The sequence below is a fragment of the Arachis hypogaea genome, chromosome 17, assembly GCF_003086295.3.
Source record: "Arachis hypogaea cultivar Tifrunner chromosome 17, arahy.Tifrunner.gnm2.J5K5, whole genome shotgun sequence".
Classification (NCBI taxonomy): Eukaryota; Viridiplantae; Streptophyta; class Magnoliopsida; order Fabales; family Fabaceae; genus Arachis; species Arachis hypogaea.
Genome location: NC_092052.1, coordinates 16,536,650 through 16,608,738, shown reverse-complemented (window position 1 = coordinate 16,608,738; position 72,089 = coordinate 16,536,650). Strand labels below are relative to the sequence as shown.

General features: G+C 33.9%; 5 protein-coding genes, 1 long non-coding RNA gene and 1 pseudogene across 10 annotated transcripts in view; 4 read left to right on the top strand and 3 right to left on the bottom strand.

Moving 5' to 3' along the window:
• The window catches only part of LOC112762899 (caffeoylshikimate esterase-like), an 11,562-nt pseudogene extending 910 nt beyond the window's left edge, over positions 1–10,652 (bottom strand).
• Positions 10,653–15,461: 4,809 nt separating this feature from the next.
• On the top strand, positions 15,462–17,764 carry LOC112766834 (nudix hydrolase 18, mitochondrial). The gene is made up of 4 exons (XM_025812729.3): positions 15,462–16,066; positions 16,190–16,313; positions 16,383–16,595; positions 17,479–17,764. The coding sequence occupies exons 1-4, from the start codon at positions 15,966–15,968 to the stop codon at positions 17,599–17,601; spliced, it is 561 nt and encodes a 186-aa protein (XP_025668514.1). The 5' UTR covers positions 15,462–15,965; the 3' UTR covers positions 17,602–17,764.
• A 3,888-nt stretch (positions 17,765–21,652) lies between these two features.
• On the bottom strand, positions 21,653–23,802 carry LOC112766584 (plasmodesmata-located protein 7). Its single transcript, XM_025812477.3, has 3 exons — positions 22,857–23,802; positions 22,081–22,194; positions 21,653–21,967 (listed from the first exon to the last, which is right to left on the bottom strand). The coding sequence occupies exons 1-3, from the start codon at positions 23,578–23,580 to the stop codon at positions 21,960–21,962; spliced, it is 846 nt and encodes a 281-aa protein (XP_025668262.1). The 5' UTR covers positions 23,581–23,802; the 3' UTR covers positions 21,653–21,959.
• A 2,872-nt stretch (positions 23,803–26,674) lies between these two features.
• On the bottom strand, positions 26,675–33,255 carry LOC112766887 (nudix hydrolase 3). 3 transcript variants are annotated; one of them, XM_025812789.3, is made up of 18 exons: positions 33,127–33,255; positions 31,626–31,696; positions 31,364–31,546; positions 30,694–30,774; positions 30,528–30,624; positions 30,228–30,443; positions 30,045–30,131; positions 29,793–29,899; positions 29,448–29,622; positions 29,184–29,383; positions 29,037–29,118; positions 28,883–28,948; positions 28,707–28,784; positions 28,497–28,592; positions 28,297–28,403; positions 28,039–28,207; positions 27,446–27,529; positions 26,675–27,371 (listed from the first exon to the last, which is right to left on the bottom strand). In XM_025812789.3, the coding sequence occupies exons 2-18, from the start codon at positions 31,664–31,666 to the stop codon at positions 26,991–26,993; spliced, it is 2,250 nt and encodes a 749-aa protein (XP_025668574.1). In that variant the 5' UTR covers positions 31,667–31,696; positions 33,127–33,255; the 3' UTR covers positions 26,675–26,990. The 3 variants fall into 3 exon arrangements, with proteins under 3 accessions (XP_025668574.1, XP_025668573.1, XP_072078593.1); XM_025812788.2 differs by having other exon boundaries at positions 33,086–33,211; XM_072222492.1 differs by having other exon boundaries at positions 31,626–31,682; positions 33,127–33,211.
• A 5,575-nt stretch (positions 33,256–38,830) lies between these two features.
• Positions 38,831–47,841, top strand: LOC112767022 (uncharacterized). Its single transcript, XR_011875012.1, has 10 exons — positions 38,831–39,797; positions 39,951–40,105; positions 43,003–43,099; positions 43,196–43,691; positions 44,228–45,247; positions 45,331–45,468; positions 45,944–46,161; positions 46,277–46,486; positions 46,927–47,390; positions 47,522–47,841. It is a non-coding gene; the product is annotated as an uncharacterized lncRNA (long non-coding RNA).
• A 17,937-nt stretch (positions 47,842–65,778) lies between these two features.
• On the top strand, positions 65,779–68,281 carry LOC112767087 (myosin-16-like). 3 transcript variants are annotated; one of them, XM_025812963.3, is made up of 7 exons: positions 65,783–66,148; positions 66,231–66,409; positions 66,574–66,626; positions 66,752–66,856; positions 66,989–67,064; positions 67,706–67,818; positions 67,900–68,281. In XM_025812963.3, the coding sequence occupies exons 4-7, from the start codon at positions 66,816–66,818 to the stop codon at positions 68,072–68,074; spliced, it is 405 nt and encodes a 134-aa protein (XP_025668748.1). In that variant the 5' UTR covers positions 65,783–66,148; positions 66,231–66,409; positions 66,574–66,626; positions 66,752–66,815; the 3' UTR covers positions 68,075–68,281. The 3 variants fall into 3 exon arrangements, 2 of the variants coding, with proteins under 2 accessions (XP_025668748.1, XP_025668747.1); XM_025812962.3 differs by having other exon boundaries at positions 67,682–67,818; XR_003184709.3 differs by lacking the exon at positions 67,706–67,818 and having other exon boundaries at positions 65,779–66,148.
• A 2,962-nt stretch (positions 68,282–71,243) lies between these two features.
• Positions 71,244–72,089, top strand: part of LOC112762897 (uncharacterized) — a 2,213-nt gene continuing 1,367 nt past the window's right edge. Inside the window, exons 1-2 of the mRNA XM_025808710.1 lie at positions 71,244–71,508; positions 71,759–72,089. The exon at positions 71,759–72,089 is cut by the window's right edge and continues 638 nt beyond it. Of these exons, the coding sequence (XP_025664495.1) occupies positions 71,244–71,508; positions 71,759–72,089 (596 nt within the window). The remainder of the gene's footprint in view (positions 71,509–71,758) is intronic.

Sequence of the window (72,089 nt, the reverse complement as noted above, 5' to 3'; positions counted from 1 at the left end):
CAAATGGTAATTTCATTTTTCTACGGGTAGATATGTCAGCGTTTTCAACTTTCATGAATACAAATGGTAGTTTACTCTTTGTCTTTTGAAAACTATATCAATATTCAATAATGTGAAGATGTCAAATGATGAAACAAGTCTATATCTGAATTTATTTTTCCTGAATAAGTTTATATCTTAATTTATTTTTCCTTTCTTTTATTGTTCATACTTCACAAGATTTTGTCAGCTTTTTTCCCTGTAGAAAGGGTTTGAAAATTTTCTTCAATTTTTAATAAAAAAAGAAATTAATTTTAGATTTCTGTTATTATGAGTCAAATAATAAGAATCAACCAATAAAAAATTCAAGCATAATATGTTTTCAAAAAACTAAATATAAAAAAAAAGAGTGATGTTAAATAACTACTTTTTTTAACCAATATTAGTCAATTTTTAAAAATTATTTTATTTATTTTAAATTTTAGACTATAAATAATAAATTTTTAATTATAAATTTTAAATTATACATTTTTAAAAAAATAAGAATTTTAAAATTTTAAAAAATTAATTAATATTAACTAACTAAAAAAATTAATTTCCTAATATAATTTTCTATGAATATTGAAACCACTTATTACTGCTCGACACGTCTCAGTAGAACATACTAATATTATTTAATATAATTAATGTGAGTTGTTTGAATAATATATGCAGAGAAGATAATCTTATTTGAAAATTTGATAATAAAAGTGTTCTTTTATTAATTTTTTGTGCAAGTGTTACTATTGGAGACTTTTTTGAAAGAGATTATGAGCTATAGTTTCACAAGTTCGATTTAGAAATGGTTAGTACCTCCGAGAATAAAGTTTTTTGGTTGGTTTGTTCTAGTCGGTAGGGTGAATACTAAAAAAAGGTTGAGTAGATTATGTGTTATTCACTATAGTAATAATATTTGTGTCCTGTGTAAAAAAGAGATGGAATTTGTTCATTATTTGTTTTTGTTATGTAAGTTTTCGTGGCAAGTGCGGTGCGCCTGGTTGAGGTGTTTTTAGAGAGATTCGGCTGTCTCAGGAACCATTAAATGACTGTTTGAGAGTTAAACTGGAATGCCGAATAGAAAAGAGGAGAAAAAGTGGTTGACTGAATTTTTTGCAACAATTTAAAATATTTGATTGAAACGCAATGACAGAATTTTCAACAATAAAAAGATAGGTGTTGAGGTCATACAAAATAAGACGTTTTTGAGCTATAAAGAATGGACTGGTACTGATCCCATTGGTTATTGATGGCAATGCCAAAAATGACAGGAGTTGATAACCTTCGTGTTTGAATTTGTTTTTGTGTATGTCTTGTATTTGCTCCACTTTAATGTGTTGAGCTTTCTTTATTTCAAAAAAAAAATTATTAATAAAAAATAAAAATTAATAATTAATTTAAAAAATATAAAATAAATAACTTTTAAATATTTAAAATTTATTATAAAAATAAATTAAATAAAAATTAAATACTAAATAATAAATACCATAATTTCAGCATATATAAATGAAATTCCAATCGTAAAACCGGGTGAAGGATAATGCTAGTCCTTGTGGGATTAGTGAATAGAAATTCCACATACGCAAGCTATATATAGCTATCACTTTAATTAGCACTGTGCTTTTATAGTAAGCCACACAAACATCCCATTTCCTCGAAATTTCATAAAATGTTTGGATGTATAGCTTTCAATTTCGTAGGGATGGAAAAGTTATATTAGCTTAGTCAAAATTTAGATTACATACAATTTAACTATGTCTCAATTTATTAATTATTTGATCAATTAAATATACTTAATAATTAACCCCTATATGTTTAATAAGCTTTTTATGTCTCTAGAATGTTTTCATGTTTGTCTTCTTCCTAACTACCACCATTATCTTGTTGTGTTAGTGTTTTTCTCATTTTTAGCATTCAAATTCTTTAGTTAACCAACTGATGAATTAAGCATTCTTGAAAGAAGAAAACATACGACTTTTGACGATATAAATCACCTTCATAAAGATATGTAACAATTCCACAAGGGGATAAAAGTATTGTTGAAGTTTCATCTTTATAAAAATAATTATTAGATAATAATGATAAGAGAAAATTTTGGAGATTAACAATTTTTAATATTTTTTGTTATTATTTAACTAATATAAATATTAAATTATTTTTAATAAATAAATTTTATTAATTTATACGTGTAAATTGTAAAAGATATAGGTGTAAATAAATTATATTAGTTTATGTATATAAATTTTAAAAAATATAAATATAAATAAATTGTATTGATTTATATATATAAATTTTGATAAATATAAATATAAATTATATATATTTATTTTACGTGTAAAATTTTTATAAATATAAATATAAATTTTATTAAATAATATAATAATATTTATTGATCATATAACATTGTTCTTGTTTAGATTCACAAATAAAGCGTGAAATATCCTTTCTTTATACGGAGAGATATACTATATTTATTATTAGAGCAATGTTATATTATACGATGTAAATATGTAACTTTGCGCCTCCATTGCATATACAGGCATTTAGAAAAAGTAAAAGCTCTTGTGCACAGCTAATAGTATACAAAATTTGACAATTTTGTTAGCTTTCAAATTTGATGATAAATTAAATTCAACAAAATTAAACAAAGAAGTTATATATATTAGTTAATTATTCAAATTAAAGTTCTGCTAATGCAAACTATCTTTGATTTTCAAAAATATTTTGTAAGAAGAATACAAAAGCGTTTGAATTTTATTGCACTGGAAATACTCTATCGATTATTGAAAGGACAGTTGATGGTATATTGCTGAAATGAGAGGGAAAAAGTTAATCATATTATATCTATATAAAAAATCCATCATTAATCAATTATTATTGTGTATAAAAGTATATATTTAATACTTTATAAAAAAATTTATATATTATTATAAACAAATTTAATTATTCATTTGTTACAAATTTAATTATCCTATTATATACGACACATTTAATTATTTTAGAAGGTAACTATTTAATTAAAAATAATATATATATATATATAATTTTATTTAGTGACTGATTTTTTCGTGTAGATATAACATTATTTGAAAAAAAAAAGATCTACGTTGATTACATTGTTGTGGATAATGATTGTAACAATGCCAACTCTGCAGAGTTAAATTTGTTTGTATCCATAGGGCAATTCTATCACGCATGCATGCATTATATAATTGATAGAATTTTTTATTATTATTTTCTTTCCTTATATGATTTGTTTAATTAGACGATAACTTCTATAGATTTAAGTTTAATTATGAATCTTGTTTATACCCTGACCCAACGCTAGGGCCCAGGATCCAAGTAAGAAGGCCCAATCCAAAGGGTTGAACCTCACCCTGCACCAAATCAACCGCTACAAAGTCGGTTTGCACCACGACTTGCTCTAAGGAAGTCGGGAACGAGGGTTAGCTGGCAGATAAGCACTCATTTGAATGAGTAACTGCCCCTAGAATCTCTCTAACCACTTCCACGAGCCATATCTTAACTTTCCTAAGATAAAGGGACGGTTAACACCCTAGAAAGGTGGCACTACTCCAACGGTGGTTATTGGTTCACCACTATAAATACACTGCCACTCCTCAGGTATCTCTAAGTCCCAATACTCTCTAGACCTGCTAACCCCTTTGCTGACTTAGGCATCGGAGTGTCTTTGCAGGTACCACCCCCCATTCACTCATACTCACAAGTCGGACGGAGGCCCCCAAGGCGCAGACCCTGACAAAGGCTTCCTCCCTCAGACGATTGGGCCAACCAGCGCCATCCAGCCCATTAATCTCCGGTTACCTACCGTAACATTGGCGCCGTTGCCGGGGACCCGAGAGATCAACCAGTGATGGCGGACGGATCCCCTGAGGAGGGTCATGTGGAAACAGATTCTGAACAAGAGAATCTGGACACCAGAAATAGTGACGCGGACCTAACCCTCCATCAGGAAACCAACGATCAACACAAAGAAGGAACCTCCGGAGTCAAAACCCCGAAGGTGAATTCCTCAGAAGGCCGTGAGTTAGAGAAGGCGGACAGTCCCATTCAACTGAGCTTATGGGGTTAGTCCATATTCACCAAAATCGTTTGGAACAACTAGAACAGGAACTGGAGCGACAAAAGGAGATAGAAAAGCGCCTAAGAGAGGAGATGGATAGACGAAAAGAGTTAGAGGAAAAACTCTTAAAGCTAGAATCCTCCCTCAAAGGTCGGAACTCCCGTGATAGTAGAGAAGAGTCCCCCCTAGGAGGGGAAGATCCTTTTAGTGAGGACATAATGAGGGCAAAAGTTCCGAGAAACTTTAGAAGCCCCGATATGGACCTCTACGACGGAACCACTGATCCAAAGCATCATCTGAGCAACTTTAAAAGTCGGATGTATCTGGCTGACGCTTCCGATGCTACGCAATGCAAAGCTTTTCCGACAACCTTGTCAAAAGCAGCGATGAAGTGGTTCGACAGCCTCCCCCCGAGGTCGGTCACCAGTTTTGAAGACCTCTCAAGGAAATTCTTGATGAGGTTCTCTATCCAGAAAGACAAAGTTAAACATGCACCAAGCCTCCTGGGAATAAAACAGGAGGTCGGAGAATCCTTACGAGCCTATATGGAAAGGTTCAACAAAGCATGTTTAGAGATTCAAGACCTGCCCACCGAGGCAGTCATAATGGGGCTAGTCAATGGGCTCAGAGAAAGTCCCTTCTCACAGTTCATATCCAAAAGACATCCCATCTCTCTAAGTGATGTACAGGAAAGAGCTGAAAAGTACATCAACATGGAGGAAAATGCTAAGTTAAGAGATCTGAGTTGGCGACCTGGGCACCCTCCCTCAACAAAAGAAAGAGAGAGGGAAACCAAAAAGAAAGAAGAACTTGGTTTCGATAGACCAAGAAAATATCACTCTTATACTCCTCTAAAGGTCTCTATAGTGGACGTATACAGAGAGATTTGTAATACTGAAAGGCTACCACCCCCCAGACCCATTAAAAATAAAAAAGGGGGGAGCCGCAGCGACTACTGTGAGTACCATAAAATATATGGTCACTCCACAAACGACTGCTACGACCTTAAAAATGTGATAGAAAAGCTGGCTAGGGAAGGTCGGCTCGACAGATATCTCATAGAAAGGTCGGACAGTCATGGGAAGAGAAAGCGAGACGATATGGATAGAAGAGACCCACCACTGCAGACTCCGGAGAGACATATCCATATGATCTCAGGAGGGTTCGCGGGAGGGGGACTCACCAAATCCTCTCGCAAAAGACATCTCAAGAGAGTCTACCAGGTCGGAGGAGAGTCATCCGACCTCCCTACCATTTCATTCACAAATGAAGATGGGCAAGGAATAATCCCTGGACACGATGATCCAGTGGTAATAACTATGATCCTAGCAAATGGTCATCTCCACAGAACCCTAGTAGACCAAGGAAGCTCAGCGGACATTCTTTTTAAGCCCGCTTTCGACAAACTAGGGTTGGATGAGAAAGAATTAAGAGCCTACCCCGACACCTTATATGGACTAGGCGACACGCCAATAAAGCCACTAGGGTTTTTGCCCCTCCACACCACCTTTGGAAAAGGGAAAAAATCAAAAACTCTAAGCATAGACTTCATAGTCATCGATGTAGGGTCAGCATATAATGCTTTAATTGGCAGGACTACCCTTAATCGACTCAGAGCGGTGGTATCCACCCCTCATCTTTGTATGAAATTCCCGACTTCAGCGGGGATAGCAACGGTAAGGGGAGATCAGAAATTGGCAAGGAAATGCTACAATGAAAGCCTAAACCTGAGAGGAAAAAGCCGAGAAGTTCACACAGTAGAGCTCGGAGGCGCAAGGGCTAGAGAGGAGCTGCGTCCACAACCGGGAGGAAAAACCGAGGAGATACAGGTCGGCGAAGAGGAGGGAAAAAATACTCACATAGGGGCCAACCTAGGGGAAACCCTAAAACAAGGGTTGACTAAGCTCCTAAGAGATAACTCCGATCTCTTTGCCTGGAAGGCCTCCGACATGCCTGGGATAGACCCCGAGCTCATGTCCCATAAGCTCTCGGTTTACCCGGGGTCCCGACCTGTACAACAGAGAAGACGCAAGCTCAGCCCAGAGCGAGCCCTAATAGTAGAGGAGCAAGTACAAGCGCTCCTAGAAGCGGGCTTCATTAGAGAAGTCAAGTACCCAACATGGCTAGCCAATGTAGTGCTAGTCAAAAAACAAAATGGCAAATGGAGAATGTGTGTCGACTACACCGACTTAAATAAGGCATGTCCCAAGGACCCTTATCCACTGCCAAGTATTGACACCCTAGTGGACTCCAGCTCGGGGTATCAATACTTGTCGTTCATGGACGCCTACTCGGGGTATAACCAAATCCCGATGTTTGAGCCAGACCAGGAGAAAACATCATTCATCACACCCAGAGCTAATTTTTGCTACGTGGTCATGCCATTCGGATTGAAAAATGTAGGGGCCACATATCAGAGGTTGATGAATAAGGTGTTTGCCTCTCACCTAGGGAGCCTAATGGAAGTATACGTCGACGATATGCTGGTAAAGACCAAGAAAGAAGTCGACCTCTTGTCTGACCTCTCACAAGTCTTTGACACCATAAGGTTGCGCGGGATGAGACTAAATCCTGCAAAGTGCGCCTTCGCGGTAGAGGCAGGAAAATTCCTAGGGTTTATGCTAACACAAAGAGGGATTGAAGCTAATCCCGACAAGTGTAGAGCTATCCTAGAGATGAAAAGCCCGACTTGTTTAAGAGAGGTCCAGCAGCTGAATGGCCGACTTGCAGCCCTTTCCAGATTTTTGGCAGGATCGGCGCTAAAATCCCTCCCACTGTTCTCCTTATTGAGAAAGGGATGTCAGTTTGAATGGACTCCTGAATGCGAGGAGGCGTTCCAGGAGTTCAAAAGATTCTTAAACCAACCTCCTATCTTGACCCGACCTATAGCTGGGGAAGACCTCGTCCTATACTTATCTGTAGCAGACAAGGCCGTCTCGTCGGCCCTGATAAGAGAAGATGAGGTCGGACAGCACCCAGTATATTTCATCAGTAAAGTCCTACAAGGCCTTGAGCTAAGGTACTACAAACTAGAGAAGTTTGCCTACTCCTTAGTAGTAGCCTCACGAAGACTACGGCCTTACTTTCAAGCTCACACAATAAGAATCCGCACGAACCAACCCATGAAGCAAATCCTCCAAAAGACGGATGTTGCAGGGAGAATGGTTCAATGGGCAATAGAGCTCTCCGAATTTGACTTGAAATATGAAACTTGGACGGCGATCAAAGCCCAGTGCCTCACCGACTTCATTGCGGAATATGCGGGAGACCAAGAGGAAAAACCAACTACATGAGAACTTTATGTAGATGGATCCTCAAACAAAACAGGAAGCGGTGCAGGCATAATATTGGTAGACGAAAGAGGGACCCAAATAGAGGTTTTCCTCAAATTCGAATTCTCAGCTTCAAATAATCAGGCAGAGTATGAAGCCTTGATTGCTGGATTGAAGCTAGCGGAAGAAGTCGGTGCTACAAAAGTGATGATATACAGCGATTCTCAGGTAGTAACCTTCCAGATAAGTGGAGAGTATCAGGCAAAGGACCCAAATATGAAAAGGTACTTGGAAAAAACTCTGGAATATCTTGGGCGCTTTGCAGAAACCGAGGTCAAACACATAACTCGGGATCTAAATAGCAGAGCAGACGCCCTATCCAAGTTAGCAAGTACCAAACCAGGAGGGAATAACAGAAGCCTGATCCAGGAAACTCTCCAGAAACCCTCTGTAGTAAAAGAAAAAGACAAACAAGAGGTCCTTGAGGTAGTCGGATTAAACCTCGGATGGATGAACCCCTTGGTCGAATACATGAAATTCGACATCCTCCCCAAGGAGGAAAAGGAGGCTAAGAAGATCCGAAGGGAAGCACAACATTACACTTTGGTGAGAAATATCCTCTACAGAAGGGGGATATCAACACCATTATTAAAATGTGTACCGACCTCAAGAACCATCGAAGTGTTAGAAGAAATCCACAGTGGGATCTGCGGAAATCACCTCGGAGCGAGATCACTAGCCAGGAAAGTAATCCGAGCAGGATTCTACTGGCCGACCTTGCAGAAAGATGCCACGGAATTTGTGAAAAAATGCCAACCATGCCAGATGCATGCAAATTTCCATGTGGCCCCACCAGAGGAGCTCATCAGTATCACTTCTCCATGGCCTTTTGCAAAGTGGGGAATGGATTTGTTAGGTCCTTTTCCCCAGGCGCCAGGACAAGTCAGATACCTGATCGTGGGAATAGATTACTTCACAAAGTGGATAGAAGTAGAGCCATTGGCCACCATCACCGCACAAAGAAGTCGGAGGTTCCTCTACAAAAATATCATCACAAGGTATGGGATACCTCATTCCATTACTACAGATAATGGAACCCAGTTCACCGACTCTACCTTTAGAAGCCTAGTAGCCAGTATGAAAATCAAACACCAGTTCACCTCGGTGGAGCACCCGCAAGCCAATGGACAAGCCGAGGCGGCCAACAAAGTCATACTGGCAGGGCTAAAGAAGAGATTACAAGATGCAAAAGGAGCTTGGGCCGAATAGCTCCCCCAAGTGCTATGGGCCTACAGAACGACACCCTAATCCGCCACTGGAGAAACTCCCTTCCGACTAGTTTATGGGGTAGAAGCCATGATCCCAATAGAAGTCAGCGAGCAAAGCCCAAGAGTGATTCTCCATGACGAGATCGGGAATATACAGGGGCACAAAGAGGAGCTCGACTTGCTCCCCGAAGTCCGAGAAGAAGCCCAGATAAGAGAAGCAGCATTGAAACAAAGGATGGCTACAAGATACAACAAAAAAGTCATCCGAAGAACATTCACCCTAAGCGACTTGGTCCTGATCAGAAATGACATTGGAGTCAACAAATCAGGAGAAGGAAAGCTCGCTGCAAATTGGAAAGGACCATACAAAATCAATGAGATCTTAGGAAAAGGCTATTATAAAGTGACCGACCTGGACGGCACCGAGTTACCAAGGTCGTGGCATGCTTGTAATATGAAAAGGTACTATAGCTAAAAGCGAACTCTACTTCCTGATGTACTCTTTTCCCAACTTCATGATTTTTTCCCCAGAACCAAAGGGTTTTTTCTGAAGAAGGGTTTTTAACGAGGCATCATAGTAGGGGCTAAGGGAAAAAGATTGTCAAAAACCCTTAGTAGCAGTAAGGTACGTCCCCAATTAATGAAAGATCTTTTTCATATATGTCTCTTACAAAATTCCTTTTTTTTATTGTTTTCTATTCCTTTCTACGAAACGCGCCGACTTAAGCTCGACAAAACGTAAAAATCCCATGACCGACCTAGATGGTCGTCAGGATGAAACGACGAGGTACAAGTCGGCGTAAAGAGGTTATACAAGTTGATCATAATAAACTCGAAAACATCCCGACTTATAAGTCGGAATGAGAAACCGAGTAAAACAGAAATGAATCACGAAAATAGCCTAAGTCATAAAAACTCAATAAAACGAAATTGAGTACTAGGAATAACCGAAAAGAGATAGGAAAAAACCTAAGAAAAAGATTAAAAGGCTACCCTAAAGATCCTTAAATAGGTTCAGAAAGGCAGACAAAGCCAAAGAAAAGATTTTTCCAGAAAGGATCAAAGGGGAATTCGAAATCAGAGAAGCATGCACGCATAAGGTAACTTAGACCCTTAGTCAAAAAAGGGTATTTTCCGAAACTCAAAACCCTTATCCAAAAAGGGTACTTATAAATATTTTGTTTACGGCCTTAAAAGGCCAAAAGAAATTGTTCAATCACCACCAACACAAACAAAGAAAGAGTTTAAAAAAAGGGGGGACCCACAGGCCGGGCCCCCATATAGCCAACAAAATTACTTTTTAGGAAGGAGAGTAGACGGATCACCATCACCAGAGCCAGGAGGAACGCCACCAGGGCCAGGAAGAGAGGCATCCATAGGAGATGAAGAGGAAGTCGGAGGAACTGTGGAGGAACTCGGGGCATCCTTAGGGCGAGGAGGAGACTCTATAATCCTTTGCCCCCGAGTCTTCAAATCTGACTCGGAAATAATCTCGGGGACAGGGGGATCCACAATGGCACCATCGATGACAACCTTATCGGGATCTAAAGGAGAGAGGTCCAAGTCAGGAGCAATGACTCCGACCTGCTCCTTAAAGATCCTCTAAGCCTCCTCAGCGCCATCAGCAATAGAGTCCTCCAACTCGGCGTATGCCTTCCGAGAATTCAGCAGATCATTTTTCACAGACACAAGATCATTAAACAAACTTTGATAGCTATCCTGTGCTGTCTTCCTCAAACCGACCTCCATGTTGCATTGGGCTTGCAACTTCCTCTCCCTCTCTCGGAGGTTATCTCTCTCCTCCCTCAGCTTGGCGACTTCCTCCTTCAACTTCCCCTCATGCTCCTGATATATGAGAAGCCTTCCTTCCAGCTCTTCGACCCTCGAGGTCATCCCTAAAGAGCTGAGAGGAGCCTTCTCGAAAATATCTAAGAGTTTGCCACAAACCCCCGCCGCCTTAAGGCTCTCCTCAACCAGAGTGGTAAGGTGGCGCCGAACAGAAACATCATCCATGCTTATACGAACATTGGGATAGATGTTCTTTCGGACGAATGCAAGAGCATCCGCCTTCACCTCACCAGAAGAGCCAGACTCTAAGGTCTTGCGCTTCTTATTCTCTGGCTCAGGAGAAGGTCGAGCAGAGGGGGGGCGGCTGAGAGAAAGTTGAAGAAGAAATTACAATGGGCTGAGAGGGAGTCCCAACGTTCCGAGGAGGAGGAGGAGGAGAGATAACCGCCCTGGCGCCACCAGTCCTGGCACGAGATCTTACTTTAGCCTCCTGGACCCTTTGGTAAGACTCCTGAGCGTTTGCCTTTGCCATCTCTGAAAGGACAATAACAGATAGATCAGACAAGTCGGAAAAGTCAGTCAGACAAGTCGGAAATCTAACAAACAAATAAAAGCTACCTAGCTGTGCCTGGACAAAGGTCGGAGACCCCTGGAGAAACTTTTTTGTCCAAGTATGGGGCCCTCCCCCACACTTCTCGGAGGAACCCCACAATGGCTGCTTCTACCTCATCCAAGTCATCCAGACCATATTTCTCGCAGGGGGAGGCCTCCAGCCAGTATAAAGGAAATCGGGGAGAAGAATTATCATCCAGAAAAAAGGGATGGTGACCCTCTACGGCTTGAACTTTGAAAAAATAATTTTTAAAGTCATGGAAGGATTCATCAAAAAGGGTAAAAACTCTCCGACCCTGTATGGCTCGGAAAGACACCCATTGTTGCTTATTGTTTAGCCCACTGAAGGGTTTGGTCATGTGGAAGAGATAGAAAAAAATCTTCAAAGAAGTCGGAAACTCCAAAGCCTGGCTAATAAATTGGTAAATTTTCAAAAAACCCCAAGAATTGGGGTGAAGCTGGGTAGGGGCAACTCGGCAGTGATGCAAAACAGATATCTCAAAGTTTGAAAAAGGAAGGAAAACACCCAAACGGGTGATCATGCACTCATACATAAAGAAAAAATGAGGGGCCGCCTCATTGACTCTCCCAAAGCAAACCCGGTCTTCAGGACCCGGGACTACCAATTCATACTTCGGCTCGTCATCCTCAGAAGTACAAATTCTGTGGTGAGTGCGAAGGTTGGTGATAAACTCAGTATCGACCGAGGGTTCCTCCCCTAGGACCGTGACATCAACCCATTGAGAAAGGATATCTACGGAAGCCATTTCTTTTTCTTAAAAAGGTAGCAAAAAACCTACAAGGGAAAAAGAAAAGGAAAATAAAAAACACGGTCTCTAAAGGAGGAAGTACGGAACTGAAGTCTACAAACCAACCTATCTACAAAATGAAGGCATGCAAATAGAAAAGCACGTTACAAAAAGAACTAACCTTTATCCGAAAATGAGGGTTGAAGGAAACGAAAAGCCTTCGAAGATACAAGAACACAGCACGAACGAATGAAGGGAAAAATTTGAAAAATCGCAGAAACGAAACAATGAAAGAGAGGGAAAGTATTTATAAGTACGTTAGGGGCACGATGGTAAAAGCGGAGCAGTCATTAATGAGAGTGCACCGTTACCAAGGCCATCAATCCCTACGCACATCCCTAACGGATGTGACATTTGATTAGACGTAACTGTCAAAACCAAAAGGTCACGAAAAGTCACGTCGGTTTTAAACCATCACGTCGGTCCTCCAACAAGTCGACCACAATCCCGAGTAGAATACTCGAACCCAAATCTTAAAGAGAAATTGGGCTCGAGTAGGGGCACTGTTCATACCCTGGCCCAACGCTAGGGCCCAGGATCCAAGTAAGAAGGCCCAACCCAAAGGGTTGAGCCTCACCCTGCACCAAATCAACCGCTACAAAGTCGGTTTGCACCACGACTTGCTCTAAGGAAGTCGGGAACGAGGGTTAGCTGGCAGATAAGCACTCATTTGAATGAGTAACTGCCCCTAGAATCTCTCTAACCACTTCCACGAGCCATATCTTAACTTCCCTAAGATAAAGGGACGGTTAACACCCTAGAAAGGTGGCACTACTCCTACGGTGGTTATTGGTTCACCGCTATAAATACACTGACACTCCTCAGGTATCTCTAAGTCCCAATACTCTCTAGACCTGCTAACTCCTTTGCTGACTTAGGCATCGGAGTGTCTTTGCAGGTACCACCCCCCATTCACTCATACTCACAAGTCGGACGGAGACCCCCAAGGCGCAGACCCTGACAAAGGCTTCCTCCCTCAGACGATTGGACCAACCAGCGCCATCCAGCCCATTAATCTCCGGTTACCTACCGTAACAAATCTTATATTAAAATAATTTATTTTATGCTTTAGGATTTAGGATTTTAGACCTTATGATATATCAACTATCAAGTGTGTATAAAATTGACAAAAAAAAATCACATTTTTCTTTTAATTTTTATTTTATTTTGCTTTATTTGGGAACCAATTGCAACTAATTAACGCTACATGCAGATGTGATTGGCTTATCCTTGTAATTCTTATTATTGTCGGTCGGCAAACATTTCCTGATTTATTCATCATCAAATTGAATTTGTAAAGAAGTCTTCTTTCTTTTAATTATTTTATTATTTTTGGGTAATGTCTTTAACTATTTATATACTGTTTGTTGTTTTGTTGTTTGCTCATTTGCTGTATGCTGTCGTCCAATATTCTTTTCCTTTTATGGTAAAAATGCATTTGAGCTTTGCTTCTCCACCATCCACAATATTTCTCTTTTTTTTTCCTCCTAATTTTCGTCTTGTATATATGTCCTTAAAAAGGATTATTTATCTTCAGTACTTTTTATGGTGATTATTAAATGTTTGAATATATATATTTTAGTAAAATATTTTCTGTATTAAATATGCTATATTAATAATTGTCAATATAAGTAAAAAAAATTACTAACTGTAAACAAATTATATTTAACAACTAGTTTTACGGTTAACACAATTATTGTCATCAAAATAATCTCCCCCTTATTGTAATTAATTAATAATCTTTGATTTCGACAAAAAAAATTAGCAACATGCACGTGAGACAATAAAAAATTAATTTGAAATAGTCTAAAATTATTTTATTTTATATTAAATTTTTTATTTTGTATTTTTAATTATTGTTAAAATAATTGAGTAATTTTATATATAGTTAATAAATGTGTAATTATAAATGTTACATGAATAAAATCATGATCTTTAAGTTTAAATAAAAATTCCCAGTGTTACTACAAACTTAATTAGCTAGTGATTTTTCTAGTTAAAGAAAACAACTATTACTCTTAAGGATAGAGTTAACAAAAAAATATATTAGATATATAATTATTTATGTATTTTTTTTATTTGTTTAAAGTTTTAGGAGAAGTATTTTCATGAGATAACATGGTATCAATATTTTTATGATAAAAAGTCTAAAATTCAATTTTTGTTGAACTAAAAAAAATCTCTTCCATAAGAAAATATATTAAAAATATAATTATTTAATTATATCTCTTTTTATTAGATTAACCTTTTAAAAAAATAATTTTATAACAGATCCAAAATTGTGCAACACATTACATTACCACCGTTATATTGGTCTATGATTATGAATAACAAAAAGCATGGAAAAACAACACACCGCGTACCATATAAATTAAACCTAAAAGCACTTTATTATTATTCCTGAGTTAGTTACACTGGAATTGAGCAGCCATGCATTATTGCAGAATATTACTCCAAATTACAATCATGAATCATCATAATAAGCAGCCTCCTTTATCTACTTATCTTCAAATAGTAGCCACTATTTCATTATTTTCATTCTTCCACTGGCTAAGCTAAGATAGAAACTAGAACAATTTTCTACGCATACATATCTCATTGCTATATATTGTTAAAAGCACCATATATATATATAAAACAAAAATATTTAGTAACTAAAATAAATTAACAAAAAATAGTTAAAATTTACTTTATTTAGTATTTATTAATTATTCATTAATTATTATAATAAAGTAAGTTTAATAAAAATAATATATATATATATATAGAGAAGTGTTAGGAAGTCAATAAATTTTATGATTTATAACTATTATTTAGTCATTAATAATATTTTTAATAGTGTGAGATTATATCTAATAGTATAAGATTATTCATTTTTTTATAATTAAATACTGGTCAAATTTTAATAAAAGTAATGGCCTTCTAGACTTTTTCATATATATATATAACAGTAAAAAAAATAATAAAAGACGGTCAAAATTTATTATTTTTTATTATTATTTAATTATTAACTCAACTTTTTTTAATTTAATAATCTAATATAATAATATATTTATACTTTTAAACATTACTGATTTAATTAATAAAAATAATAAATTTTGATAATCATCTAATAATATTCCTCTAATAGTAATTATTCTAACCATTTTATCAATAATTACCACTTACATCAATAACCAATTAAAATATATCCCCCCCCCCCCCCCCCACTTCCTTCCCTACTCTCCCAATGCAAACGACGAACATATATACACACACATGGCACAAAGGTCGAATCTGAAAACAAATCTTTTTAATTTTTTCTCCTAGTTATTATTATAAAGTGTGATATTTACTATATATCTTTTAAGTAAAAAAAATACGTGAAAGAAAATATTAAACAATTAAAAATCACACTTGACAAAATAAATAAAAAAAATTAAGAGAATTTATTCTTGTTAAATCTAATATCAAATTAAACTACAGTATATTATCTCATATATAAAATATATAATTCTATTTATAATACTATATTTAGAATTTTAATTAGCTAAAACTAACTAATCCTACAATAATTTCCATGATATACTATATAGAAAATATATCATCAATATCGTTCCCTAAACCGAAACTTGAGTCCTCTATGCTAAAGATAATAGAATATGAAAAAGATAATATTTTTGTGGTGTATAAATCCTACTAATAATTCAAAAGGTAATTGAATATTATTTTTTAATTTCATTTTAATTGGCACCCTCAATTTAGAAGAACTTTATCTGAACTACTTTTAAATATATATATTTTTTGTTACCTGTGCTAAAGAACTTTGCTAAAAGAAAGCTTTTGTTGAGAAATAATATTAAACAAACACATATCAAATTTGTTAAGTATACGCAAACAGTGAAAAAAGAAAAACTGGTAACCTAAAATTATTATTTTTTTCAACAAAAAAAAAAAAGAATTTTTTCTGTGTGTAGGTAGCAGGTTAGCATTATTAATAGGACGCCTCATACATATATAGCCCGGTCATGAGTTGTAATCCATGGCACTAACGATGAATCAATAATCTGCTTGCTACTACCTCTTGTTTTGGTTCAAAGTGCATCTTCTCCTCTTTCAATTCAAGAAAAGAAAACAAATGGTGGGTTTAGTTTCCCAAGAAAATAACCTTGTTGCTTTGGTTTCACGAACAGGCAGGGCCTTGCAACGCTACAGGAAAGGTCGCCGCCAAGTTGTCGGGTACCATAATTTAGTCAAATTAGTCAAATCATTTAATGATTCTAAACTATTAACTTCACATAAAATTGACTACTCGTGAATTTCCACCCTCTCAATGTTAATTAATATTGAATAACGGTGCAGATGCATACCATACAGATACAAAGCTGGTTCAGTGGATTTGGAGGCAGCATCATCATCAGAAGAAGATGAGATAGAAGTTCTTGTTATTACGTCTAAGAAAGGCAAAGGCATGTTATTCCCAAAGGTAAGAAAAGAATAATTAATTGATTGATTTATGTGATTGAAGTAAGCAATGAAATAATAAAAAGAACAGGGAGGTTGGGAATTAGACGAATCGAAGAAGGAGGCAGCGTTGAGAGAGAGCATAGAGGAAGCAGGAGTGAGAGGCATTGTGGAGGGTAAATTGGGAAGGTGGAGTTTCAAGAGCAAAAGCCAAGATACTTGCCATGAAGGTTACATGTTCCCTCTTCTTGTTCAACACCAATTCGACTTCTGGCCTGAGCACAATCATCGTCAAAGAACTTGGGTACCTACCTCCTATCAACTCTATTATTATTACCCTCTTGCAATTGTTTTTCTTCCAGAATGATAACTAATAAGAATCATTAAATAACAATTTAATTTGATGGATTTTAACTATCATATTTTTATAAAGATGTGAATATTCTATTTGTTTGTCCTATTAACTTATACTGTTGGATTTTTTTAAAGGGTGTTAAATTTCATGAATCCCTAACTGTTAAATCATGACATAATATCTCAATAAAGCTTAATTTATAAGAAATTTAGACAGTAATAGAGATGAATCCCAATAGTTGTATTTATTTTTATTTTTATTAACACTATAATATATATAAAAATGGATAATTCTAAATAATTATGTTATGTATATAATAAAATTAATTATTAAAATAAATTATTAATAAAATATATATTAAAAATAAAGTAAATTATACGTGTATTTTAGTGGCTATTTTTAACAGTTGAATTGATGAAATTCATCGCATATAATAAATTATTCAGCGATGTAAATCAACCAATTTTAATACCTAATAATATAAACGAATTCCTCCACTTTATTAAGACATGAAATTTTAGATCTAATCTAAAAAAAATAGTTGAATGTTAAAAGCACTTCAAATTGATGAAAGCTAGCTATCTATATATAAGTGAAAATTCAGGTGCAATTGATTTTATGTGAAGTTAATATCTGAGAGCTTTTAGATGAAAATTTAGTCAAATCAGTCAAATTATTTAACGATTCTCATATATCAATTTCACATGAAATCGACTGTACCTGAGTTTTCACCTCCATAGCTTCTTTTATTGTTAACTGAATGAATATCTTGTGTTAAATTGTAAATGATGCATGAGTAATGAAGGGAGTGTGTATGTGGTTGAATACATAGATGAGCATATCGGAGGCAAGGGAAGTGATTTGTCAACACTGGTGGATGAAGGAAGCTCTACAGAGGCTAGTAAATCGCCTTACGGCTCGTAATAATAATAAACTTGCTCCTACCTTATCATGATTGCAAATTCTGACTTGTAATCGCTAATTATTAATTAGCTACCTGCTTTTATTGCTACTACCATACCAACAACAACGATGGATTATGTATGTATGGACTTGGTATAAAATGTTGCAATTACAATAAATAATTAATATATATCACATATTGTTCAAGTTGACAATTCCATTGTTCTTTGCATTTAATTAAAAATTTTGAAATTCACTGCATGTGTACCATATAAGACTTGCGGAAATCTATTATTATATATTTAATTATAACAAACGAGTAAAAGAATGATTGGATTTACATTAATTAAAGCAATAGAATTGGTCATCAATTTTTGCATTGCATGGGCAATGACATGTCTTTTCAGACAATGCATCATTGGAGGTTTCAAGAAGCTAATTAAGTGTTTTAATACGATTAGATTTAAGGTTTAAGATTTAATATCTGGTAGCCTTATTGTTTTCCTATAGGTACCAACCAAAGAAATGCACTAAACGGAAAGAAAGTAAAAAATAAAACATAAGTATCAAATAGAAACAAGTCAAAGAAGATAATATCGGGTCAAATTATATCATCAAGTATTTTTCTTAGATTTTACTGAATTCTAAAGTAAGACAAACGTTTATGGAATTTAAAAGTGTTGAGGATTTAATTTGTTTATTTTTGCAGAAATTAAGAAAATTATAGAATTGACTTGGGCAAAGATTTGAATATAAAAATAGAACTAAAATGTTGAGAACAACAAAAACTTACCCGTAACAGATATATAACTTATAAACTGTGTATGTATCTAAGTCGAATAAGTTTGTAAGTATATATATGGGTTTTTTACTTAAATAAATTATATGGGAGTCAAAATTACCTGATTCTCCTGAAACGGATTCTGCAACGTAAATCCCCTCTTATAACCATTTTGCAATTTACTTAGGAAAACTCTCTATAATTTATATATACATTTCTAATGTGTTTTAATTGCTTCGTGTGTCAACTGAGCCCGTCAATAATTTTGAATCTCTTTGTATGTGGAATCCATCTTCTCGCATCGCCATTTTACAATTTTTTCAAAGTATTTCTCCAACTCATATTCTTCACAATTTTGCCATTGATATCCTTACTAATGATTTTTTTTCAAAATATCTCTCTCTTTCTTTTTTTTTTTTTAAGTTTTTCACGGTTTCCTGATATGGCAGGATAATCATATTTAATGAATTGTTGCGTTTATAAAGTGGAATTCAAAATCCCAACACTTACTAAAGTGGACTAATAAACTAATTATCACTAAACCAATCTAAGTTGGTTAAAATATCTCCTCTATTCGTGTCGAAAATTACCCTAGGAAATAACAACAATATTTTCTAGCTAACAATTAGATACAATTATATTTTAGAATAAAGTGACAATTAGGTAATTAAAAATTTTGACTTTGGACTAATTAGTTTCTGAAAAATAATAATAATAATTTGATTCTTCACAATAACAAATGATAAACACATTATGTCATTCTATCAAATTCATCACCTAAAACTTAATGGTAATGCTTATATATATCTTTAACTACTATGATATGTTTATTTATGAAAATCGTCACGTAGATAACAACTTTTTGAACAAACCTTTACGTACATGTTTTGATAGAATTCGTGGTAAATAAAGAGCAGTTAAAAAAGATTATATGAAAATACAAAAGATAATGAATGTTTTACTGTCTAAAACTACATCATTCCCATACTCAAGTGGCAACAATAGGACATGCAATATTGTAGAGTGGCAACAATAGGACATGCAGTATTGTAGAGAACGAAATACATAGACAATTTTATTTCGTTTTGCACTATTTATTGATGTACATGTCCACCATTTGCTATCATGAAAGACCTATTGATACTTTTTTTTTAAAGGCTAATTAATTCAAATTTAAAATTCTTGATTTTTTTTTTGGACACAAAATTCATGAAAATTTAATTCTTACTCTATTCTATATTTTATGTTATGCTTTTTTGTATACAAAATAAAATGAGATTTTTTCAGAAAAAATATGTTATTTGAACAAGAGGAGACGGCCCATATGACAAAAAGAAAAGGAAGTATAGCCCAAGCCAGTTATGCAAGACAGGATCGTATAAAATACTAATAACTGGCCCGTCTAAAAGAAAAACAATTGTTGTGTCCTTGTGGGCTTGAAAATTTAACGATAATCGGAATTCATTTTCCTTGACAAAAGAAAGAATATACTGTATGACAAAAAAAATATACTTCAATACCAAAAACAAAATAATATACACTTTTTTTTAATAATTTAATTTTAATGCATTATCTCTTATCAAAGAAAAAAATTTTAATGCATAGACAATGTAATCCGTATAAAACGGTTTTACACAAGTATACAATTATATATTGTCATATTACAAAAATAATTATCTTTTTTACACAAATTACAAAAATAATCATTCAAAAAACAAAAATAATTGGATAGCTGTTAAAATATTTTATAATATCAGTATATTGAAATTAATCACAATGGTTAACATAAATCTAATTAAAATTTTTTATTTATTAGAAGGAATGAATTACAAATTTTAGATTAAAGAAATTAGTTAAAATTTAGTTAAATTATAGATATTTATAGAATAATAATAAAAATAATAATGTTATTCCTATTTTAATATTGTCATTTATTTTTCTACAAATTCATACATATATACAATGTAAAAAAAAACAGGTGAAAAATGACATTATCAAAAATAAAAGTCGTGTCACTATTTTTCTAATAATTAAACTTTATTAAATTACACAAAAATCTATTTATTTCTTATTTTCTGAACAATAAATATTTACTTTAATCAATTATATTGGGTTTCAATATTTTATATATTCTTCCGAAATATTGGTGTATAGTGGTAGTGAAGGTAACAGCATCAAGATATGATTGATGAAGCTAATTTATTAGAGAACAGAGTATCGGAATGAAGGATTAACTATAATTTTGGTTTTTAATATATAGGTTGAAAATTTTTTTTGTTTTTAATATTTTTTTTGTATATAAAATCGTCTTTTTATTTAAATTTTAAAATTTTGGACTAAATTATTCATAACAAAAAAAATTATAAAATTAAAAAAAAAATAAAAAATAAAAAAAATTGTGTTTCTACTCATGTAAAGAGGGAAGGGAAGAAAAAAAAGCTGTCCACGATTTACTTCTGCCTCTGCTTCCACTGCTACCTCCGTATGATTTTGGTTCCTAAGATAACGATGATTTTAAAATCAAATTAAATCTTAAAAACGATTTTGTATGCAAAAAAGGTTACTATAAGTAAAAAATTTTAGAGACGAAAAAATTTTTCGACCTATGCTTCAAGACTAAAACTGTACTTAATCCTTAAAAGAATCAAGCCATAGTTTTCTTTGTTACTATAAGTAAACTAAGAATTTAATTACAAATTTGGTTATACTAGCTACATGGATTTTAAAATATGCAACTAGAAAATTTTCAATATATTTTTAGAGATATTTATAGATTGCTATAATAATAATGGAGCCGTGATTACTATTACAAGTTTTATATTTATCAAGGATACAGTATCTAAAAAATTTATACATGTGAAATATCTCTCAATTGAATTAGACTCATTTGTAAATATTTACACTCCAAATGATTATTCTCGTGCATAAAACAAAATGTATTAGAAGTTTAATTCCATATCTCTAGAGACTACCTACAATCTTTATGGTTACAGAAATTTTCCACCTTAATAAGTAAAGCAAGTCTTGTATTCAAATTATTGGATATACAATAGACTTCAAATACTAATAATTTAATTTATATCAAAATGGTTTTTGAACCAAATCTTTAACATTGTTGTGCACATTGATACCCCATGCATTGTGAATAAGGATAATATATATGAATAATCCAAAAGTTCATGGGTGCATATACCGATGATAAACAAAGCAAAAGTGTGAATTATATGTAGCTTTACAGAATCAAAAGAATAACATGATTGATTTTCTTTGCAAGCATATGAGACAGCACATATAACTTTGTGAAGTGGAAAGAAAAGTAGAATAGAGTTAGAATCTCAGCCAGCTTTTGTTCCTCTTTCATTTCACATTCAAATAAAGGACCCCAATTCAACATTCCTTTTTCAAGTGGTATCATCCTCAAGGTTCAAAGTCCTCTTTTGGATTCAATTTAAAATTGTACATAGTAAAGGTAGTGACAAATAAAGAAATTATTAGAAGGAAAAAAAATGAAAGAAATTAAAGCAAAGAAGAAGGCTCAAAAAGCAAATGGATGATGGAGATTGGAGGCCAAGAATTAGCCTATGCCACGAGCGCTGAGTGAAAATTGATTATGACAAATTCGATTTACTTCATTTTCCTGCATGGAAAATTAAAAGAAACAAGCGAAAATGAAAAGGAATTATGTTAATATATTGCTAAATGAATTCATGTAAAAAAAAAAAAAAAGTGCTTTAATGGATTATAATTTACCTTGCCGTCCACAAATTTTGCTCAAGAAAGCAAGGAAAATAATGAGTATTGCTACTCCAGCTAAGATTCCAATAACCATAGCAAATGTTCTTTCGCCTCCTTTACCGGATTTTCCTGCAACACAACCATTGGGAAGAAAAAGGTAAGGTGATATAAAAAAAAATAGAATATATATAATTATTGAATTTCCTCCTAACATTTTTTTTGGGCTACACAATTTAAATTACCAAATGAATCTAGAAGCTAAGCCTAGGCCAAAGTCTGCATATCAAAAGAATATATAAATTGATATCTCTCTCTTAACTACTAGCATTATTTAAAAAAAAAAAAATTGGCATAACTTCAAGCTCTTTTCATTCTTCCTTTCCTTTTTTTCTTTAACAAGTTAGGGCAGAAGAGGGGTAAGAATTTAGACATAAGATAAGAATAACATTTATTATATCAACATATGTATGAGTTATGAGAAAAGGAAAATAAAACCCTAAAAAAAAAAGTTTTCATTATTTCTTCAAAAGACCAATGACTCAATATGTTAAGCACTTCCTGAAACTAAACTTTACAATTTTTCTTTTAAAAAAAAAAAGGTTCAATCAACAAATTTACAAACTTTGACATGCAAACTAGTTCAAATTATTAAGGCACAACAAAAGTTCTTTATCAATTATTCTTTTTCTTTTGACCCTCTCTTAAAAGTACCGCTTCATCTGAGAGACTTCAAAGCGAAGAAACAAGAATTAGAAGCGCCATAATAAGAAGCACATGACCACGGGCCTTACCATGGGCCTTGGAGGCCTGATGGGCTCCACCAATAGAATACCTCGCATAACACTTCCCCAAGAACATGTCTCCGTAGTCCGCCGTCCCACAGTCGCTCTTCAGCTTTGTTATAGCTTCGGAGAGACAATCCTGACACTCTCCGTAGCTAAGGTCCCCCATGCATTGAGCTACACCGCGGACTACTCCGGACCCTCCCTCACGAAAGGGCCCACCAGAGCCCGCGAGTCCACCCAGCACGGCGTCCCTACTACCCATCCCTTCTGGGTTATAGCCCACGGAGGGCCCACACTGCTTCAACACTACCACTTTATCCTCCACGCCCAAAAACGTGGCGTTGTCATACTTCACATAACATCCATCTAGTTGCACTGCCCCGCCACAAGAGCCGCGACACATGTCCCCAGCTTTTGTGACAGCCCGTGCAACACAGGTGGCGCAGTCTGGCATGGACAAGTCGCCACGGCACTGGTATAGGCCGTAGATGACGTCCTGCTGACTGCCGCCTACCATGGTGAAGTTGTTGTAGGACAAGTAGGTGGCCGAGTTGACCAGCGAGGTGAGCATCGAGTTGAGATTCGACTCGTAGGGCGAGTTTGAAGTGTACTTTTGTTGGGTGCACCCGCCATAGAGGTATCTGTCTGTGATGGAGGAGGCTGTGATGGAGGGAAAGAAAAATAGAGAGAGACTTAGAAAGATGGTGAAAGAAAGGGGTGTTTTGGACATTTTTGTGCAAGTGATGACTATGTTTATATGTATGATTTGTTGTGTGTGTGAGTGTTGGTGATAAGAGGGAAACTAGGGTTTGGTAATTGGAAATTGGAAATTGGAGATGTTGACGTACAAAAACGTTTGCATGTATGTGTGTGTGAGATATGATGAGAGTATTTGATATGGTATATACTTGAAGGAACTTTGAATGGTGGAGAAAGACCTGTGAGCATGGACATTGAGTTGGTTTAAATATGCAAGTTTATATCCGTGATTTAACTTAGCCATGTCATTTGTGTGGGGTCCATGTTAACTTTTTCCTTGTCTAATTTGTTGTTCTTTATGTGATCTTCATGCTTCATTAGTTTGCTTTATTTGCTCCAAATAATTCAAACAAATTATTAACTTAGGTAATATTAAGAGACAAAAAAATTTTTTAAAATTTATTTTATTTAACATTTATTCTAAAATACGGATACTTTGTTGAGTTGCTGTGTCTGTATATTAGACACATTTTATATACAATATTTATGGATATTCGTTTGATACGCGTGTCTGTCGTATTCAAACGGTGTATTAATAAAAAATAAAAAAAAATTTATCGAATATGTTTGGACACATCTAAATACTATCACGTATCAACGTGTCTAATCTTATTTTTAACATATATTCTTAAAATAAATTTAGATATAGTATATATTATTATTTATTAAAACAAAAAATATTTTAAATACTTAATATAATTAAAATAAGATATTAAAATAATTAAAAAATTAATTTATATTTTAATATCAATAAAATATCAAAATATTATTACGATTTATCTAAAAAATACTTTATATTTTATATGTATGTGTGTCTCCATGTCTTATAAAATTTTAAAATTTACGTATTTCGTATCGTGTTTTGTATGCGTACATCATAAAACGTTTATTTCATTAATTACTGTCATAATTATTAATATTTTAATACTAAATAAAACAAATTTCTGCTAATTTTGGTTATTAAACATTTTCGATTAACTTATTGTGTTTCCTTTACAATGTAGTTCTATATTAAAAGATCCAATATGATATTTTGAACAGTTCATCACTTCCTGAAAGCATTCTAGTAGTAGAAAGTGGATAATTCATACAGTTGACAATGATTTCGGGCGGTGGTTTTCAGCAAAATTAAAGCAGTAGTCCGCTTTAAGGAAATACTACGTGGGAGTGTGGTACTTTAATAGCTTTAGAGTAAAGGAGTTTTATATTATTATCTCATTAAAAATGTTTATGTTTGTAAAGTTTTTTAGATTAGTTTTTAAGTGATTGAGTTCTAATAATTTTTTATGCTAAAATTACAAATTATAATTAAAGAACATTGTTATATATCATATATGATCAATCGAATTTATTATTTTTAATTAATACTTAATCAACAAAAATATTTTATATTAAATTCTAAATTTTAATACTATAAAAATAAAATATTAATCCAAAATATTGACTAATATAAATAAAAAATATTGATTTCTGATATTTCATATAATTAAATACTACCTGTGTAAAATGGAGTGCTAGAATAATTAATAAAATAGAGTGCTAAAATAATAGCACTCCTAGATTCCATTATATATGTTTATTATTTGTGGAATTGTTCTAATAAAATAGCAACTTTTTTTTTTGGGGTCAATAAAATAGCATCTTAATTATTAGCTACATTGTTCATGGTATATACAAGTTACTGCTTTATGTGTCTCATATGGATAATGAAATTACTAAATAATTGAAGGTGGTGGTTGTTTACTTTTTGTTTTTGGGACTAGAAAAAGAGACTGCCAAATAAGGCAGTATTTATTAGTATGTACGTGCACATACATATAGTACTCACAATAAATAATATTCATTCAAAACAACTCATCAAAATCACCTAAAGTATGAGTTTTATTTAAGCTCTATCAACTTTAGGGGGGAAAAAAAATAAAGAAGCACATAGTCTATCCCCCCAAAAATTTTGTAATTATCTAATTTATAGTATATTATTGTCCATCCGTCTAAGACGATAACATTGTGAGACGACAAGCCTTACTCTAATTAGGATTTTTCTTTTTCTTTTTTTTTTTCGTTTTTTGCTAACATTATAATCTAAGGTTCTTTTATTGGAAATTAAAGATAAGATTACTAAATTCTAATTATATATATGTTGGACCAAAAACTTTTTCTCTTTTACACTTTTGTCCTTCGTCGTTTACCTCGAAAACTAATTTGATGGAATCAATCTTAGCATTTGACTTCCAGATGGATGCCACATAAACAAACCTTAGACGTTAAGGAACCAAGTATCATGCGCAAATACTACTGTTCATGATACAATAAAGCTAGCTCTGCACTCTGCAGAAACCTAAAATATTGTCAATTATTTTATATCGGGAAAACAATACATTGCAAAGAGAAGAGCGAAAAAAGCAGCAACCCAAAAAGCAAATGCTTACTTAATATATGCTACAATAAGAGGAGTTAAAGGTAATGAGACGGTTGTCTCTAGCAAAATAATAATTAAAAAAAAAAAACAATAATCTTATCGTATAATCCATTATTGTTGAAACAATAATATTACATCAACAGTTTCCATGGATGATTCCCAACGACAAAATAATGTCGTTTATCTGAGTAAATAGAAACAAATAAGTCTTTAGCTAATTTGACAGTGACAAAATAGTTCTTAATTAATGTATTAGTTAGACAGTTTCTATTACAAATTAACGATAAAATTGACCAAAAAAAATCAAGATTGTATTGTCCTACAGAAAACATGATCGATGACTAAAATGAACTTCTTTTTATTATAAAAAATTGCGTTTGAATTGGTGGCTGATTCACATATATAAAGGAAAAAAGAACTCTAGATACAAAAGTGAACAATTTTAAAAAGTGTTGCAAGACGTGATTATTATTAGATTTTTAATTATAAATATATTTAATTTACGAAAAAATATTGACTTAACTCTAATATTTTTTATATTAGAAAGAATCTAACTATAAAATTAAAAACAGTGTAAGAATTTAATTGAAAAAAAAAATACAAAAACTTAATTAAAAATTTAGTAAAATTATAAATACTAACCGAATAATTTAACATTATTATTATTATTATTCAGCAACGGCAATTTAGTGCCAAAAATCCAAAATGAGCAATAATAAGCCAATAAGTCACTGAAATTATTATGGATGTTTATTGTTTTTCCAGTGAATGAAAGGAAAGCGAAAACATTAGACAAACACAATACATATTGTTCCATTATTTAGTAGCTGGATGGCTGGATCCTTATTACGATGAATCAACAAGAAAGGAAAGATGAACTTGGTTGATTGGTGTATATGATGATGACTGCAATGATATTGGTTGATTGGCAGAAATGCTGATGATAACATAGCAGAATTATTTTATATTTGGGCGAGAATGGGAAAGTTGGGAACTATGTCAACAGGGACCTCAACTGTCTCCAAGTTTTTGAGAGCAACTTTGAGTGGATCTGTAATCACACCGTACTTGTCGAGAAGCGAAGCCGCAGCCTGTTTATCACCTTTGGCTTGTATGGTGAGTATCTCCCTGCTCAGGCTTTCAACTGCATCTTCAATCTTTGAAAACTCAACAGAAACGGTTTCATCCGAGTTCACCACAAACCCTCCTTTCTCGTGAATCCAGTTGAACTGCAATGCCTGTCCTTTCCCGTGAGCCTCTTCTAATCCAAAACGCACTGACCGGAAGCATCCAGCCAGAAAAGAAACATACATAGTCTTCACTAGACTTTCAGAGAGCAGCCCCTGCTCATTTACCACATCAATTCAGTTGAATTATGCTGCATTGTCACACACAAATCACAATGATGATAACTAACCTTGGAGATCAAGAACCTCAATGCCCATAGGCCTACTATATCAGCTTTTGCTTCTTCTATTGCTGAGTAGAATTCTTGCAATTCCTGCATTAAAAAGACCGCACTTATCATGTAATTATACTAGATGCATTCGAGCAACTCCAATGGAGCATTTTTTTGGAGTTTCATATTCCACATATACATGAAATAAAATGGTTCCAAATTTCAGTTTGTATTGGATATTATTAGAGATATAATCATTAATGTTGTCTTCTCCTGTTAGTTTAAATTTTTAGGATGACTGGTTTTATAACATGGTATCAGAGCGTTCTTGTTTGAGGGAGAAGTGTTAGAAGAGATATAACCATTAATGTTGCATTCTCTTATCAACTTAAATTTTTTAAATGAGTGATTTCATGACATGATTAATAAAACGAGATCGATGGTTATATTTTATTAAAAAACCATTGAAACCAAATATTTAAATGATAAATCTCATATTTAGTTTTAAATTACTATATGATCCCACAAATACTGATATATCATTTTGCAGAATCTAAAATAAAATTGAACTGAAAGTTCATCAAATATAAATGTTATAAGTTATAACTAACCAATCTCACAGTAGACTTCTGACCATTTGGAAGTGTTATGGTATGAGGTCCAATCCCATGCACGCATTCATGGCAGATAGTATGCGTGAAAAATGATTCAAAATCTACAAGCTCTTGTTGTTCCTTAGCAACACAGACTTCAGCTATTGGCATAAGAATGTGCTCAAACCTATTCAGATTTCAGAATTGGAATTGATGTCAGAGAGTGGACTCATACATGAACAAACTAGAAATTAAGCTGAAAGAGAGAAATTCTACTTTGCCTCTTGAACATTCTTAAGCATGACCATAGATGTTCCGCGTTCTTTTACAATACGCTCATCATTCGGTAGATTGAAAGCAACAATTTGCGGTCCCTTGACATCCTGATCAAAAGAAATGATTGCATTACAAGTAACTAATAATCCCTTGTAAAATTTCAGAAATAACATGGTGAAAATTTTACATATCTATCTCACCCCTGCATTATATATAAGCTGGATAACACGGATCGGTGCTGCACTCACATCTTCTGATTTGTAAGCATTGTCCATCGGGAGATTTTGTTCCAGAAGCTTTATTTAGTTGCAGAGGAATTATTATTTGATATTTTAGTCACATGAGATCTATAATTTTTGTTTTGCATAATTTATACACATTGGAATTATTTAATTAAGAATATATAGTACCTGCATACTATCACCAAAGAGTTTCAGTTGAGCAGTTGCTTTATCGTCTCTAATTCCAATAAACGCTTCGAATGTAGCCTAAAAAATAAGTCATTATTACTCTCTTCAATCAATTTATGCCACCAACGCTAAAATGACTTTGTTATAGACACCAATTAATGATTCAGAATTATTACCTTATATCCAAAAAGTTTATCCTCATAAGTTTCATATGGCCCAATTGTGACATCCAACTTAGAGTCCTGCACAGAAAACATAATTAGAAGATCCTGAAATTTCTTATAAATCACATACACACAACATAAGCATGCTACAAGAGTAATTAATTACCAGGTCCATCCAAGCAATATCCGATTCATAATAATCATTTGAAAGGAAAGCATCAGCCTTAGCATGCAGCAGCCTCTTCAAACTGCACTTGGAAAATATTTGAATGAGTGAACAACCACAATATATAAATATATATACCATGAATACCTTGGTGAAGTGGTAATCTCCCCAGCTTTATGTAATAAATCCGCAGCTTTTGCAAGAAGAGACTTATACTCTTGAGAGTAAGGAACCACATGTAAATCATTATCATCATCACTGTTACTGTGCCTTCTAATAACGCTGAAAAAGCCTGTTGCCTCTTTCTGTTGATCCTTATCCAGATTCCCCTTCCAAGTTTCAAACTCCTGCAATTTTCATCATATTTTTCAATGTATGCTTATTAAAATTAAATATAGTTATGGGGTATACCTTTTTGTCCATGTCTTGGGGGTAGAAATTAGCACAAAGTGGTTTCTGCACGGGAAATGCAGCTCTGTATTCCAGACCCTTCCATGCTGTAACTGTCTTAGTAGTTGCATTAGGAAGAACTTTTATTGCCGAATCTGCACTTGTCAAAAATGCTTCATCCTTGTCAAGGCTAGACCTGCCAAAAACAATGGTGAATAAAACATATCACTTTTTTGAGACATCAGCCCATGGTTACCACGTGTCAGTCACACATCAGCATCTCTATTAACCATGTTAACGCTTAATAGTAAAATTGAAAATGGAAACTTAAGTGCAGTTAATTTCACGTGAAGTAGGATAGTATACCAGGGGCTCTTGTTAATCTTATAGTAGGACCACTTCAGCTTATTTAACTCTGATTCATCAGCATGCTCCTTCAACCATTCTCTCAGATCTGGATTACTGTACCAAGACTGATACGCCGGAATTAAAAAAATATACAAACTTGTATTAGTACGTAATAATGCAGTGCCAATCAAATTTTACAGATGTTCACTAAAATTTAGGTATAAACTAATCAAGGTACAAAATGAAAATAATTGCATGCAAATTAACTACCTGCACATAAAAAATTTCATCGATTACTGCTGCTGCTTTCACAATTAAAGCAAGAGCCTCTTTGTCTGAATCCGAAAGCCCTGTCAACTGTGAGAAGTTCCAAGTTATTTCTAACATCAAATAACGGGTACCACAGCATCTTGCCTGAACTAATTAAAACTAATATGATTCAAGGATACAAACCTCTGCATTGAGGGAAATAGGAGCATAACGATTCAGTTGCTTTTGTAGTGCTAAAGTGCGGGCAACAGTGTTCTCTTGGTACCTCTTTGTTATTATTTCAAAGAGCTGAGCGTATTGTCCATGAGCATCATAAGGAACATAGTGTGGATCATTTTTGGCCAGCAAACTTTCATACTCTTGGTAAGTGACATATTTAACAGCAGAAACATTTTCCCTCTGCCAACCATGTTAAAAATTTCCGTCAGGTTTCTGTTTTTAGAGAACACACACAATCACACATTATGCATAATGCATGCTCACCTGCAGAGTGAAGGCCTCTAGTGGTATTGGATCAATAGTTGTTACCAAATACACATCATTATTAATCTCTTTTCCTCCATTATTCCTGGCACTGCCACTGCACCATCGATCAGATTTATAGAACTTTATTAATCCACCATACAGGACAGGACAGACTAATATTTACCTTTCTTCTTGGAGGAAGGAAAATATAAATTCGAATGCATCTTCGGCAAGTGTTACGCCTAACTCTTGCTGGAGCTTCCTTCTGAAAATTCAATCATACATATGCACAAAACAATAATAGTAATATTTTTGTATATGCATTCCATATATGGCTGCTAATTATAACAAAGATTCTCGTTATATCATGCTATTATTTTTCTCAAAAACTTAAACCGATAAAAAAATGACACATAAATAGCTATATACTATAATAAAAATCATTTTTAGTAACAAATTTTTAATGTTAATAATATAATAGTCATTATATGTGTTATTTAACTCATGTTTTTGCAATAATTATATGTTTGCTTTTATTATTATATGTTATAATGACAATTATATATTTTTTATTGTTGTTAAAAAAGTTTTTACCGCGAATTATATAATTACCATTAAAATCTTTTAACAACAAAGAATAAAAATTGTTACTAAAAATGATTTCTAGTAATAATATCTCTAATATACCTCTCAGGCAAGAGGCTTTTGAGATGATTAATAAAAATCGAACTCTAGACGTTTAGATCATTGAAATTCTGATACCATGTCATATATAAATTTCTCTTAGTGGTTTAACTTAGACACGCAAATTATTATATATCTAATAAATATATAGAAATGAATGAATTAGGTACCTGGCAGTTGTAAGAGGTGAATGAGGAGATATTATTATTGCAGCAGTGGAGGCGTCCCACAGGCCTTGGAAGTGATGATGGCGTTGCACTAGGAGCAACTGTTGCGTCTTCTCAGCAAAAATCCACACATGAACACCACCACGCCCTTCAACATCATCATGCTCATAATCCCCACTACCCCCTCTGCATAATAAATAAATAAATAGTATGATAATCAACTTGCATTGCTATATATATTCACAAGAGGAGAGGGGTTGCTTACCTGTGTAGCTGCCTCTTCTTCTCCGCTCCACACACCATCATCGTGTCGCTTTATCACCTGATAATAACTAACTATATATATGTGCATGTATATATCAAAAGTCACATACTCTCTAGTTAACATGTAATAAGTAACTAATATAACATTTGAGAAAGGCTAGCTTATCACCAACTTTTTTTTCTTAAATTAAAAAAAATATTAGAATCATCAGAATTTATTATTTTTTATTATTATTTAATTATTAATTTAATTTTTTTAGTATAGCTCTTTTAATTTAATAATTCAACAACATATTTTATCTCATATTTTTAAACATTAATGATTAATTAATAACCAAAAACTATAAATTTTGATCATTTTCTATCATTTTTTTTAATCAACATTAGTGAAAATTTTATCTTTTATTATTAAAAATGTTAATCAACTAGCTAGTATTTTTTTTCTTATTTTTTCTTTTTTATTTATAATTATCTTGTGAGTAATTTAATATTAGTCAAATTTCTATTTTTTTCACTAATTATGAATTATGAATTAATTAATTTTTTCGGCAACCAACAAAAATTAAAAATAATCTTCATCAACAAAAAATTAGCACATAAAAATTGAAAAATTATATATCTATCTAAGATTTCTATTGGCTAATTTTTATTATTTATCATATTTATCTTTCAAATAAATAATTATGATTAAAAAATATATTTTATATAGACAGATGTACAAAATGGAGGTGTTCAATTTTTTTTAGTATAGTAATAAAAAGTTGCTCACTAAATTATTTATTAACTAGAAACGAACATTGCTCAATATTAAGAGACTGATTAGAGTAGGATTTATGATCAATAATATTATTCAAAGTAAAATATTCGACATAAAATGATTTTAATTTCTTTCAAGAATGTTCTTAATTATTGTTAATAAATAAAGATAATAATCATTTCTCGTAATGTGTATATGCATGTATTTTTTTTTTCATTAGATCACTAATTATGATGACATAATAATTAAAGAAACACTTAATTAAAATCTGTCTTGCTTTTCCCTTGTATGATTATAGATCTTTATAAAAAAGAGAATGTAATTGACCTTAAAAAAGAATTTAATTAATAGAATGAAATGGATAGAGGTAACCGGTTAACATATTAATTACCAAAACACATGCACGAGTATGTATATACACAGTGATTATATATATGAAAATATTTTTATACAAAAATTGTAGCTAATATATAAATATTTATTATATTAAATATTTTAATCAAATATATTAAATTATTTAATTATTTTTTATTATTTTCATATCAAATTATTCATATGAATAATTATCATATTGGATATACTGAAGCTACAGCAACCTTACTTGGAACTGAGTCCAGATTAAGGTCTCAAACCTATGCAAATAATAATTAATAGTAATAATTTAAATTTTCAAAGATAGAAACAATCTGTATATATCTACGTACCCTAAACAAAGGGTTTTGGGGAGGGGAAATGCAATACATACATAGATTTGCTTCCTCTCCCTTGGCAACTTCTGATCACACTCACAGTATCATGAACTATATATCTCGATCTAACGACAATTCTTCATTTTAGGCAATGAACCTCATGAGAATAAATAGGAGTGTTGATGGTACGAATAATTTGATTGACTGTCAAAAACTGATCTAATTTAATTATTTTGGTTTTGAATTTGTTGAGTAATCGAATACAATCAAGTCAAATTCGATTAAATTTGACCTTAATTAGTTCAGGTATTGATTATTAAGATTGCAAAATCTGAACCAACTCGATTACTCAATTAGTTTAATATTAATTTAAAAAAATAAATAATTAAAATTTAATAATTTATATACAAATTTATTTTTTAACTTTAAAATATTTTAAATTATAATAATTATTTAAATTTGAATCGATCACATATTTTTTTTTATTATTATATATTTATAGTATTTAAATAATTTTTAAAATTTTTTTAAAAATTTTAAAAATTTTATTTTTAATTAAGTATAATTATTCGAATCGATCCAATCTGAATTTAATTTATTAGAATTAATTCATGTCCCCACACACTAAAAATCATAAATTAAACTAATTAAAATTTAATTGATTCTATTCTTATTTTCTTTTAAATTCGAACCATGAATATCTCTAATGATAAATATACAAAGCTAGTGATGGGACAGTGATACCATAACCAATAACCCAAATAGATAAGTGTGTTCCAAGTGATAACGTTCATAGATTAGGTAGTGTTTATTTTGAGGTATTGAGATAGAGATTAGGAGATTGAGACTTAGTATTATGTTTGTTGGTTTATAGACTGGTACTAAAATTTCAGTATTTCAGTACCTCCAAAAAGTAGGGATATAGGAGACTAAAAATTTTAGAGATAGAGACTGAAACTTTAATAATATTTTATACCTAAAATACCTTCATTTCAATTAATTAATTCTAATTTTATCTTTTGTACAAATTAAATTAAAATTTTATTCTTATTTCAATTTCTGTCTCCCACTTTACACCAAACAGAATACTGAGATTTATTTTAATTTCTGTCTCTTAGTTTCTATCTCTCAATCTTAGTCTTTCTGTATCTGTCTCTCCACCAAACGCTCCCTTAATGTACGTGGGAGCACGCTACACGCACTCTGCATTATTTTTTATTTAAAATAAATAAATAAATAAATTCTGATCTTTTATTTTAAAAATAAATATATCATCGACTAATTAAAAATATAAAAATTATTTTTAATAAAAATTACAAGATGTCTAAGTTTTTTCGAAAAAATTATTTTTTTTATAACAAAAAGACTTAAATATCATACTTTTTAAAAATTAATAAATATTTTTATATTTTTAATTAAAAAATACCGTATTTAAATTATAAAATAATAAAAAAAAACAAAAACAGGCCTAGCCTCCTACCAAGTTATGGCACCCGATCAATCTTGAAATTTTTTTTTACCGTGTAGATAGGTAGTTTCATTCGTGAATAGAATCAATAAAATCTAAAAGAGCAAGATTATAAATATTTTCAAAGTCTCTTCTATCCACATTTGATTTGAATCAGATAAGAGTTATTTGAACTAATTCATTAGCTACTTTATTTTCGTTTCTTCTAACATGAGAGAACATAACAGATCTTAGAGATGATGCTAACTTGATGCAATCAAATAAAAAAGAAACCAAAATAATTACTATGATTCCGGATTACTTTCACATTATTACTCAAAAGAATAATATCAAAAATAGTAAGGCTAGAGAGATAAGAAAAAACAGTTAGAATATAAAAAAATTAACATTTATGGACTTTTTGGAGGCCCAACAGACAGGCTTGAGATTCTGCATCATGAGCTTGTAAAGGATAAGCTTCTTTCCTCGTGGCTGCCAAGAGGATCCTTCTTGATGAGTCTCGAATTATGAAATAAAAATAGAAAAAGTCTAGGGACGAGCAATTTTTTTATTTTCTGACCAGTACTTAACCATCAAAATAAAAATGAGTGATTTAACATCATTAGATGTAATCTCACACTATTAAAAACACTATTAATGGCCAATTGACGATTACAAAACACCAAAATTACTGCCCCTAACATTCCTCATAAAAATAAGTTTATGATAACATTTTCTTTTAAAAGTGCAATTTAATTAAGTGATTATTGTTCATTATTGTGACCCATTACCTTTTGAAATTTCGTTAGCAATTATAAGAACAAAGCATATTAGAGTATGAGTCACCCCTCACCACCAATATTATAAACTTTAATTTGTTTGTGAAAAATTCTGGATGATCCATTAACCACTACAAAGATTTATACATTTCAGCAAATAAAATGTAGATAATAATTGTCCCCACTTGAATTCATGAGTATGGTCTATGTATACCAAATTAGGAAGGGCTCCATCATATTCATCAACTTGAAATTAAAGTGGTCCTGCAATGCATCATAATATAGGCTATATCTTAAAGACTAAATGAATGATTTAATTTTTATCTGTATTTTCTGATTTAATTGCAACTATTACCCTATAGCATGAGAGGAAAAGCCTGCACATCTTCTCAAATATATATTATTCTCTACACTTAAGTTTAATTGATGCATACAAAGTTTAAGTATATGATTCAAATCTCAAAAATTAAAAAAACAATAGCCATGCACAAATATAGCACATGGTAAGTGTAATTGACCCATCAGTTTCGAGCAAAAAAGGAAGTGGTCCCTTAAACCCTGGCAAATGAAATGAGGATAGGTCAGTTGAACAAGTTGACATTCTTAATTAGTTTCCTCTCTTTTTTGTTTGAGCATGCATGTGCATAAATGTTTCAAGTTGATTGTTGTATGAACCGTGAAGTGTTTCGTATTTGCTTAGTTGGGAGTTTGGGACGTATCATGATCATCAAAAACAACAGGACACACCCGCGTGATGCGCGAGAACTTATAAATTGATTTATAATAATAAAAAATTATTATTTTTACACTAAAATCAGTAACTAAAATCAGTTACTAATATATTTATATATAATATATATGTAATTTTTTTTATACTTAAGATGGAGTTATAGAGAGATTTAAATTCGCAATTTCTTAAATGAGTATAAAAAAATTATGTTATTTGAGCTATAATAATTCATTGGCATAATATATTTATAATTTAATTTATTTTTAATTTATATTTATATTTTAATGTGCATTTTATACTATGACTAATTTTAATATACATATAACATAGTCCAATAATAATATATTGCCATGTCTTTCAACGCGTGTTTTACTATTTTTCTTTTACAGCTAGTATCCTATTTTGAGTTTACCTAAACAATTCCTTTGCATCTTCATTCAGAAAATAGCATTTTTATTACTTAGTGATAATTCATTTTTAACTATGCATATGCATGCATTAAATTTAAAATCATATTTATTAGGTTTCTTAAGATAAAATAATATACATAATCTATCTAGATTTAGACTTCCATAGTACACAGAAAGCTAATGATATAAAATTTTTGTATATATTTTTTAGAGGACTAAAATGAAAAATTGTTTTATAGTAAATTCTAAAATAATCTATATAACTCTTAAAACAAAAACATTTATTGTAATAAATGTTATAGTATATATAATGAAAACTAATTTTATCAATCTATATATTATATAAATATATATTAAATTATTTGTTTAAGTAAATTTTTTTATAAAATATATAAAAATCAATTCTTTTTTCTATTTAATTTTGATAAATGAGTTAGATTTTAAAAAATTGATAAATAAATACAACAAAAATAATATATTTATTAACATATCTGTCGATAATTCATTATACTAGATAAAATATATATATATATTCTATTATAATAAGGGCATTAGAAAATATCCACGACATAATATTTGAAAAACAAACCAACTTCACAATATTTTTATCATATTTATCTACAACAATGTAAAGACAAAATCTATGATATAGATGGCATGAAACATCCCCACAGATGGATTTTAGGTGTCGTGTACCGTTGACGACACTTATTCGATGGCAAAGTATTGCAGGTCAATAAGCAATTGTAATTATTAGTACACTTACAGTAGAAGAATTTAAATTACTTTTGATACTCTCCCATAATAATAGTACAGTGTTAGCGCTAATAATAGAGATATTTTTCACGTCCAAATAATTTTGATATCTAAATTTATTTAAATAATTTTAGGTCACATATTTTTTTTGTTTTTTTTTCTCACAATTCTTCTCTTTTTTTTTTTTTTTCTCATATTTTTTCTTTGTGTTTCTCTTCCTCTTCATTCTTCTCCTTTTTTATGCATTTCTTCTTCTTCGCGTTTCTCTTTCTCTTCCTAGTAAAAAAACAGTAGAAGGTGAGGAGGAAGAGTTTTGAATTGTGCATAATAAAAATAAACCGAACATATTATTATGGTAAAACAATTGTATAGTACTAAATGAATAGAACATTATCCATTATATAAATTCAAATTCGAATAGCTTTCTGCATAATGAACCGAACACGTACTCATGGTGAAACAATTGTATAGTACTGAATGAACGAAATATAATCCATTATATAAAATCAAAATCAAATTCAAACAGCTTTTTACATAATGAATTGAACCGAATACATACTCATGGTGAAACAATTGTATAGTACTGAATGAACGAAACATAATCAATTATATAAAATCAAATTCAAACAGCTTTTTGCATAATAAACCGAATACGTACTAATGGTGAAACAATTGTATAGTATTGAATGAATGAAATATAATCCATTATATAAAATCAAATTCGAAACACCTCTATCTACAATTTAGAGATTATCAATTCAATTCAATTCAATTCAATTCAGATTTAGAACACCTGCGTCCATTCAATTCAATTCAATTCAATTTAGCAATTGCATTCCATTCAATTCGATTGAAAAAATAATCCATTAGCAAAATATTGGTGTTGTTGGTGATGACGATAACGAAAGAGAAGAAGAAGTTGTTGGTGATGACGATAATAAAGAAGAAGAATCTGCGTGCGCGAAGGAGGAGGAGGAGGAGGAGGAGGAGGAGGAGGAGGAGGTATACGTGAATTTGAAAGAAGAAGAAAATGACGTATGCGTGTATTTGAAAGAAGAAGAAGAAGAAGTGCGGGAGGGGAGAAGAAGATAAAGCGCGTGTAATGACGCTCTTTTAATGAAAGTGATTTTTATTGGTATTGGACCTACTTGAATAAAATTTGGATGAAAAAATACTTGAATGTGTAGTATAGCCCCTAATAATAATATTAACTGTTATAATATTATTATATTAATCATTGCAACAACTTAATTATTTTTAATAATATTATTCTAAAAAAATTAATAAATATATTAATTCCTAATTATTTCAGTTAATTAATAATATTATCTTTTTAATAATATTTTTAATTATTGCAAAAAAAATTAACCATTTTAATAATATTACTTTAAAAGAGTTTAAAATAAACAAATAACAAATTTTATGGACATATACGTATGAGTTACGGTGTTAACTTAATCACATAATCACATAAATGAAGGTCTAGGGTTCTCCAGAATAATCCTTCCCTTCCTTATTAATGGAAGTAAAAAATTCCTTTTCTTTTTATCAGAAAAAATTTGTTAATTAGTGAACCTCTATTTTTTTTTTTGGATGGTGCCTGGCCAACAAAGGGCCTAGAGCACAACAAAAACAGACGAACTATCCAGCCCCCACCCAACTCGGATATCAATCGTAATCAGTTCCCTTAGTCCGCCGTTCCTCTTAAGCTGCCGAAGCAAGGCCGAACCCTGGCCACCCACGCCTAAAGCCAACAGACAACTACATCCCATTCTGGTTCAGTGCAAACTCCGTCAGAAAGTGCATTCTATTCCTACTGAAGTTCTTCCGCGGATCTCTGACAAGACCGTCCCGTCTCCACAACCATCTCGAGCTTCGGTTTGCTTCTACTCTCTCTGAAACTATGAAGCATCAAAATCTGTTGATCTGGCGAGCAGTCCACTTCCACAAAGTCCACGATGATTCCAGGTTCTCCTTGCCGCCTCCCACAACTGGATACTTCATCCACGCCTCCTCAGTCCTCTCAGTCTTCTGTTGACAACCCCCCTATGTTGCAGCAGCAGCACTGGATGTGTTGTTGATTCACTGACTCTTTAACCGCCATGAGACTTCGTCTGCCACGCCTAATCCCACCCTTCCGATTGCATTCATTCCCTTTAGTATAGTTGTCCGCACATGCACCAGACATAACCTCGCCAATCTACCAACAATCGAACCTGAAAACCCTAGATCAATGTGAAAGAGCCCACCTTAGCAAACTCCTCCGGCAATGCAGCAACCCTCGTGGCCCCCTCTGCCTCATCTCCAAGCTCCGCCTCTGCTGTCTGCACTGTCACCTGGAGCATCGAGATGTATGCCACAGCAACCTAATTAGAACTCCTGAACTCCCAAAAAACTCCTGCCGTCAGTCATGATCTATTTGCCAATCTTGAGACGGCAAAATTATCCTTTCGAAGGATGTTCTTGATGGACCGTGGCTTATACATGATCCAATTCTAGTGGAGAGTTCCCTGACCTGTGAGCTTCGCCACTTCATGCGCTAATGAGTTTGCTTCTCTGGGCACCCAAGTAAAACCACAATTTGGAATGCCTCTTGCTAAATGTAGTATGTCATTTAGTACAACTTGAATTTCTGCAATTGATGCATGTGACTTTAGCGCCTAAATGAGTATCTGATTATTTGATTCTATGATAACTTTCTGCATTTAAAAATTTTGTGACATAATTAAAGCTGCCCTAACCGCTAATGTCTCCGCAGCCAATGGCGAAGCGGCGACTATGGTGGAGTTAATTATTGAGAGAAGGGTTCCATTATGGTCTCTAAATACCGCTGCCGTAGCACCCAAAGATTGAGCTCCAACGAATGCTGCATCAACGTTGCATTTGATCCAACCTTCCAGTGGCGGTCTTCAGGTAACCCTGCTGCCTGGTCTCGTTACATTAGTTGAATCCTTTGCTGGTTCTTCTATCATTTCCGCAAATTCTAGTTCCATTAGTTTAGCTTTGCGAATCACCATTATAGGATTAGGATTGATCTTCTGATATACTGTTAGATTTCTCGCTTTCCACACCTCCCAAACTAGAAAACCAACCTTACTGCTGCAAAGATCATAATTAGTCCCTGCATTCAGCCTCATTTTTCCTAGAAGATCCATCATCCACTTCCCAAAAGAAAAAACTGTTAGGGTCGTAGGACAGCATTGAATTTGGGCACCAAACCAAGCTGTCATTGTCCAGGGACATAGTAGCAATGCATGCTCAGTGGTCTCTGGTTCCTGCAAACAAATAGGACACATAGGGGTGTTAGTGATTCTTTTATTAAAAAAGATTTCCAAAAACAAGTAGTATGTTATGCGAAGTCCGCCATAAAAAGGTTCTGATTTTTTGAGGAACTCTTAATTTCCAGATCTCCTGCCATAAATACTTTAAATCTTCACTGGTAGATGGGTTATTGTTATTACCGGAGCTCCTTTCATTCCTAGCAACATGATATCCCGTCTTGATAGTGTAAATGCCATCCGTTCTGAAAGGCCAGCAAAACCTATCCTCCCTTCCAAAAAAACTTACTCGAGTTCTAATGATTTTATCGACCGAAGCTCCATCAAAATACATCTTTAACTTATTCATATTCCACCCCTCTCCCTCAAGAATTAGATCGTTCACAAACTCAATATCAAGGTTTCTAATGACAAGATCCTTATCCATATTCATTATCCACTTATCTTCCAAAATTCTTACTCGCTCTTCATTCCCTATCAACCATCTTCTATTTCTCAAAATAAAATCCCTGCCATGAACAATACTTTTCCACATCCATGATGCTGCCCTTCTTGCCTTAGCAACTTTAAAGTCATCCTTTGGAAAGTAAGTGTTTGTTTGGGTGCCATTATCTTGATAAAAAAAGATATTTTTTCAATGAAAAAATATCTTTTTTATTTTTTAGCGTGTTTGAAAAATTTCTAGTAGTAAAAATAAAAGCACTAGAAAAAAATATATCTTTTTTGAGAAGCTGTAATTTACATCTTTTTTTAAAAGATCTTTTTTCCTTAAAAAAGAGATATTTTTCATATAATAAATAAACAAAAAAGTACTTTTATATTGTTATACCCAAACATAATTGATAAATAAAAAGATCTTTTTATATGAAATACCCAAACATAAAATTACTTTTACTTTTTCATAAGATCTTTTAAAAAAAGATAACTCGAAAAAAGATCTTTTTTTAGAAACTCACCCAAACAAGCCCTAAATAACTTTAAGTACCTGAACCCAAATTGCTTTAGGATTTTCCGAAATTCTCCACGCTTGTTTAACCAAATAAGCTATATTATGACTATATAAATCCTTAAACCCAATACTTCCATCCTTTTTACTGGCACATATCTTATCCCAACTCTTCCAATGAATACCTCTTTCCTTACTTGAAGATGTCCACCAAAATTTGGCAATTTTCTTACTAACCCGTTCACAAAAACCTTTGAAAAAAAGAATCACATTCATAGTATAAGCAGGTAACGCTTGAACTATTAATTTGATGAGGACCTCCTTCCCAAATTGAGTAAGAAGTGTGAAAAGGGGAACGAGTGGTTGAAGCCAATTAAGTGAGGGTGAATGGGTTAGGTCTTAAGCCCAATATGGATTTGATTCAACCGGTTTGGTCCGATAACTTAATTTTGGACCAAAATCTTTAAAATTTATGTTAAAAATTTATACTTTAATTATTTTTACATCTTTAAATAATAAATTTTAATTTTTTAATTTTTTAAATAATAATTAATTTATTGAATAATTATTTATTTACTTTGTGGAGTTTACATTCAACGATCAAATTTTTAATGGTAAAAAATGACTATTTACTCATCAATAAATACAAAAGAGAAAAGAAAAACATCAATTGCATAACATAGCTTTTCTAGAGTTAAAGGAATGAATACCCTACAACTTGGCCATTAGTTTAACGATCTTATTCACACTTGAGTCGCCACAAAAGGAATAACCATGTCATGATCCCCACTGATATGTGCTATCAATGCGTAAAATTTATTTTCCATTGAAATCTTCATGAAAGTTTTTATTCATCAAGTCTCAAGTATCAAGAATTTTCCAGAATTAACTAGACAAATATAATGTATAAATATTTTTAAATTACTGCAAAGGGATTGTTAATTACGATGACTTTTAAATGTTATATTTAGCAGTGTTTTTATAGAAATAAAAAAAAATTAATTGAGTGTCAGAGTATTCTAAAAATACTCTAAAAATACTACAAGAGACAAAATATTTTTCGATGCCAAAATTGACGGTTAAATTTTTTGTCTTTTCAACAGTTTATCGTCAATACGGTGAAAAAATATAATTAAAAATAAAATATTCAAATTAATATCCAACCGTCTATTATTTTGGCGACATTAGAATGTGTTAATATTATTATCACGTTATCGGCAGAGTAATAGGTCAAAAAAATTTTTTTTTAAATAAATCAAGGAATATGTTATTTATTTTTAACATTTATGATATCGACATCACTTTCCGTCGATAAATTTAGACGATAGAGATCCTTTTAAAATTCAGATAAATGGTGTAGATATATTATATAAAATAGACCACTAGAATGTTGATTTTTTACTAACTAAAATCGATGAAATTACTGTCGACTTTTATCAATAAAAAATCTTACCTGTGCATACTTTCTGCCTTTCTCATTTTGCTCCACTTCATCACTTACATTTTACTCATGAAATTAATTTCGACCTTCTCTATTTCACCGCCGCTATTTCACCAACCTCCTCTCTGCTACTGTCGCACCGTAGTTGCTGTGCTGTCGTTACATTGCTCCGTCACACTCACACCGTCGTCAAATCCACTACTAATCATTCTCTTAGGTCTCACTTTTCTAAATTCTTCTCTGTAAGTTTTCTATCTTCTTACTCTCTTTTATATTTTCTGTAACCTATTTGAATTGATTTGCTAAAACTGAATCGATTTGTTGTTTATGTTGTGCAGGACAGGGGAGAATTCTTCGTACATGATGGTGGATCACGTGTCCTCTAATCTCATTCTTTCACTTTTCCAAAAAATGTGTTCTTTTGCTTGCTTCCTAGAAAAAATGGACAATTTATAACTGCTATTTTATAAAATAACATGTTAATTTAACTCGATAAAACAACAGTTGATGATTTATAACCGCCTTTTAATTAATTAAAAAATTGTCATTTTATTTGGATATAACGATAATTTTTAACTGTCATTTTAAACATTTAAAAAACTGTTATTTTAACAAAAAAATTGTAACGATTTTTAAAAAACCGTCATAATTATCGTAATTTTTAAAATGACACTTTAGATTACGGTTTTTTTTTTTTTATATATAATGATAATTTAAATGGCTGTAATTATCCAAGAAAATTGCCGTATTAACCAACTTTTTTTTGGTAGTGTTCCGCCACTAAAATATCCAGTTCGCCGAAATCTGTTATTCTTGCAAGGCACATAAACACAGGTTATCATGCTCATTGTTATCCATTCAATTATTAATTTATAATAATATGCGGGAATTTGGAATAGAAAATATACATCATCACACATACAAACTTAATAATTGAGTAAATAGCAATGAGAAGAATTGAGATCTTACTTATCTTGTTGGTTACTTGTCTTATATTTGTGCATGTTTTATTTTTATATGTTAGAGTTTTGTATTTGTTTAATATCCACTCTCAATGTATATATTTGTGCATGTTTTATTTTTATATGTTTTTTGTATTTGTCTAATATCCACTCTCAATGTATATTTTTAAGAGTAATGTTATATGACTAATAAATATTATATTATTGGTGAGTTCTACCCAATCCCCTCTATTTCAACATGTAAATTACCCCTCCTGACGTGGCATGTTTTAATTGGATGCTTGGTTTTAGTTTGAGTTAATTTAACTCAATAAGAGTTAATATCTTAACTAAAGTAGGGTAATTTTGTAATTAAATATTTTTATAAGAGGGATAAATATATAATTTCTATAACTTTACTTTGTGCAGAAACTCAATTCACCCCGGTCCCATTTCTCCCTGAAATTGAAAGAAAAAAATCAACTCAACTCTGTACAATGGAAAGCTGTTTCCATTTCCAATGAAGATAATTTTGCTGGAGAAAAAACGAAGAAAACTGTGAGCGCCTACGAACTTGTAGAGCACCCAGACTACTCCTTTTGTTTTGGTGATATTGTGTTTGCGGCTCAAATGATAGTAGCTGTCTCACGGCTTGCTCAGACTCAAAATCAATCATCCCCATTCAGAGTTCAGAGCTTGAGCTTCAATGGCGACGAAGAAGTAGAACGATGATAACACCAAGAAGGCGGGCTTTACTCACTAGTGCCCCCCCCCCAGTCCCCAACCTTCGTTCTCACCGTCGAAGAAGCCGTACGCTAGCCGTCGTTCTCACCCTCAAGCAGCTGACTCGCTTTCGCCCTTCCCTCAACTCCCCTTTTATAGCAAAACAGTTCTGGAACTGCCCTCCTGAGGGTTTTTTTTAGATAACTTATTTTTCATGAATTTGATTTGCCTGAATTATGATACAGTTCTGAATTTATTTGTTATTGATTTGATATTGTTTGGAAATTTTGTTATTGATTTGATATTGTTCTGAAAATTTTCATGATTTTTTGTTTCTTCAATCTGATATAGTTCTAAAATCTGAGATAGTGAGCGTGGTCAAAGAAATTCTGACCTATACCGAGAGCAAATCTCTCTCATGCTCTAAGCCAATCTGTTAACCATAACTCACAGAGCTGTCAGCCAATGCTAACCTTGTATTAGTTAGATAGTTTCAAGGATTGGCTTCATGTTAAACTGATTCATGAAATACTTACTTAATTTCTTGTGTAAGATAATGGCAAGTCAGTGACTGACTTGAAGGCGGAGGCTTCTCTTGAAGATGGGAACCAAGTTTATTGTGTAGATGAGTTCCCTGATAATCCTTTCCTGTGATGTGTTGGGAATGTTACTGGTTTCGAAGATGGTAACATGGAAGTGAATTGGGCTAATGGTTTCACAACCAAGGTATGTCCTACAATTATCTGTATTCATATGCTTTAGTTTAATGAGTAAGCTAGAAAATTATTATTTATTTATTTTCTCAACAGGTTGCACCTTATGAAGTTTTTCGAATTGAAAAACATGAAGGTTCATCTGTTATCTCCATTCTTCATGAAACTAATGTTGAAAAATTACCTCAAGAGATGATTGAACACAGAAGTCTACCCTTTGACAAGAAGGGAAAGGTGTGTAATATGCATTTCCTTGAATATTAGTAGCTGTTGTTGACTAAATTATTTAGGTGACACTAAGATATATGTCTCATCATTTTCCACTATGATTCTTGATTTGCCACACATAGGCTACCTTTTTTTTCTTCATTTAGTGATTTCGAGAACTGGTTGACCAAAAACCATAAGCCATTGAGGATGAGATTCCTTTAAACTTTCCATCATTTTAAATCTTAAGTAACTTTAATTAGTTATCTTAGATTATTGATGACTTTGTTTTTGCAATGCCGATACTTGTCCCAATAGGAGGACTATATCTAATATTCCATATTGTCTCTTCCCATTGTTGGTAGGGAGAGAAGGATCATGATGACATGCCTGGGCATTTTTAAGAATTTCATATTGACTATGAACTTTATGTCTTGATTTTGAATTTTTTTTTGTCTTCGGATTTTTCTCTCATTATTGTAATTTTAACTGTCAATAACAGAGCCACAGAAGCTGGAGGAGTTCTTTGTTGATTTGCCTCCTGAGCTTTGCGAACTGAAAGTTGTGGGTTTTTTGAAGGATATGGGTAGTTCCATATCTTTGCTACCCTCAGTTATGAATCGTCTTGGAAACTTACTGGTTGCTATTGAACTCAAGCAAATGCTGTCTCCATTCTTCCCAGAGGCAGCTGAAATTAACTCCCATACAGTAAGGCCAGAGGTACTTCTTATAGATATATAAGTATTATATTCTATTTCCTTCATTTGCTATTGTTCTTGTACTGTGTGGAAGAATGTCGTGGTTTAGAGTTACTAACAGTTGTGACAACTACTAGATTCTTGAAGATCTCAACACTGAGAACTGTTAGGAACGGTTTTCGCTTGAAAGACTAGAAGTGCTTGGAGATGCTTTTCTCAAATTTGCTGTTGCACGCCATTTTTTCCTCACACATGACAGTCTTCATGAAGGAGACCTTACTGCAAGGCGTTCTAATGTTGTAAATAATTCCAATTTGTATAAGTTGGCTCTTAAACGCAATTTGCAGGTGAAGTTACACTTTCAAGTTTCAACCAACATATTCAATACCTATATAGCAAAATTGATTATTTTGGATTCTCCTTTCCTTTGAATTTATATGATATACAGGGCAACTAATTTTGGTCACTAGATGTGCTGTCAAATAATTTAATATATGCTAAAATTGGCTAGTAGATAAAAGACATGCTTTGTGGGATTTGGATCTTCCTAATTTTTCTCTTTGATGACATGAAACCTTTGTTTAACAGAGAAAAGATTACCATACTTGGAAGTACTAACAAGGATAAATGGTCTTGAAAAATTGTAGAAAGTCTGAAAGGGTGAAAATATAGAAACTAACAGAAGGCTTGTAACTTTGCTTTTCATGTGTGTTCTACCTTGATAGAAGCTTTAGAATTCCTAATTTTGTTACCAACTTATCTCTACCTTCCTGCCTTATAATCCCAGGTCTATATACATGATCAGGCGGTTGATCCCTGTCAATTCTACGCATTTGGCCGTCCTTGCCCGATAGTCTGCAACAATGAAACGGAAGAAAGTATACAATCATGTTTAACTTCTGTTAAGGAGCAAGGAAGCTCAAATGAAATCCAGAGCAATAAAAATCACCACTGGCTATATATAAAAACAATTGCTGATGCAGTTGAAGCTTTGGTCAGAGCGTTTATAGTTGACAGTGACTTTAAAGCTGCAATTGTATTTCTTACGTGGCTTGGCATACAAGTTGGTTTTATAGCCTCACAATTGATTAATGTTTGCCGAGGAAGTGTTGGCTATAGTCCTCTCTCTGCTGATGTATAAACATTCTTTCCCTCGAAGATAAGTTGGGATATCACTTCATTCATAAGGATCTGCTTCTTCAGCCATTTGTGCATCCTTGTAACAATAAGCATGGAGGAGGTTGCTACCAGGCAAGGATCCTTTACTGTACACCCCAATATCTCAGTTATGATAGGAACTATTTCTGTACTCTATAAATCTGAGAACTCCGTTACGACACTGATTATTTATCTGTTGTAACCTGACATTTCTTTTTTTGCAGCGTCTGGAGTTTCCTGGAGATGTTGTGCTAGATTTTTTGATTACTTCATACCTGTACTCAGCTTATCCCAAGCTAAAGCCTGGTCAATTGACGGATTTGAGATCGTTGTCTGTTAACAATAAGGCATTTGCCTGTGTTGCTGTGGATCGCAGTTTTGATAAATTTCTTTTATGTGATTCTAGCAACCTTTATTAGGTAGTAAAAAAGTATGTGGACTATATTATAAGACCTTTATCAAGTAATGTCAATGAAGGGCCAAAATGTCCAAAGGTACTAAGATCCATTTACATTTACTAATATGCATTATATTTCTTTTGCCATTACTGATCTAAGATGAGACTTCTAAAGTACTATACTTGAAACTTAATTTTGGAAATTTTTTTGGTCTACAGAGGTTAGCTATTATTTTTCAAATTTTTTTTGGGGTATATTGAATTTGAGTGGCTTTATGAGCAATAATAGATTGAAAGTACCACAACCATCCATAATTCAATTTCCAAATTTTTTTTTGTGATTATCTGTTGTAAACTTGTAATATGTTTTCCTTTACTGCGATAGTGTTTGTTATTTTATTTTATTAATACTTTATAGTAAAGCCGTTTTCATTAATTTGTTTCTAATATTGTCATTTAACTTGGTAGTATTATGTTGTTTCCATTAATTTTAATAACAATATAAAATAAAAAGATGAAATATTGCAACTTCACTATTGAACGCAAAATGTGTTGATGTTTAATTGATAGCGGTTTTTGTTCTCAACAATAAACCTGGAAACTGGACTGGACCGGTCGATCAGATCGGTTTAACCGCAAACTAATAACACTAACAGACCGAGCAGGCATATAAAACTGGTAATTAAAAAACCGGCAAAAAATTGTTGAACCGCACAAAAACCAACCGTTCGGATCGAACCGGAACCAGGCCGGTTTACACAAAAAAAGGGAAGCTCATTCGTTTCTTTCTCCCTTTCTCCGTTTCTTTCTTTCAGTCAGAGAAATCACCCAAACCCAACCACAAAACCCTAGCACTGTAAGCCTACACCACCGCCACAAGGAGTGGCATACTATTGCCGTCCGTCGCACTCAAAGTTCGCCATCCGTCATCTAGCGTCCCTCGTGCTCCAAATCTTCAACCCCTGTTTGCTGTCACCGATCACGGTTGCTTCCTCGACCTTGGCGTCCGTCGTCTTTGTTTGCTCAGCCGCGGTTCCTTCGTCTTTGGCATGCAAGTCTCAGCTATTAACACACAAAATTCACCACAATAAATCTCCTATGACATGGCAGGCAATTTTTTGCAAAATGATAATTATGATTATGCTCAACCTTCTTCTGAACAGGTGAATTACATGGGGAGTGGTCCTAGGAATCCCAACAATGATCCATATTCTAAGACATACAACCAGGGATGGAGAAATCACCCAAATTTTGGATGGAGGGACCAACCTCAGAGACATCAGAACTTCAACAATAGTTCTCAGGGTGGTTTCCAGCAGAACAATGATTTGGAAGCAATATTGACAGGTTTCAGACAGGAAACCAGAGCATCCATCAAGAACCTGGAGATTCAAATGGGTCAATTAGCCACAAAAGTCACTGAAATTGATCAGAGGACCACTAATAGCCTTCCTGATAACACAATTCCAAATCCAAGAGAGGAATGCAAGGCTATCACCTTGATAAGTGGACAAGTGGCAAGTATGGAAGCACAAGTTATGCAGGAAATCAGAGCCTCCATTAGAAACTTAGAGGTGCTAGTGGGTCAACTGAGCAAGCAAATACTTGAGAGGTCTGCAAGTACATTTCAAGAGGATGCAGTGGTGAACCCAGGAGAAGATTGCAAGGTTATTCAATTGAGAAGTGGTAAAGTAGCTGGACCTGAGACCAAGGCCAATGAAGAGCTAGTTGAAAAGGAAGCTCCAGAGGAGAAGCAGGGAGAAGTGGAGCACGCCCCTCCAAAGCGTGCAAACAACCCATTCCCAGACTCTCTTGACACTTATCCTACATTGCCAAAGGCTCCTGAGTACAAGCCTAAAATGCCATATCCTCAGAGACTTCAAAAGGAGACCAAGGACAAGCAGTTTTCAAAGTTCTTGGAAGTCTTCAGAAAGTTACAAATCAATATTCCTTTTGCTGAGGTTTTGGAACAAATGCCTCTCTATGCCAAGTTCATGAAGGAGCTGTTGTCAAAGAAGAAGCCTTTAAAGGGAGATGAGACAGTGGTCCTGACTAAAGAATGCAGTGCCATCATTCATAATAACTTACCAAAGAAGATGCCAGATCTAGGAAGCTTTCAAATTCCATGCACCATTGGGAGCACAACCTTTGAGAAAGCGTTATGTGATCTAGGAGCAAGCATCAATTTAATGCCCTTGTCTGTGATGAAGAAGCTGCAGATTCAAGAGGCACAACCCACAAAGATAGCATTACAGATGGCGGACAAATCCATGAAGCCTGCATACGGATTAGTGGAGAATATCTTGGTCAAAGTGGGTAAGTTCTTCCTCCCAGCAGATTTTGTAATTCTTGATACAGGGGAGGATGAGAATGCCTCTATAATTCTAGGAAGACCATTCCTAGCCACTGGAAGAGCTCTGATTGATGTAAAAGTGGGTGAATTAGTGCTTAGAGTGCATAATGAGCAACTGGTCTTTCATGTCTTCAAAGATATACATTCAACAGGTGAAGAAGAGAGGTGCATACAGGCTGAGCTTATTGATCCAAATCTTCAAGAACCCCCTGATGATGCACAGCAGAGTCTGCAGCTCAAACCTCATTTAGTGACAATCAGTAAAATTCCTCCTGACATCAAACCTAAGTTTGGTGTTTGGAATGCATCATCCACCAAGGAGGAGGTTCCCAAAAAGAAGAAAATACCCAGGGGATAGAGAAACAAAAAGATCCCCACTAAAGGTTTCTCCCCAGGAATGAAAGTGGTGTTGACTAAGAACCCAGTATGGATCTATACAGTAAACAGAATTATCTCTCTGGAGCATATTAAGCTAATTTATGGAGACACAGGAAAGAAGTTCAAAGTAAGGGGTGAAGAGCTGAGCCCCTATGATCCTCCTCCTTAGAGGAGCTGACTGTCAAGCTAGTGACGTTAAAGAAGCGCTTGTCGAGAGGCAACCCAATAATTTCGTATCCTTAGTTATTTTTTTAGTAGTAGTAGTTTTCTTACTTATTTGATTTTTATTAAGTTCTTACTAATTTTCTGATCATGCAGCTATTTTATCACAGGAACTGAACACCTCAAAAAAAAATTGGCACACGATGCGCAAGCGTCATTTGACCAAACGGCCATCGACGCGTGCGCGTCCATGACGCGAATGCGTCGTATGCCAATATTGATTCCCTATCCATGCGAACAGAGAGTTGCGCGTGCGCGCGGCTGGCTTCGCGCGAATCACGCAAAACCCAAGGCACGCGGACGCGTGCCTGACGCTGACGTGTCACTAAGAAAATTCCGCGACCCACGCATACGCGTACACGTCGCCTCCGTTGCTCAGTTTTAATTTTCTTCCTCCCTCTCCCAATCCTAATTCTCTCTTGTTGTTTTATCCTTTCCTTTTTCTTTCATATTAATATTTGGCTCTTTTTATTTTCAGTTCTTCTTTGCTTGAGGACAAGCAAACCTTTAAGTTTGGTGTTGACGCTTCGCTTATAGGTTTTCTGTCTATTCTTATGGCACCAAAGGGAGGCGAATCATCTTCACGGAGGAGCACAACCTGAAGAATAAAACGACCGCTAGGATAATTAAGGTGGTTGAGTTCCTTTTATTTTTTATTCCTCCCCTCTTTTTCAATGTTATGTTTCAGTTTTCGGCTATTTTGCTTTGTTTGTTGCATGATCCTTTATTAGTTAGAGTCCTAGGACTAGTTTAGTTTTCCCTATTGCTTTAATTCTGAAAAGATGTCTCATGTATTACTCACTGAGCTTGAATTCAAATAAAAAAAATACAGGAGTGATATATTGCATGAGAAAGTGGGTCTATATTGAAGAATAGTCTTATTTACATAAATGTGGTGGTATTTTCTGTGATTCTGAATGCATGACATGAACAGTGCATATTTTTTATAGTGAAGTTTATGAATGTTAAAATTGTTGGCTCTTGAAAGAATGATGAAAAAAGAGAAATGTTATTGATAATCTGAAAAATCATAAAATTGATTCTTGAAGCAAGAAAAAGCAGTGAAAACTACGAAGCTTGCGAAAAAAATATAAAATAAAATAAAATAACGAAAAAGAAAGACAAAAAATCAAGCAGAAAAAGCCAATAACCCTTTAAACTAAAAGGCAAAGGGTAAAAAGGATCCAAGGCTTTGAGCATTAATGGATAGGAGGGCCAAAAGGAATAAAATCCTGGCCTAAGTGGCTAAATCAAGCTGTCCCTAACCATGTGCTTGTGGCGTGAAGGTGTCAAGTGAAAAGCTTGAGACTGAGCGGTTAAAGTCGTGGTCCAAAGCAAAAAGAGTGTGCTTAAGAACTCTGGGCACCTCTAACTGGGGACTCTAGCAAAGCTGAGTCACAATTTGAAAAGGTTCACCCAGTTATGTGTCTGTGGCATTTATGTATCCGGTGGTAATACTGAAAAACAAAATGCTTAGGGTCACGGCCAAGACTCATAAAGTAGCTGTGTTCAAGAATCAACATACTGAACTAGGAGAATCAATAACACTATCTGAATTCTGAGTTCCTATAGATGCCAATCATTCTGAACTTCAAAGGATAAAGTGAGATGCCAAAACTGTTCAGGCTTGCAGTTGTAAACCCCACTATAAGAAGAGACATGGGCTTAATCGAACTTTCATTCTCATGCAAATTCACATCCTAAGCTTATATTAGTTTTGGTTGCTTGAGGACAAGCAACAATTCAAGTTTGGTGTTGTGATGCGTGAGCATCTTTCCTATATTTTCCTAGTGAATTTGCATTTAAATTGTTGAGTTTAATCAAGTTAATTATCTTTTAGCCACTATGGATTCTACTTTGATTCTTGTGCAATTCTATTTATTTTAGGTAGCATTCAGCTGGATTTGATGGAGTTTCTGCAGAAGAAGAGATGAAGGCGAATGATGTTGTCAACCCTGACCTCTCTGCACTCAAACTTGAATAACTCGAGTTACAGAGGTCCAATGGATGTGATTCTAGTTGCGTTGAAAAGCTAACTTCTAGAGCTTTCCAACGATATATAATAGTCCATACTTCTTCTCCGAACTCACTGCCAAGACTGCGCCTAACTTGAGATTTCTCAAGTTAGGCGCAAGACACAACAACAATACGTGAGATTGGCCCTGCCCACTTCAAGTTAGGTGCACTAAAGCCCAAGTTAGGCGCACTAAACCCAAGTTAGGTGCAGCTTCACTCAACTAAACTCTAATTCATGCTACCAAGCCCAAGTTAGGTGTGGATCCTAGTGAAGCCAAGTGGTCCCCATCCATCAATTGAAGATTTGCTGATTGCTATAATTAATTCTAATTTAAATTCAAATTTTAAAAATAGGAAAAGATATTATTTTAGTTTTAAAGATAGATTTTAAATTAATTAGGATTAGATATAAATAGGGGGATACCACCTCAATATTATTCTGATCCCAGACTACCAAAATACATTTTATTAGAATCCTTATTTTCTACTCTGAACCATGAGCAAATAATCCTCCATTGTTAAGGTTAGGAGCTCTGTCTATTTCTATGGATTAATTTTATTGCTTTTTCTATTTTAATTTATGCATGGATTTATAATTTAAGAATTGTTTTCGCTCTTTATCTTATGAATTTGGGTGGAACGGAAGTATGACCCTCTTTCTATTTGAGTTCTTGTATAACTTGAAAAAGCTCTTTACTTGAACAACATCTTGAAAACATATTCTCTTAAATTTTAATTATCTGGATTTAACAGGATACGTGACATATAATCTTTTTATTTTTGGGTAATTAGAGTTTTTGTGGCATGCAAACTGGAATTTGATCATGCAACTTCTAATTGGAATTAATTGACCAAGGAATTGGCAGTTAATGAATTTTAGAGGAGACTAGAAAGGTCTAAGGAATTAGGGTCTAGTCACATATAGTTTGCCATAAATTAAATCCTACATGATTAAAATAGTTAGTAAGAAAAGTTAATCCGGAAAAATAGATAACTCTAAAACCTTAACTGTCTTCTCAATATTTTACTCCCAACTTATTCACCTGCCTATCTTCAAACTCTTCTTTATTGTTTAATGCTTTTGAACTCTCAATTACTCTTTTCTGTTTGTCTAACTAAGCCTATCAAATACTATTGTTGCTTAATCCATCAATCCTCGTGAGATCGACCCTTACTCACGTAAGGTATTACTTGGTACGACCTGGTGCACTTGCTGGTAAGTTAGTGGGTTACAAATACCGCACCAGGAAGCCTCCAAGGTTGAAACTCGGTCCAACCGAGCCAACTTCTTCTTCTTCAACACCAAAACCGGTTCGGACAGAGAGAAGAGAGAGGGAACCGAAAGCAAAAACCAACATGCAATTACCTCTTTCTCATCCCTTTTCTTCAAGCTTCATCAATTTGAGCCTTCCATCTTGACTTGGTCACCAAGAAAGATTTCTAACCCTTGATGAACACTTGATCCTTGACAGCTCCTTCTGCTCCACTTCTGCTTCCTCCTCCACGTAGCTACGGTAGCTACCTTCTGTGATGGATGAACAAAAAGTAGAAACGAGCCATACCACAGGGATCTTTTTCTCTGACCGAAAGGGATTGCAACCATTTCTAGGTATGGAGATCTTGAGGCTTTCTCACCACATCTTACCTTTAGTGGTAAAGATCTCAGCCACGCCATACCTTGGATCTTCTTTTTGCAAGAGCCATCATCACCTTGGCTGCTTGCTTCTTCATAGCTTCTCTGCCTCTACCTCTGATAGCTTGCATCTTCAAGCTACTTCCTTGTCAGTAAAGTGACCGAAATTTGAATTCCATTCCAAAGTGGGAGTAGGTAACCGTGGGAAGCATGCACCATTTCCTTTCTCTTTTCTTTTAATTTCGGACCAACCTTTTTGTTGGATCAAAAGGAAATTGTTTTAGGCTTCTCATTATTTCTCTGACCCAATGAGTATTAGCTTAGCATCAAAATAATTCACAGCCACTTTGTTTGACTTTATTGTTGCAAAGGCTGACCCTTGTCATCATATTGGGCTTAATTTTCTTTTTACCCAATAACAAAATCTGCACACTTCAACAAACTTGTTAAACAACTAATTGGTAATTAAGTTAATAATAACCAAAAATTAAATTAATAATTTTGTAAATAATATTTTTAACAATGTTTGATCATCACAATAATTTGAAGTTTTCCAAAATCAACAATCTTCTCCTTGATGATAAACATTGTTAAAACTAAAAAGAGGTTAAGGATTAAAAGCAAAATTACTCCCTTGAATATTTGGAATCCTCTCCCTTTCCATTTGTCACATAGCTCCCCCTTAATATGTGCACTTTTTATCAGTGGAAGCATTACCTGTAACAAGCTTAATACATTCCAAAATGTATTCAACATATGGTACATTGAAAAAATGTTGAACACTTTAATTTTTGAGCATATGTATTAAGATAAACAAAACCTGATTTGTTATCTTCTAACCAATTTTTCTTGCTCAACAAATAAACATAAAGTATGCCTGAATACAGAGTACATTGCAACCAAGACTTAGCATACTTTAACTCAACATGCTCAAAACAAATAATTCCTAAAAAATATTTGCAGTCAAAATATTCAATCAAACAAAAATTATCCAGCAACATAAAGTTCATCCAACATATCAGATCAGAAATTATCAAAAAGTATCAGAGCACCAAAAATTCAAAACTTGATAATGCATAAATCAGAGCATAAACCATTGAATAATTATTAGAAATTAAATCAAAAATTTAGAGCACAAGAGTAATCATTCAGATTTCAGTCTTTGTCCAGTTATCAACAGATTCAACCTTGTTTTTTTTCTCTTTTTAATTCCTCCCCCTTTTGTTATCAATGAGGGTCCTGCAGAACAAATGAAAAATAACATGCCAAAATGCAAAATATTTGTTTAAACCAAAATAAAAAGGTCCAGAGTATCCAAGTACAGTCAACCAATAACAAAAAAAAAAAAAAAACAGTACTCAAACCAAAAGAGCAGTAAACTAGAAATTGTTCAAACATAAATGGGCAGTAGTGAGCCTAACAATTAGGCATCAAAGTCAGAAAAATCATTGTCTTTGTCGGATGGAGCCATATCCTTTTCAAAGCTTTGGAGGAGCAGATTTATCCTTTCATTACATTTGTTCCAATCTTTTTCATTTTGGTAAGCCTGCTTACGAGCTTCTTTGTAGGAACGTGCCATCAGTTTGGACATATGTGAAAGCTCATTTACAACGTCCTTGAGTGACTCAGCAAGCTTATATGGCTCAGAAGGACGACTTTCAAGATCACTGTCAAATGACATGGCTGGCATCGAGCCTTTTCCTTTGTTTCCTTTCCCGGTTCCAGAAACTCTGCCTCCTTTGATGGTAGAAACCCTGTTTTCTACAGGCTCATTGATTAAATCAACATGAAAGTATTCAAAGATACATGTGAGAAAAATACCATAAGGTAGATTTGCCTTCTTATCACTACGTACACAGTCCCATATGTGATGCACCATTAAATAAGCACATGAAATAGATGAAGAAGTAAGGATAGCAAAGAGAACTAGGGTATCACAAACTGTTACTCTCTGAAAGGAACTGCTTTATGGCATCAGAATGTGGTTAATAATGCGATGAAGTAGAGCTCTTACTGGACCAAGAGCCTTATGAGTCAGAACAGTACCATCCAGCGCAGAGAAATTTTCGCAAACCTGAGTTAGGGCTATCTGATAAGAAATGCCAACTTGAGAGTCCCACTTTCCTGACATATATGTTGTGGCTCCTTCATCTGTATACCCTAAGGCAGCACTAATTGTCTCTCTGTTCAGAGTCAGATGAACCTTCTTGACATACGAATGGATCACTTCATCATGGTACATCATGTTCGTGTAGAACTCGCGAACTAGGTTTGGATAAACCGGCTTTTGAATCTTGAACAATGGAGTCCACTTGAGATTATCAAACAGAGTAGAGAAGTCAATTCCTTTTGTACTCAGAGTCTCCAGATTCACTATGTGAGAGGCACACAGTTGATGGTTGACCAGAACTTGACCATGGAACTCGTAGGCAGCGCAAGAGTTGAACCGTGCCGGATCAAAGTGAGAGTGATTCTTGTTGAACTTATTCTTGAAGTCTAGAGAATCCAAGTTTGGTGGTTCTCTAGTGTTGCGAAGAACATATTCTTTTGGACGCTGAGAGCTTCGGCTAGATGGATGAGGGGTTGATCACCTTGGAGGTGACAGAGGTGGAGAGGATTGTGAAGCGTCTTCTTCTTCGACCATAGGTTCTTTCTCTTTTCCAACCTTTTTGCGAGAAGAGGTTCTCTGAGCAATTACTTTTCTTCTCATGGCTTCGGTAGATTGTGAAGGGGATGAAGATGAAGCAGAATGTATGTGAATATGGGTGTGTGTTTGGGGAGTAGAAGAGGATGGGGGAATTCTGGAGGAAGGGGTTCGGTTACTTCTCCTAGGTGCCAACTTCTTTTTCATGATAGAAAGATGAAGAAGAGGGTGAGAAGATGAAAGGATGGCCGAATGAATTAGAGAGTGGAGAGAGGTTATAATTGCATTTAATGCTGAGTGGAGAGAGAATTAATAGAATAATGGGCATTTAATGGAGCGGTTATCATCAAGAAAATCTTTTTAAAATTAAAAAATAACTGAAAGATCTTTTCCTTGAATCAAGGGAGAGAGTAAGGGAAAAAGGTTTGATTTGACATTAACTCCCCCTATAAAGATATGATGTGATAACCTCCATAAATTATTTTTAAAATGATGAAGAAATCAAATGGGCCATAGTCATGGAGTGGATAAAAAAGATTTTGGTTGGGCTCAAGTTTAAAACGATTGTGATCAGTCTCCCCCTGTTTCCTGGCTTGTTCACTACTTTCCCAGATTTGTCTCCTTCCAACCTAAGAGACAAAAACAAATAGAATCAATAAAATCCCAATTTTTCCATAGAACTTAAATCTAGCATACCTAAACTGTTCCTTAATGAATAGAACCTATCTTCACATAGAGGTTTAGTGAATATATCAGCGAATTGTTCTTCGAATTTCACAAATTGAATATCAATAGTACCTTTTTGCACATGTTCTATAATAAAATGATATCTAACTTCAATGTGCTTAGTTCTAGAGTGCAGAACAGGATTTTTAGAAATATTTATTGTACTCATATTATCACAAAATAAAGGTATACTATTGATTTTCAATTTATAATCCTCTAATTGAGTTTTTAACCAAATTAATTGAGAATAACAAGCAGAGGCAGATATGTATTCAGCTTCAGCCGTGGATAGAGCAACTGTGCCTTGTTTCTTGCTTGACCACATGTTTAGTGAGCTTCCAAGGAAGTAACACATTCCGGATGTGCTCCTTCTATCCACCCAATCTCCCGCATAATCTGCATCACAAAATCCTACTGCACAAAAATTAATAGATCAAGGATACCATAAGCCATAATTACATGTTCCCTTAATGTATCTAATGATTCTTTTGATGGCTAAAAGATGGGATTCTTTTGGGTGAGATTGAAACCTTGAACATACACCCACACTTTGAACAATATCCGGCTTTGAGAAAGTAAGATACATAAGTGAGCCTATCATTCCTCTATACCGTGTTTCATCCACATCTTTGCCATTCTCATCTTTTTCAAGTTTAGTATTTGGATGCATAGGTGTTTCCATTGGTTTGGAATTTTCAAGGCCAAATTTCTTGATTAATTCTTTTGCATATTTTTCTTGGTGAATAAAAATGTCACTAGGAGTTTGTTTAATTTGGAGACCAAGAAAGAATGTTAATTCTCCCATTAAACTCATTTCAAACTCACTAGTCATAAGTTTTCCAAACTCTTCACACAAGGTTTCATTGGCCGAACCGAACACTATTTCATCCACATAAACTTGAACAAGAAGAATATCATCATTAGATACTTTGATAAATAAAGTAGTATCGGTGGTACCCCTTTGAAAGTAATTTTCTAACATGAAGGCACTAAGCCTTTCATACCAAGCTCTTGGAGCTTGCCTAAGCCCATAAAGAGCTTTTGAAATTTTAAAAACATAATTTGGAAATTCTTTATTTTCAAAACCGAGGGGTTGAGTCACAAATACTTCTCTATCTATAAAGCCATTAAGGAAAGCACATTTAACATTCATTTGAAACATTCTAAAACCCTTATGGGCAGCATAGGCAAGAAGCAACCTAATTGCTTCCATTCTTGCTACCGGGGCGAAAGACTCATCAAAATCAATACCTTCTTCTTGATCATAACCTTGGGCCACTAATCTAGCCTTGTTACGAACAACACTATCATCCTCACCCAATTTATTTTTAAAAATTCACTTTGTACCTTCTTACCATTAGGATTGGGTACAAGTGTCCAAACCCCATTCTTTTCAAATTGAGCAAGCTTCTCTTCCATGGCTTTAACCCATGAGGGGTCTTTAAGGGCTTGCTTTACATTGAGAGGCTCTAATTGAGACAAAAAGCGACATTACTTTGTTCATCAACTTGCTTCTTGCTTGAGGATCTAGTGGTCACGCCTTGAGAAAGATCACCAATGATAAAATCACGGGGGTAACCCTTCAAAAACTTTCATTCTCTAGGCCTTTGAGGTAAGGATCTGCCTTTATGAGTTTCAGCAATCTGGTCTATTCCAGATTCTCTGACTGGTTCAGGAGACAAAATTGAAATGTCTCCTCCATCCTGATGATACATTTTTGGATGGATAGGTTCTTCACTTGGGACAGTTTTGGGATTTTCTTCACTGGCTTTCTGGTTGACAATATCTTCACAACCTGTATCATCTTCTACCACAACACTGGGAATTGAATTAGTATCACAAAAGGACACGTGTATGGATTCTTCTATGGTTCTATGTTCCTTGAGGTAAATTCTATATGCTTTGCTAGTGGTGGAGTATCCAACAAACATTCCTTCATAGGATTTTGGATCAAATTTTTCAAGATTTTCTTTATTGTTAAATATAAAATATTTGCATCCAAAAATGTGGAAATACTTAAGATTTGGTGGGGTTCCTTTCCATAACTCATAAGGAGTTTTCTTTAATCCTTTTCGAATGATAGTCCTATTCAAAATATAACAAGCTGTATTTACTGCTTCGGCCCACAAAAATTTTGGTACATTATTTTCACAAAGCATTGCCCTAGTCATTTTTTGAAGGCTTCTATTCCTTCTTTCAACTACCCCATTTTGTTGAGGAGTTCTAGGACAAGAAAAATTATGTGCAATACCAAAATCATCACAGAATTTTTCAAAATAATGATTTTCAAATTCTTTTTCGTGATCACTTCTCAAATGGGCTATTTTCAAATCCTTTTAATTTTGAATCCTTTTGCAAAGAGTGGAAAAAGTATGGAAAGCATCATTCTTATAAGCTAGGAAGAGTACCCAACTAAATCTAGAGTAGTCATCCACCACCACCAAACTATAATATTTACCTGCTAAACTTTGAGTTCTAGTTGGACCAAAAAGATCAATATGCAACATTTCCAATGGCCTCTTGGTAGAAATTCCATCTTTTGGTTTAAAAGAGGATTTTACTTGTTTGCCTAATTGACAAGCATCACAAGTAATATCCTTATCAAATTTAATGTTTGGAATTCCTCTCACTAAGTTTTTCTTAACAAGCTTAGAAATTTGGTACATGCTTGTATGACCCAATTTCTTATGCCAAAGCCATTTTTCAGATTCAAGTGATGTAAAGCAAGTCACTTTTTGATCTTTTAAATCCTCAAGAGTCAATCCATACACATTATTACATCTTTTGGCTTCAAATAATATTTCACCAGATTTTTCACAAATAACTAAGAAATCCAATTTTCTAAAAATAACTTCATAACCAAGATCACATAATTGGCTAATGCTTAGTAAATTGTGTTTTAAACCATCAACAAGTAGAACATCATTTATGAAAGAAGAGAAACTTTTACCAACTTTTCCCATGGCCACCATTTTTCCTTTTTCATTATCACCGAAAGTGACAAATCCTCCATCATATTCATCAAGCTTAATGAAGAAGGTTGCCTTTCCGGTCATATGTCTAGAGCATCCATTGTCCATATACCACATATTATCCTTTCGCTTGGATGCTAGGCAAACCTACAAAATAAGCTCAAGTGACCTTAGGTATTCAAATCTTTTTGGATCCTTTGACGTCAAACCATCTTCTTTGTCCCAATCCATTGTAATCACAAACAATTTTACAAATTTTATTTCCAATCATTCTTTCACTAACGAAACATTGAATAGAAAAATGACCATTCCGATTGCAAAATCTGCAAAATCTATGAGTTGTTGTTTTTACAAAGCTTGTTGGGTTTTGAAACCTTACATCATTTGACGCTATGTTTGCAAAATAAGGTTTTTCAACAGATTTTGTAGCTTTATGAAAACCCAACCCAGCTTTATCATAAAGAGGTTTTGGACTAGTCAAGAGTTGATTTAAATTTTCTGAACTTTGTGCAAAGTTGGCTAAGTCTTCCTTAAGCCTTTTAATCTCTTTATGCAGCCACTCATTTTCTTCAAAATAATTCAGATTTGCAGTCACAGAATGATGGTATTCACATCTTTTAAGTTGAGCTTTTAACTGCTTGTTTTCTTCAACAAGTTCAACAACAGTTTCAGCCTCCCTTAATTTATCCTTGAGAAAACTATTTTCAGCTTTCAAAATAGCAATTTGAGACTCAAGATCTTGGTTTTCATTTAGGAAGCATTTGATTTTTTCAGAAAGATGGTCAATCATGAGATGAAAATCTTTAGTGTCAGGGTTATGAAAAACTACTTGCTCTACGTGATCAGCCATGAGGCAGGTTTGAGACTTGGTTTCTGATTCTTCATCTTCCTCAGAGTCATTTTCCAAGTCTTCCCAAGAAGCCATAAGTCCCTTCTTCTTTCCCCTTTTCGGCTTCTCCTCCTTCTTTAGTTTTGGGCAATCAGATTTGAAGTGTCCAGCCTCTTTGCAGTTGTAGCAGATCACTTTGCTGAGATCCTTCTTCCTTGAGCTGCTTCTTCTATTTTTCTCCTTTAGCTTCACCATTTTCCTGAATTTCTTAGCAAACAAAACAAAATTATTTTCAGATGAGTTATCACTGGATTCATCATCCAGAGGGTTAGTAACAGATTTGATGGCTATTCCTTTTCTTTTTGAATCTTTTTTCAAATATGTGTTTTCAAAAGCAAGTAAATTTCCTCTCAAATCATCATAAGTCATAGAATCAAGGCCACTACTCTCAGAAATTACTATTGCCTTAGTTTCTCACTCTTTTGTGAGACTTCTCAAAATTCTCCTCACAAGCACAGATTCAGGATATGTGATCCCGAAAGCATCCAAGCCATTGATGATGATGTTGAACCTTTTGAACAGTTCATCTATCAATTCTCCTTCCTTCATTGAGAACATTTCGTATTCTCTATTCAGCATGTCTATTCTGGTCTTCTTTACTAGGGTTGTGCCTTTATGATTGATTTGTAGTTTGTCCCAGATTTCCTTTGCTGTTGTGCATCTTGATACTTATCGGTATTCCTCGAAGCTGATCGCACAGTTGAGCAAGTTGATAGCTTTGGCGTTGAGCTCCACCTTTTTTCTGTCTTCTTCAGTCCAGCTGGCTTCACCCTTAAGAGAGACCACACCATCAGCTCCTTTAGTGGTTGAAAATTGAGGACCTTCTAGAATTATTTTTCAGAGTCTGTAATCTACTGATTGGACAAAAATCTTCATTCTTTCCTTCCAATAAGTGTAGTTCTTTCCATTAAAGAATAGAGGTCTGTTGCTTGACTGCTCTTCTGTCAGAGTGTAGGCCACCATGTTTGAGCCACTATTTTCTGCCATCAGGATCTTTTCTCCAAGCTGAAAAGCTTGATCCCTTTGAGACCAAGCTTTGATACCAATTGATGGTAATCAGTGGCTAAGAGAATGGGGGGTTGAATCTTAGCCCCTTTTTGCTAAGTAATACTTGCTGCCTTTCAAATTATCTTCAGGAGATTTTTCTGCGTTTTGTCTCATAACCAGACACGAGACATTTTTTTTGTCTCGTACCCAGTCAGGAGATATTTTTCAATTTTGTCTCCTACGCAACAGAATCAGAAATGGAGTAGAAGAGAGAGAGAATCACACCAAGAAGTATCCTGGTTCAGCTGCTAAGTGCAATGCAGCCTACATCCAGTCTCCATCACAACAATGATGGAATTTCACTATAATCAAACATATTACAGATTCCAATTCTTCTCTAGGAACTACCCTTCATATCCGAAATAAGTCCAGAATCTATCCTCAACCCTGAACTTGACTTGGTCACCTACCAAGCTTTCAACTGCTAAGTGCTAACCCAACTTGTAAGGGGATTCCCACAGAATCATGATACACAACACATAGATGTACAAAGGACCTCTAAGACACCTATGGCTTTTTCTTTAATTTTGTACACTCTGTCTTTCTCCACTCACTAGCTTTTTCTTACAAACCTCACACTATTTACCTTTTTCACCCTGAGACTCAGACAGGCAAAACTAAAGAAAATACAAAATAAAACACATTGAAGGAGAAGAACTTCTGTTAGCTTAGGTAGCTATGAGAACTCTGTGCTTACTCTCATTGTCTTAAGCCTTGGCTGTTCACCCTTATTATAGAAGGGGAAGCCTCCAAGGTTGAAACCCTGTCCAACCGAGCCAACTTATTCTTCTTCAACACCAAAATCAGTTCGGACAGAGAGAAGAAAGAGGGAACCGAAAGCAAAAACCAACATGCAATTACCTCTCTCTCATCCCTTTTTTTCAAACTTCATCAATCTGAGCCTTCCATTTTGACTTGGTCACCAAGAAGGATTTCTGACCCTTGATGAACACTTGATCCTTGACAGCTCCTTCTGCTCCACTTCTGCTTCCTCCTCCACGTAGCTACAGTAGCTACCTTCTGTGATGGATGAACAAAAAGTAGAAACGAGCCATACCACAGGGATCTTCTTCTCTGACCGAAATGGATTGCTACTATTTCTAGGTATGGAGATCTTGAGGCTTTCTCACCACATCTTACCTTTAGTGGTAAAGATCTCAGCCACACCATACCTTGGATCTTCTTTTTGCAAGAGCCATAATCACCTTGGCCGCTTGCTTCTTCATAGTTTCTCTACTTCTACCTCTGATAGCTTGCATCTTCAAGCTTCTTCCCTGTTAGTGAAGTGACCGAAATTTGAATTCCATTCCAAACTGGAGTAGGTAACCGTGGGAAGCATGCACCATTTCCTTTCTCTTTTCTTTTAATTTCGAACCAACCCTTTTGTTGGATAAAAAAAAATTGTTTTGGGCTTCTCATTATTTCTCTGACCCAATGAGTATTAGCTTAGCATCAAAATAATTCACAGCCACTTTGTTTGACTTTATTGTTGCAAAGGCTGACCCTTGTCATCATATTGGGCTTAATTTTCTTTTTGCCCAATAACAAAATCTGCACACTTCAACAAATTTGTTAAACAACCAATTGGTAATTAAGTTAATAATAACCAAAAATTAAATCAATAATTTTGTAAATAATATTTTTAATAATATTTGATCATCACATCAATTTAAAGTTTTCAAACTCAACAAATTAATCTTAAATTGAAGAATTTTAATACTTCAAAGTCCTCTTTAATTTGGTATTAATTTAATTTAATTATATAAATTTATTATATTAACAGCTAATTAAAACTGTCAAATACGTGCTGTAATTAGTGTGTTGTTACTTAATATGTCACATTAGTAAATTTTGATGCAATTAGTAATGAAAACGACGGAAAGACTAATGTAACTAATTTAAAATCTTGAACAAATTTAATTAAAAAAAATATTTCAGAAATTAATTTAAAAAATGAATAATTTTTCAAAGATGAATTTCATCATTTCTCTGTTAATTGGTGGTAAATCACAGAATTAGTATGGTGATTATTACGGATTAGAACGTGCATTTATAAGAGAAGGCCATGGACTAATAGTAGTATCTTAATCATTAATAAGATATGTTTTTGATTAAATAATGTGAATCAAGTATAACATATTCTGTGTTTACTAATTTCTTGATAATCAAGAATGGAATGTTGGGACTTTTGGCAAATTTATTTATTTCTACATGACCTATGTACTTTTAGGCCCTTTTTCCCCTGAAAAGAAGGAAAAGGATTAAGAAAAGATTATTTAATTTAAAGATACAGTTCGGACACACTCTTATGCTTTTGTCGTGAGAACAAGAGACAATAAAATATAATTTATTAAATTAAAATGTTAAAACTGAGAATATATATATATACACACTACAAAGAACACCGTAATTATCGACGCAAAAAATCGACGGTCAAAATGTCGTCGATTTTTTTCGACAACAAAACCGTCGATAAAATGAAAAAGAAATAATTAGAAATAAAATATTAAAATCGATAACCGCGTTGTCTATTATTTTGATAACTTTTCAAACTTTCTCTTATCGTTACATTGTAGACGGAGTGGCGGGCTGAAAATTTTTTTTCTTTAAAATTGACAGACAGGCCGTCTATTTTAATAATTAATAATATAGAAAGCTTTGTCGTCGATAATTTTAAACGATCGAGATCTCTTTTTAAAATTGAATGAAGGGTATAGATTTATTAAATAAAATAGACGGCTATGTTGTTGATTTTTATTTTAATTAAAATCGACGACATTATTGTCGATTTTTATCAACAAAAAATTACACCCCATACTTCCCGTGTGTTGTGCTCGTTTCATTTTTTCTTTAAAATCGACACATAGGTCGTCTATTTTAATAATTATAATATAGACGGCTTTTGTCGTCAATAATTGTAAACGATCGAGATCTCTTTTTGAAATTAAATGAAGGGTATAGATTTATTAAATAAAATAGACGGCTATGTTGTTGATTTTTTTTTAAATTAAAATCGGCGAAATTACCGTCGATTTTTATCAACAAAAAAGCCCTCATTTTTTCTTTAAAATCGACACACTAGTCATCTATTTTAATAATTATAATATAGACAGCTTTTGTCGTCGATAATTTTAAACGATCGAGATATTTTTTTCGAAACTAAACAAAAGATATCTATTTATTAAATAAAATAGATGAATAGACGACTACGTTGTTGATTTTTCTTTTAATTAAAATCGACGAAGTCACAGTCGAACTTTCATAAACAAAAAATTTTCCGCGCCTCTCGTTTCACTCAATTTCCTGCTTACATTTTACCTGAAATAATTAACTAACCCCAAATTGGGCCTTCTCCGTTTCACCGCCACCATTTCACCAATCTTCCCTCTCCGCTGCCACTGCGCCGTCGTGGCTCCACTACCTCCGCGCCGTCGTCGTTCTGCTGCTCCCTTGCCGTCGTCGCTCCGTCACATTTGTGCCGCTGTCACTCTGTAATCGACGGCAAGGCGGTGCCGCAAACTATCATATCTGAGATCGCGGAGGAAGTGTGCTCTCTCTCTCAAAAGTCGGCAAGGTACTCAATTCCGATCCCAATCCCAATCTAACCTACTCAAAATTGGGAATTAAAATAATGTAATGTGATGGTGTTGTTGCAGGTTCTGAGGCTGGCGGTGGTGATAGTAAGGAACAGGAAGGACTCCCAGAGTTATGTGGGAATGAAGAGAAAGACATGTGCTGAATTAGGGATTAAGTCCTTCGACATTGACCTTCCTGAACAAGTTTTCGAATTTGATTAAGCAAGTTCACCAGCTCAATGTTAACCCTGATGTTCACGGTATTAGATTTATGTTACTTGTTATTAGATTTATGTTTCCGAATCCGAATCCAAGCTTTTATTTATTGGAAAAAAAAGAGGGGATTGATGAAGGCAAGTTGGCCTGTCTACTATTTATTTCGGCAGAGAGATTAAATTGTAATTGCATTTCACCTCCTTTGCAGAGAAAAGTTCAGGTTTGAGAAAGACGAAGTCTCAGATTTTTACAAACAGCTCTGTGAGTTTGAATTTACTTTATTGCAATTTGGATGATGTGGATATATTCTTTGTTGAGTTCTGTTGCTAGTTTGCTATATGAACTGTTCCTGTTTTACTAATTGTCTATCGTATGCCATTCTTTAGGCTTGTAAATTGAAATTAGGCGATCTCAAAGGAGCATTGTTGGATACCGAATTTGCAGTGCGTGATGGAGAGAATAATGCCAAAGCTTTGTTCTGCCAAGATCAGGTTGGTATCCCATTTGTCACAATTTAGGAGCTTTTCTTTCCCTTGAATATGTCAGTCTTCTTGTTACTGGTAATTAATGTTTCTCACTTTCTTCTCCTATTGCTATGTTGCTTCCGAGTTCTGACTTATCAGGCATACATGGCACTCCATGACATTGATGCTGCCGTTGAAAGCTTTAAGAAGGCATTGGCCTTGGAGCCAAACGATGGTAATTTACGATTTTGGATCATGCCTTTGGCATAAATTCAATGTTCTATAAAATGAGCAAATTAAAGCTTTATCATATCTTAAAAAAAGTCTCTATATATTGTGAACCATCTATAACTCACCTAGCCATTATTGCAATTCAAGAAACAATTTTAATAAAGCATAGAGAAATGTGATCAATGAAAAATAAATTAATAATACAGCATAAATTAATCAGGTGAAACAATGACTAATATCACTAGAGATTGTTGTTATTTTGAATATATATATATATATAATGAATCAAAACTTGAGGAAATTTGATTGGAAATGAAAATGACTAACTAATAATTAAATAATATTATTCAAACCTGACCAATTATTTCGTTCTACTTTAATTCCTAAGTATGTTGCATGTCTGTTACTACATGTTTATTGTTTCTTTCAAGAAACAACTTGCCAAAAATGAAAAAATCAATCAACAATCAGAATCTAAGACACAAACAAGATAATGCCAAAAAATAAACTCCATCTAATTAATTACTTTATGGTGATCATGAATTGCAGATTTGCAGTAAACATTTAATCAATTCCATCTAACATTCAAGAACTATTAAGTATTAACATAACCATAAATAGGTTTCATATGCAAAAAATAAACAGATAAAAATCAACAATGAAGACAGCAATTTTAAACAAGTAGCAAATCAAGCTTGCTCAAGTCCTGTTTTAGAAGCATTTGGCAACGCCAAGACTGTTAGGAACAATAATTCAAGGTATTAAAAAAAACTTGTATCTTGTATTTTCTAGTCTTAATTGGATTGATTTAAAGTTTGTTGTATTATACATAATTTCAGTTGTTTTGGTAAGTTTGTGGAGATTCAGTTTGATCAAAAAGGGAGAATTTCAGGAGCTGCTATTAGAACTTATTTGCTGAAACGGTCTCGTGTCTGTCAGGTTTCTGATCCTGAGAGAAACTATCATTACTTTTATATGCTTTGTGCTGCACCAAAAGAGATACAGAAGTCTTAAAATATGAAGCTTGTAATGATATGATGTGTAAAAAATTTAATGTTCAAATTTTGCTATAGCCTGTTGTAATGACTAAATTTAATATTACACCATTGTCTTGTTGTTTTGCAATGCCTGTGCATTATGCATTTTTCCTTGACATGATCAATGTAAAAAAGGAGGAGGAGTGCTATCAGATCAATTGTTTAATTGATAGTTTAATTTTTAATCTTTCTCAATTGCATTATTTGACTTGTGTAGAAGTTTTCAGTCTTACCGAATGAGATAAGGCCTAGTTAATTGTTGAATGTCCCACTCCTGCATTGTTGAATGTTATATTTGACAAATGAAAAATCTTGTTTGATTGCATTGCAATACTAAAATATGCTTTGCATATTTTCTTGAATTAAGATGGAGGCACTCTCATATAAAAAAAGGACTTCGAAGAGTTCAGTGTCAATTAAAATAATTAAAACATATCTATTAAAATCGACGGAATGGTTGTCGCTTTTTAATTTTAAAATAGACAAGAAAAACTAAATATAGACAAAGAATTTGTCGGTATCTAAATAATAAAATCGACGGCAACTGTGTCGATTTTACTGGATTAAAAATCGACGGTGATGTCGATTTTAGTAAGCATATTATAAACGAGAACATTGTCGATTATTGAATCAAATATCGACAAAAAAGGCGTCGATTTTATATAATAATATCGACGGCAACGTTGTCGATTTTAGTAAGAATGTAAAATTCTCAAACTCATATTATAGACAGTAAAGCCGTCGATTTTATTAAATTATTATCGACGGCTAGGCAAGCCGTCGATTTTATTAGAATTTTTAAAAACAAACAAGCTTTATAGCGACCACCTCCGCCGTTCATTTTGCCGTCGAAATTTAATATTATCGACGGCTAAGCCGTCGATTTTAACGATGTTTCTTGTAGTGATATAAAACACAATAAATACAAAAACTATATTAATAATTCAGTAAAAAATGTATAAAGAATATAATCTAATTAAAGATATTACGTTCAATTTTAATTAAAAAAAATCGCTTGATGTTTTATATATATGTTTTGTTACTCAATTCATTTTGTGGAAGAGGAACAACCGCTTTAATAAAGTTACGGATGAAATTACTATAAAAATAAAAAGTAAAATTCCCAGACAGGCAGACACCAAAGACGTAACATGGGATCTTATTCAAACAAATTAAAGAGGACCTTATTATTACTTTTAGGAGTATGAATATATATAATTTAAAATAGTACTGTTGTCCAAATAATTCAAAAAGTATGGTATTATGTAAACTATATTCTAGATTGATGAAAAAGGGTATGATATGAATAAAAAAAGTGAATTTGGTCATCGAATTGATCATAAAACAAAACATATATGCAAAGGATCAAGTGATTTATGTCTATATATTCACATTTCTTATCCTATATTAACCAATGTTCTGAAAACCGGACCGGCCCGGCCGGTTCAACCCAGTTAACCGGAAACCAGTTTTTTAACCGGTCCGGTCCACCTCTAAAACCGTCCTGCAAAAAATCGGTAAAAAAATCGGTCAAATTGGTGGTTAACCAGTGAACCGGGTGAACCGGCCCAGTTTTTATAGGTCCCGGTTTTTCCTTCTGCTAGTAAAACGACGTCATTTGTAAAAAAAAAAAAAAAAAAAAAGATGAATAACGCGTAACTTGCAGGCTGCCACTCCCAAAAATTGAAAATCCAAAGGCAAAATTCCTAAACCCTATTCTCCAAAACATTCGAAGAACATTGCTGAAGACTGAAGAGTGAAGAAACCTCCATTGCCACTCCCAACCATCAGCTCCACTCCCAATCTATTCTCCACTCTCCGAAATTGAAGCAGCTTCTGCATACAACGGATCTTAGGGCGCCGTGAAGAACACCCGACGTTCGGCCACGTTCGCGCACCGTCGCCGACGTTCGCGCACCGTTGCCAACGCTCGCGCACCGTCGCGCACCTGGGTTTCTGGGTTTCTCTATTTCTGGCTTCTGGGTTTCTCCGTTTTTGGCTTCTGGGTTTCTGGGTTTCTCCGTTTCTGGCTTCTTGGTTTCTGGGTTTGTGGCTTCTGTTCGTGCTGTGTTGTTTTCTGGCTTTTCTTCGTTCTTCTCTTGAGGTAAGATCTGGGTTTCTGGTATCTGTTCAGTGTATGTATACTGTTTCAATTTTTTTCTGGCTTCTGTTCTTCTATTTTTTTATATGATTAATCAAATGTGGAATGAATTTGTTGTATACTTGTATGTTGGATTTGGGAATAAAATTGATGCATGTTGAAATTGAAAATTATGTTCTGGTCTGTTCTTCAATTTTTATTTTTTTAAATCTTGTCAAGTCTGCTCTGTTTATTCCACATGAATTTGTTGTATACTTGTATGTTGGATTTGGGAATAAAATTGATGCATGTTGAAATTGAAAATTATGTTCTGCTCTGTTCTTCAATTTTTATTTTCTTTTAATCTTGTCAAGTCTGCTCTATTTATTCCACATGAATTTGTTGTATACTTGTATGTTGGATTTGGGAATAAAATTGATGCATGTTGAAATTGAAAATTATGTTCTGCTCTGTTCTTCAATTTTTATTTTTTTTAATCTTGTCAAGTCTGCTCTGTTTATTCCACATGAATTTGTTGTATACTTGTATGTTGGATTTGGGAATAAAATTGATGCATGTTGAAATTGAAAAATATGTTCTGCTCTGTTCTTCAATTTTTATTTTTTTTAATCTTGTCAAGTCTGCTCTGTTTATTTTTTTTATTTTGCGATTCTGCTCTATTGAATGCATATAAAATTATAAATTGTATGAACTATGAACTATGAATTGATATATTTCTGGATTCTGGATTGCTGGCATTCTGAATTTAGATGGAACAGTCACAAAATGATCAACAACAACAACATAATGCTGGACAAGAATCTCAGACAGCTTCCTCTCGAGGAAAATCTAACCCGGCTTGGGAATATTTCACTGTGAAATATGATAAAAATAATAAGGCACAATATACGTGTATTTTTTGTTTGAACACTTATAATGGAGGGGGATATATAGGATGAAATATCATCTTGCAAAAATTCCTGGACAAATCAAAGTATGTAGCAAAGTAACTGAAGAAGTTGAACTTCAATTCAAAAGGATTCTGATGGAAAACAAGAAAAATAAGATGGAGAAAAGAAAATTTGAGGAGGAGGCTTATGGTGGGGAAGCACATGCACAAGAGGCTGAATCGCCTAACCCTATACAAGCTGTTGTTCCTACAACAACGGGAGACAAAGGAAAGAGAAGAGCTGTAGTAGCTACACAAATTGGAAGTTACTTTAAAGAAAGAACTACTCCAGGATCTCAACCAACTTTGAGAAGTGTTTTGGCTAGCAAAGAAATTGTGCACAAGGCTAAGTTGGGACTTGCCAAATGGATTGTTGATGCACGTATTCCTTTCAAGTTTCAATGCAATTCAATCACCTTACTTTCAACCTGCATTGGATGGTGTTGCTGCAATTGGATCTGGTTTTAAGGGACCTTCATATGATGAAATGAGAGTTCATTTGCTGGCTGATCTTAAGAGAGAGTGTTAGTTGCTGGTTGAAAAGTATAGGAGCTCATGGAAAAGCACGGGTTGTACACTGATGGCAGATGGGTGGACTGATCAAAGGCAATGAACTTTAATTAACTTTCTAGTTTATTGTCCTGCTGGTATGTCGTTTGTTAAGACTGTTGATGCTTCTGATGTGATAAAAACTGCCAATGCATTGTTTAATTTGTTTGCTGATGTTATTGAGTGGGTTGGGCCTAGTAACATTGTGCATGTGGTCACTGATAATGCTGCTAATTATGTATCTGCTGGAAAACTTATTCATGAAAAATACCCAAATATATTTTGGTCTCCCTGTGCTGCCCATTGTATCAATCTTATATTGAAAGATATTGCAAGTATTCCTCATATATCTGACCTTGCTTCCCGTGCTTCAAAAGTGACTGTGTTTGTCTACAATCATATGATCTTATTGTC

Coding starts and splice junctions, on each gene's coding strand:
- LOC112766584 (XM_025812477.3), bottom strand. CDS start 23,580: ATGTCCAAAACACCCCTTTCTTTCACCATCTTTCTAAGTCTCTCTCTA. Junction 22,195..22,856: donor TCAGGCCTCCAAGGCCCATG/GTAAGGCCCGTG, acceptor GTTGTGTTGCAG/GAAAATCCGGTAAAGGAGGC.
- LOC112766887 (XM_025812789.3), bottom strand. CDS start 31,666: ATGATGGTGTGTGGAGCGGAGAAGAAGAGGCAGCTACACAG. Junction 31,547..31,625: donor AAGAAGAGGCAGCTACACAG/GTAAGCAACCCC, acceptor TTTATTATGCAG/AGGGGGTAGTGGGGATTATG. Junction 27,530..28,038: donor AGAAGTCTACTGTGAGATTG/GTTAGTTATAAC, acceptor TTTTTAATGCAG/GAATTGCAAGAATTCTACTC.
- LOC112767087 (XM_025812962.3), top strand. CDS start 66,816: ATGGAGAGAATAATGCCAAAGCTTTGTTCTGCCAAGATCAG. Junction 67,065..67,681: donor GGCCTTGGAGCCAAACGATG/GTAATTTACGAT, acceptor AACCATAAATAG/GTTTCATATGCAAAAAATAA. Junction 67,819..67,899: donor GTTAGGAACAATAATTCAAG/GTATTAAAAAAA, acceptor ACATAATTTCAG/TTGTTTTGGTAAGTTTGTGG.
- LOC112766834 (XM_025812729.3), top strand. CDS start 15,966: ATGGTGGGTTTAGTTTCCCAAGAAAATAACCTTGTTGCTTTGGTTTCA. Junction 16,314..16,382: donor AAGGCATGTTATTCCCAAAG/GTAAGAAAAGAA, acceptor TAAAAAGAACAG/GGAGGTTGGGAATTAGACGA. Junction 16,596..17,478: donor ATCATCGTCAAAGAACTTGG/GTACCTACCTCC, acceptor TTGAATACATAG/ATGAGCATATCGGAGGCAAG.